At 46.7% G+C, this 72089-nt stretch overlaps 1 long non-coding RNA gene across 1 annotated transcript; it reads right to left on the bottom strand.

The window, feature by feature from the left end:
* Positions 1–34197: 34197 nt before the first annotated feature.
* Positions 34198–43061, bottom strand: LOC119862047. The gene is made up of 2 exons (XR_006274871.1): positions 42282–43061; positions 34198–37763 (listed from the first exon to the last, which is right to left on the bottom strand). It is a non-coding gene; the product is annotated as an uncharacterized LOC119862047 (long non-coding RNA).
* Positions 43062–72089: the final 29028 nt, after the last annotated feature.

Below are 72089 nucleotides of genomic sequence, written 5' to 3'. Positions count from 1 at the left end.
GAACTGCACGCAGAATTCAAGATGTGGGCATATCATGGATTAATATAGTAAAAGTGGAGGAGCTTGGTTTGCCAGACGGATCAGCTAAGCCAACACTGACAACCTATATGAAAAGGCTGCAAAACACCATGCCTCTGGACTGCATCAACATGCAGAAAGCCTTATAAGCCAGTAACTGTCAAAGCCAATTTTAGAAGAACTTAATGAGGCTGTTAAGAATGCTGGAGACACAACTAAGTTTATGTGAACCAGCATGGCTGTTGCATCATACTTCCCATTTAAGCAAGAGATGCCACACACCACAGGCGCCAACTTTTTTCTGCGCTGATGGGTGCTTGTGCCCCCCACGCCCCTGCTCCACCCTGCCCCAAAGTCCCTGCCCTAATGCCGCCCCTCCCTGCCCCGGCCCCACCTCCTCCCCCAAGTGCGCTGCATTCCCCCTCCTTCCCCCTCCCTCCCAGGCTTGCCGTGCAAAACAGCTGTTTTGCGGTGCAAGCGCTGGGAGTGAGGGGGAAGAAGCAGGATGCAGTGGCGCGGTCAGGGGCGGAGGTGAGCTAAGGTGGGGGGGCAGGGCGGGGCAGGTGAAGAGCACCCACCAATTTTTCCCCGTGGGTGCTCCAGCCCCGGAGCACCCACGGAGTCGGCACCTATGCCACACACTACAAACTGGAGGCCAATGTTAAGTGCATTGTCATTTGTTAATCGTAACGTTGGATACTGGTTTCAAACAAGACTGACAAATGCTTACTATCTTTCTGAAAAAACTCAGCTGACTCTCTAAAAGCATGCAATGCAACCGTGAAAGACTCAGCAGTTGAAAAAGTGAAGAACTCTCTCACCACATTCAAAATACATGCATACATGGCTAATGAATGCACCAGTACAAATAGGCATCAAGTATTAATTCATTGTATATGTTATCTTGATGTCTGTGGTAGGCCTGTAGATGCATTCTAGATGTTCAGGTTGTAGAAGACACATCAGCTGCATCTGTGACATCTTATAAGAGTTAAATGCTTGTAAAATGAACCCTAAACAGATGGCTGCTTGTGCATTTGATGGAGATACAAACTTCTCTGGAAGACATAGTGTATACAAGCTTTGCTCAGAGAAAAGTGTAACCCTAATTTCTCCTATATACACTGCAGAGGCCATCTACTCCAGCTAGCACTAGTACAAGCTGCAGAATCTTCAAAAGACATTAAAAAGCCATAAATTTAATGGCTTTTTTATACTCTTTTTTTCAGCAAGAGTCCAAAAGAACTGAACGTCTTGGAAACAAACAGAAGATACACTGGGATTGAAGTTCAGATTAGTCCAATCTGGGAAAACCTGCTGGCTTTCTCATGAGCGATTCTTGGCTGTTGTCTTAAAATTACTACAACCGTTATTACTGGCTTTGGAAAGTATCCACCAAGATAGGACAGATCTAAGTAGTGAGGCTGGTGGACTACTTTTGTTACTAGATTCAGAGAAGACTATCGCCATTCTCTCTCTTGTAAGTCTACTGTTGAAACCACTTGGGTCATTATACAATGTCATCCAGGTGTCTGCTAAAACAGTAGTAGATTTTTGTCCAGCAGTAGAAGCTACCCTTGGATCAATCAGAGATATCCATTGAAAATTAACTGGAAGAAGCAAAGACTTCAGTCCAGAAGTTGACTAATGAAGGTACTTTTTTTTGACTCCGTAAGTGAAGAGGACAAGAAGTGCTTGTTAAGCCAGCTGAAAAAGTACATAGACTCGATTCTTACAAATCTACAATAGCGATTTCTGGATTCTACTCAACCTCTATGTAGCTTTTACAGATGCCTGTCTTATAAAACACCTACAGTTAAGTGGAGTGAGGCACTACCAGTAATGGGGCTGCCATGTGTTCAGGACAGAATAGAGAATTTTGACCACAGAGTGGAATATCAGATGACAAACAAATGATGATTTAACTTCAACTTCCTTATCATCACTAGTGGTTTGAACCAATCTTTGTGCTATGTTTCCTGGGATGAAAGAAGTAGAAATTCATCTCTTGCTACTCCCAGTCACAACAGCTACAGTTGAGCGTTCTTTTTCCTCATTGAATAGACTTGTGTGTTCTGAAAGAAGTCACCTTCTGCCTGATCATGAGCATATCATGAAGGACTGGAAGTAACGGACACACAAAAAGACACCAAAGAGTGCAAAATTACAAAAGAAACCAAGAAGACTGTAGATGTCATGCTTCATAGTAGGCTTGAGTAGCCTACTTTAATTTTTGTGATGATTTTAAAACATGAGTTAAGTCTAATAAAATGGTCATGAAACATTTTTCAGTTTTCACTACGGTGCCATACAACCCACCTTTGCCCTCAAGGTCTCAACCCTCGTCAGCCCTCCCGCCACCCCCCCGAAATATTCCAACACCCCCTCAAATTTCAATTCCTGGGGAAAACACTGGCACAGAGCCAGGGCTTTGGCCCTCCCCCTGCACCCCAAGCCAGCCGAGACTGACTCGCTTCCAGCTGCCTGGCCCCCACCCTGCCCATTGCTACTCCTCCGGCCTTTGTCTCGCATCCCGGGTCAAGAGTCACCTGGTCGCATCCCCCTGCTGGGTCTCAGATTACGAAGGGGCAGCCATAGCATCAGTGCAGGCAGCTGGTGCAGCCTCCGCAAAAGTCACACACACTTATTCCCACCACCTAGACATTGGTGCAATACACAGGGAAACTGAGGCACACACAGCATTCATGCAAAACAGTAAGATTCACATAGGCTCACATACAACATAACAAGGGAAAATACCCATTTCATCACATCTCTCCCCCTTCAAGACCAAACTGAGCAGGATCACTTTAGCCAGTGGCCTGTGGAAGTTCAGAACTCCCTCTCCAGGACAAAGCATCATCTCTAACATTTGCACTCCCCTTAACGTGGACCACCTCCATCACATAATCTTGGAAGGACAGACTCCACCTCAGAAACTTGGCATTGGCCTCTCTCATCATGGTGCAGCCACGGCAGGGTGAGTAGTCTGGGTACACAGTGAAGTGCCGCCCAAATAGTTCCGGCTGCAGCCTTTTAAAAACCCACTCCATGGCCAGGAACTCCTTCTCTATGGCTGCATAGCCCTGCTCCCGTGAAAGCAGCTTCCTGCTCAGGTACATCATGTGATGTTTCTTCCCCTCTGCATTAGCTTGCCTCGGCACCATGCCCAGCCCTGTGTGTGGGGCATCAGTGAACACCATAAAGGTCTTGTCAAAGTCTGGGTTTCCCAGCACTGGGCCCTTTACCAGATTCTCCTTCAGCAGGCAGAAAGCCTCTGGCACTGCCTGGTCCAGAACAGCTTGTCTGGCTTACCCTTCTTGCATAGCTCAATGATGGGAACTGACACAGAGCTCAAGTGATGCCAAACCTCCAGTAGTGCTCTGCCATCCCAATAAAGTCCTGAGCCTCTTTCTTGGTCTGCGGAACAGGCCAGTCTCTGATCACCCCCACGTTAGCTGGCTCTGGCTTTAGGCAACCACTCCCCACCTTGTGGCCCAGGTCTGACACCTCTGCCATCCCCACCTTGCATGTCCCAGCTTTTACAGTTAGCCTTGCATCCTGGGGGCGACTCAGCCCCTTCTTCACCTGGGACACATGGTCCTCCCAGGTCTGGCTAATGGCACAAGTATCATCAATGTACGTGAGGGTAAAATTCTCCATCCCCCTCAGTAACTAATCAACCTGGCACTGGTAGGTGACCGGCACCTCCTTGGGGCCGAAAGGTAGAACATAAGAGGTAGAACTGGGTCAGACCAAAGGTCCATCCAGCGCAGTATCCTGTCTACTGACAGTGGCCAATGCCAGGTGCCCCAGAGGGAGTGAACCTAACAGGTAATGATCTAGTGATCTCTCTCCTGCCATCCATCTCCACCCTCTGACAAACAGAGACTAGGGACACCAAACCTTACCCATCCTGGCTAATAGCCATTAATGGACTAAACCTTCATGAATTTATCCAGTTCTCTTTTAAACCCTGTTATAATCCTAGCCTTCACAACCTCCTCAGGCAAGGAGTTCCACAGGTTGACTGTGCACTGAGTGAAGAACAACCATTTTATTTGTTTTAAACCTGCTACCCATTAATTTCATTTGGTGGCCCCTAGTTCTTTTATTATGGGAACAAGTAAATCACTTTTCCTTATTTACTTTCTCCACACCACTCATGATTTTATATACCTCTATCATATCCCCCTTAGTCTCCTCTTTTCCAAGCTAAAAAGTCCTAGCCTCTTTAATCTCTCCTCATATGGGACCCGTTCCAAACCCCTAATCATTTTAGGTGCCCTTTTCTGAACCTTTTCTAATGCCAATACATCTTTTTTGAGATGAGGGGACCACATCTGTATGCAGTATTCAAGATGTGGGCGTACCATGGATTTATATAAGGGCAATAAGATATTCTCCGTCTTATTCTCTATCCCTTTTTTATTGATTCCTAACATCCCGTTTGCTTTTTTGACCGCCGCTGCACACTGCGTGGACGTCTTCAGAGATATATCCACAATGACTCCAAGATCTTTCTTCTGATTAGTTGTAGCTAAATTAGCCCCCATCATATTGTATGTACAGTTGGAGTTATTTTTTTCCAATGTGCATTACTTTATATTTATCCACATTACATTTCATTTGCCATTTTGTTGCCCAATCACTTAGTTTTGTGAGATCTTTTTTAAGTTCTTCACAGTCTTCTTTGGTCTTAACTATCTTGAGCAGTTTAGTATCATCTGCAAACTTTGCCACCTCGCTGTTACCCACTTCTCCAGATCATTTATGAATAGGTTGAATACGATTGGTCCTAGGACTGACCCTTGGGGAACACCACTAGTTATCCCTCTCCATTCTGAAAATTTAGCATTTATTCCTATCCTTTGTTCCCTGTCTTTTAACCAGTTCTCAATCCATTAAAGGATCTTCCCTCTTCCCATGACAACTTAATTTATGTAAGAGCCTTTGGTGAGGGACCTTGTCAAAGGCTTTCTGGAACTCTAAGTACACCATGTCCACTGGATCCCTCTTGTCCACATGTTTGCTGACCCCCTAAAAGAACTCTAATAGATTAGTAAGACATGATCTCCCTTTACAGAAACCATGTTGACTTTTGCGCAACAATTTATGTTCTTCTATGTGTCTGACAATTTTATTCTTTACTATTGTTTCAGCTAATTTGCCTGGTACTGATGTTATACTTACCAGTCTGTAATTGTCAGGATCACCTCTAGAGCCCTTCTTAAATATTGGCGTTACATTAGCTATCTTCCAGTCATTGGGTACAGTAGCTGATTTAAAAGACAGGTTACAAACCATAGTTAATAATTCCGCAATTTCACATTTGAGTTCTTTTAGAACTCTTGGGTGAATGCCATCTGGTCCTGGTGACTTGTTATTGTTAAGTTTCTCAATTAATTCCAAAGCCTCCTCTAATGATATTTTAATCTGTGACAATTCCTCAGATTTGTCACTTACAAAAGATGGCTCAGGTTTGGGAATCTCCCTAACATCCTCAGCCATGAAAACTGAAGCAAAGAATTCATTTAGTTTCTCTGCGATGACTTTATCATCTTTAAGTGCTCCTTTTGTATCTTGATTGTCCAGGGGCCGCACTGGTTGTTTAGCAGGCTTCCTGCTTCTGATGTACTTAAAAAACATTTTGTTATTACCTTTTGAGTTTTTGGCTAGCTGTTCTTCAAACTCCTTTTTGACTTTTCTTATTATATTTTTACATTTAATTTAGCAGTGTTTATGCTTCTTTCTATTTACCTCACTAGGATTTGACTTCCACTTTTTAAAAGATGCCTTTTTATCTCTCACTGCTTCTTTTACAAGTGGTTAAGCCACAGTGGCTCTTTTTTAGTTCTTTTACTGTGTTTTTAAATTTGGGGTATACATTTAAGTTGAGCCTCTATTATGGTGTCTTTGAAAAGTGTCCACGCAGCTTGCAGGGATTTCACTGTAGTCACTGTACTTTTTAATTTCTGTTTAACTAAACTCCTCATTTTTGCATAGTTCCCCTTTCTGAAATTAAATGCCACTGTGCTGGGCTGTTGAGGTGTTCTTCCCACCATAGGAATGTTAAATGTTATTATATTATGGTCACTATTTCCAAGCGGTCCTGTTATAGTTACCTCTTGGACCAGATCCTGCGCTCCACTCAGGACTAGATAGAGAGTTGCCTTTCCACTTTTGGATTCCTGTACCAGCTGCTCCAAGAAGAAATCATTTAAAAGTATCAAGAAATTTTGTCTCTGCATTTTGTCCTGAGGTGACATGTATCCAGTCAATATCGGGATAATTGAAATCCTCCTCTATTATTGAGTTTTTTATTTTGATAGCCTTTCTAATCTCCCTTAGCATTTCATTGTCACTATCACTGTTCTGGTCAGGTGGTCGATAATAGATCCCTACTGTTAGATTCTTATTAGAGCATGGAATTACTATCCATAGAGATTCTATGGAACATGTGGATTCATTTAAGATTTTTATTTAATTTGATTCTACGTTTTCTTTCACATACAGTGCCACTCCACACACACACACACACACACACTCCCCCCGCATGACCTGTTCTGTCCTTCCGATATATTTTGCACCCCGGAATGATTGTGTCCCATTGATTGTCCTCACTCCACCAGGTTTCTGGGACTTGTACAGCCCCAAAGGGGTGACAAAAGCAGGTTTCAGCCTGGCATCTGGATCCAGAGGCACCTGCCAGTAGCCTTTGGTGAGATCCCTGGTTATGGGGTACCGAGTCCCACATAACTTGTCTAGGATCTCATCAGGCCTAGGTATGGGCAGACACAAGACATGGTGATGGCACTGAGCTTCCGATAGGCCACAGAGAATCAGATTGACCCATCTTTCCTGGGGACCAGCACCACGGGAGAGGCCCCCAGGGCTGGTGGGTGTCTGGATCACCCCTAAAGCCAGCATGTATCTGACCTCTCTCTCCAGGGCCTGTGCTGTGTTCCCTGTTACTCTGAATGGCAAACACCTGATGAGAGGGCCGGCTCCCATCTCCACACAGTGGACGGCTCGGTTAGTAAGCCCAGGCCAGTTGGAAAACAGCTGTTGGTACGAATGCAGCATCTCTCTGATCTCTGCCTGCTGGTCAGAGAGGGGAACTGATTCCAGCAAGGGGCCAGTTCTCAGTCTCAGTCTCCAAGGGATCTTCCCCCTTCTCCCACTGGCCACACACAGCCAATACCAGCTGCTCCCTGTCACAGTACAGCTTCATCATGTTGACCTGGTCCTCTGGGTGGCTGTGAGACCAGTTGGGTAGTTCCACCACATCGTTCTCTTCATTCAGCTGTTTGATGACCTTGAAGTCCCAGGCAGCTTATTCTTCCTCACTGGGATGAGCCCCTTCACCTGGTCCCTGGTGCCATAGGCTGAGTGGTTGTACTAGACTTTCTGCCTCCCTTGGGCCCTGGCTAGGTTCTCCCTGGTCAGACACATGAGCTCAGTGAGCTTTTCCCAGAAAATCAGTACATACTTCACCGCTGATTCTTCATTGGGGAGGCCTTCCCCTCCCATTCATTCCTCACCAAGTCCATGGCCACCTTAAAAAAGGGTCCTCTATGACAGGCAGGTGTCCCAAGGCTGCTTTACCCTTGTCCCAGGCCATTTTCACCTCTGGACAAGGCAGCGCTGGTTGGCAACTGTCCTACCCTGGCTGTGGTTCCCACACTCAGCTGGGGTCTCTGATCCCCCTGGGCTCAGCTTTCCCCTGCTGTCCCAGTGAGGGCAGGCATTGAGCCCGCTGCTTTGCTCACAGTAACAGAGCCAGCGTGAGCCACCTCCCAGGTGTGCAGGGGGGCTGGGAACATCTCTCTGTCCCACTCAGCTCCAGGGCTCTGGTTACAGACAGGCAGGTATCCTGAGCTTGGCAGCTCCTCCTCCCTGCCAGCCAGGTCATTTGCATTTTCACTGACCACTTCAGTCTCAGCCGATTGGTTCCCTGGATTCAAATTAAAATCCTCAGCCGTTACAGGAGCAGGGCCTGGATGCTGTCCCAAATAGACACAGTCATTACCCAACAGGACTTCACAACCGATACCTTGGAGAACCCCAACTACCAGGCAGCCCAACCCCTTCTGTGTCAGCACAGGGATCCAGGCCATAGGCAGGGTGAGGGGCTTCATACCTGAGACCTTCACCGAGGTCACCCCCGCAGCATCTGGTGAGGCTACACCACCCGAGGCCTGACAACAGTTCTCTCTGTCCCAGGGTCTCGCCACCCCAGAAATGTCTCCCCATTGACCATCACCTTCCGCTCCCACTGGGGATCCAAGGAGCCTGAGCCCAGGAGAGTCCATGCAGATATATATGCTGGGGCCAGGAGTGAGAGCCAGTTTGCCACCCCGCCCATTTGGCTAAACAGCTCTGTGGCCTTGGGACCCAGGAAGGGAGCTAGACACTGGAGCCTTTCCGCAGGGCCAGCCTGGTTCCAATTGCCAGCCTTACCAAAGGTCATGAGACAGGCATCTCTATCTCCCCACTCCTTAACCTGGGGCAGCAATTTAGTGTTGAGGTTCCCTGCGGAATTGGCACCCCGGGGTCCATCCCCACTCACCCCTGGATGGGTCCCTCAGCCTCTCAGCTCAGCCATCACCAGTTCCTGCTGCCTCTGTCTCTCCTGCTGTTCTGCTTCATGCCTTCCCTGTCTCTCGTGGTCATCTTACTCCTTCAATCTCAGCTCCAATTCCATCCATCCCAGATGCACCGACGGGAAACTCGGTGGAGACCGCCTACTGGTCAGGGACATGGGCTCCAGGACACCTGGCTGCTCACAGCATCTCTCGCAGCCCCAGCTGGGTCAGGAACCGGCTCCTTAGCATGATCCTCCTCTTCCAACTGAGCAATCAGCTTTGCCTTAGAGAGCTTTCCAATGCACAGCCCTCTCTCTGCACAGCTCTACAATGTCCTTCTTAAGGAGATGGTTATAGGCCATCTCTATGCTGTTCCCAAGTGGGCAACGACTCACAGGTCTGTGCTCTCTCAGCTCCCCATGATCCCTGGGAGGAACCCCTTCAGTGCGACAGCCCTTCTCGGGCATCCATTCTCTTTCAGGGTTAAGCTGTAGGTTCCTCTGCCTCCTGGAATCTCATCTCTCAGAGCCTTCAGCACACCCATGTCTCACTAATCCCCTTTCATTTTCCTGCTCCCCAGTCACTTATGCAGGATGCTCTGTTGGGTGCAGTTTATCCCACTTCTACCACCAGTTATCACAGAGTCACCAGGGCAATGCTCTGGAACTACTCCATACGAAGCCAGTCAGGACTCTGGTGAAGCATGCCTCCTCTCTCTGAGCATACTGTCTCCAGGGCAAGAAGCTTACACAGTTTTGACCTTCCTGGGTCTGACCTCGGAGCATTCAGCAGCCCCTTCCACACAGTGTGCTTCCCGCAGCAAGTCCGCCCGGCCGGGGCTCCTGGGAAACCAGGAGGCGGGGAAGAGGCAGGACCGAGGAGGGAATTTGGGGAAGGGGTTGGAATAGGGGCAGGGAAGGGCGGAATTGGGGTGGGAACTTTGGGCAAGGGGTTGGAATGGGGGCAGAGAGAGGGCAGAGTTGGGGCGGGGACTTTGGGGAAGGGATGGGAATGGATGTGGGGCAGGGGTGGAGTCAGGGCGGTGCCGGGGGCAGAGTGGGGTCGAGCACCCACCGGCACCAGCAGAAGTCGGCGCTTATGAGAGTAAATATTCCTAACCTATTAAACTAACAAGGAAAAACAAAACAGACAAAGCAAGAGTTTTAAAAGGAACTCTTAAAAGGAATCTTTCTGTTTCAGGGCATAAGCCAACCACTAATTAATGGGAACAGGAAGAAACTTTCCTTGGGGGAAGGTTATTCCATCACTGCCTACTAGAGAGTTCTTACACCTTCCTCTGGCCAATGTCAGATGGAAGATGCTGGACTAGATGGACCATGGGTCTGATCCAGTCTGACAATTCCTGTGTTCCTGAGAAAAGTTTGAAGTTAGCCCAATGCAAATAGACCGAATAGTTCTTCAAAAATTCAAAATGTTCCTTTCCTACATTAAACAAAAGTGTTAACATGTTCAAAGTAACCGAAAGTTTCCCCCAAGCATGAGAAATTTCAGCTCCAAAGGAGCGTCTGTGAAATCGATTTACAAGAAAAACGATGTTCACACTGAAATGGTCTTTCACCTTAACTGCAGCATCGTTACCAGAATATAGTAATTCATAAAACATAAGGAGACAGTTTCAGTTATAAAGGAGGGATAGAGTGAGCTCTCCCTCTCAGCAATCAGAAAAAGTTATTGCCCCAATATTAGGGCATGTCTACACTGGCAAAGTTACAGTGCCAGCAATTACAGTGCCGCCCAGAGAGCGCAGAAGGAAAATCGCTGTTGTGTGTTCACACTGACAGCTGCCTGCACAATAGCATGTTCACACTTGTGGCACTTGCAGCGCTATTCGGAACGGTGCGCCTAGGGCAGCTATCCCACAGAGCATCTCTTCCTCTTCTGCCTCTAAGAGCTGTGGGAAGGCGGAGGGAGTCACAGGGCATCCTGGGTCCTGTCCCAATGCGCCATGATGCATTGCTTCGCATTCCAGCAATCCCTGTGCTTCCATCTGCATTGGCGCCGTCTTTCAACGGTTTGTGTACTGTACGCTCTGCCTCTTTGGTCTGCAGGAATGGATCCCGAACTGCTGACCAGTATGCTGCTTGCTCTGACCAACACGTCACATCCTTAAAGTACAAAGGCAAGAGGAGTGTGAATTGATCTCGCCACGCATAATAGCTATGACACAAGATTGCTTGTGGTATTCATGGAGGTGCTGACCACAGTGGAACGCTGCTTTTGGGCTCGGGAAACAAGCACTGAGCTGTGCTTGGGCGATAGGGAAGATGCAGATCCTGAATCTGCCCCATTCCCATCTTGCTTCTAAGTAAATAACAGAAGAGTTTACTTCTCCATAGTTATGCAAGTATTGGTGGATCATCGGGGACATTTCACTGACATTAATGTTGGCTAGTCTGGCACCATGTGTGAGGCTTGCATTTTTAGGAACCCAGAACTTTTTCAAAAGATGCATGCAGGAAAATTTTCCCCAAACCAGCATATCCACATTGACAGGGTTGCAACGCAAATTGTGATTCTTGGGGACCAGGCCTATCCATTGCTTCCCTATCTAATGAAGCCTGCACCGGGCACCTGGACAGCAGCAAGGCACGATGTAACTATTGTCTGAACAGGCGCAAGATGGCTGTTAAATGTGCGTTTGGTAGTTTGCAGATGTGTAACAACTAGGCTGAATCTCAGTGAGCTAAATATTCCCATTGTTATTGCTGCATGTTGTGTTTTACATAATCATTGGGAAACAAAGTGGGGGATGCTATGGACAGGATGGAGCAGGCGAGCTCTGCCTCTCAGCAATCAGAAAATGTTATTGCCCCAATATTAGAGAGAGAGGTGGGTTGCTAATATCTTGTATTGGACCAATTTCAGTGATAAGATTGCAAACACCTTCCCTGGAACAGACTGCAGCATTATTCCCCTATCATTTGAGCAAGCTGATCGCTCTCCTTTTTTGAAAAAACTGACGATGTAGCCCCTTTTCCAGTCTTCAGGAGAGAGAACTGCTCAAGTTGGCTTGAAGGTGTTCGGGCCATATGCTGCTGGCCTCTTCTCAGTGATGGTGCCACTGAAGCTTGTTGCAGAGTAGTGTGGGAAAGTTTCCTACACCAGGGGAAGAGAGAAAGCAGCCCTTCCAAGAAACCATTGATAACTTGCTCAGCAAGTTGAGGGAAAGCCTGTGGGGGTCACAGGTAAAGGGCCTTTGGGAGAAATTCCCCTGTCCCAGGTTCCATTCAGCTCTGAACTCCTGCGGAGGCCAAAGGCCCTGTACTCCAATAAAGACAAGTGCAAAATATCACACTTAAGAAGGAAAATTCAAATGCACAACTTCACAATGGGGAATAACTGGCTAGGGGATAGTGCTTCTGAACAGGATCTAGGGGTGATAGTGCATCACAAATTGACTATAAGCCAACAATTTGAGGCAGTTGCGAAAAAGGCTAATATCATTCTGGGGTGATGTCGAACAAATTGGAGAGAGAGTCCAGAGGAGAGCAACAAAAATGATAAAAGGTTTAAAAACCTGATCTATGAGGAAAGATTAAAAAAAATGGACATGTTTAACCTTGAGAAAAGAAGACTGAGGGAGGTCCTGATTATGGTCTTCAAATATGCTAAGGGCTGCTATAAAGCAGACAGTGATCAATTGTTCTCCATCTCCATCAAAGGTAGGACAAACATAATTGGCTTAATTGACAACAAAGGAAGATTTAATTAGATATTAAGAAGAACTTTCTAACTATAAAGATAGTTAGGTTCTGGAACAGGTTACCAAGGGAGATTATGGAATCTGCATTGCTGACAATTTTTAAGAACAAGTTGGGGAAATACCTGTCAGGGATGATCTAGGTTTATTCGGTCCTGCAAGAGCACAATGGGCTGGATTAGAAGACCTCTTGAGTCTCCTTCCAATCCTACATTTTTATGATTATTAGCATACGAAAGGGAGATGAAACCAATACTGCACTACCAGGGAAACCAGCAACTGCAGCTAGATATCAACCAAACTTGTTTGCAAGGCCAGACGGTCTCCCTCCCTACTTTGGCAGATATGCAGACTATCAGAGCTGGTGTCTCGCACCTCATGTTTGCTTTGCAGATGGACCATCTCCTTCCCAACAAGGGGAGGTAGTTTCATCTCTTCCTCATCTGCTCATGTAATTCATCATTTTCAGAATCATACCGGCCCAAAAACCATGTCAAAATGAAGTTGTCAGTCCTGAAGTGAGATCCACACAAGCGCAGGGGGCTGCCCGCATAGATCTCATCGGAGGAAAAGGACTTAAAGCTGTAATTTGCTTTCCATTATAAAATCAGTTTTTGCACATACATAAAGGAAATCCCTTTCCATGTGTAGATTGGCATGTGTGGCTTCTAGCTCAAGATTAATTTTATTAGAAGCTTTCAGGTTAATCAAACAAGGGATTAGTAAACTTTGTGGCTTTTGAAAATGAGTCATCTCATTTTTAAAGCCTTTCCCCCTTCCCCCAATCTATAGCTGATGTACTGCTATCCCTTTTGACCCAAGCAGCTTACCAGTACTTGGGTTGTTTCCGTTAGCAGGAGAAATTAGTGAAGGGGTAAGGTATTTCTTTGATACAATCCTGTTTGCTTACAGAGAATGTACAGAAAATCCTGAATCAAACAGGAGATCATTTCCTTGCTCAATATTCCAAGCCACTTTTTCCAACCAGCACTCTACCAAAAAGCTCCCTCTTTCTCTCAGGGTTACACTATAAGTGCTTCTCTGGCTGCTCTTGGCTTTCTGTTTTCTCTGCCTGCCTCTGTGTTGATTTTGGCTGCATCTACCCATCCCCTATCCTCACAGTCCCAGCCCTCTGCAATTGTATTCAACACTTGTGAAATCCCTCCAACTACACAGCTCAGTATCTAACTGGCCTTGGGTGGTGGTTCCTATTGTTTCCGCTATTTTACTCCAAATGAAGCTTGTCAAGGTTCCTCCCCCACTCTGTGGGGACCTGCATGAAAGACCCCCTAAGCTTATTCTTACCAGGTTAGGGTAAATGCTGCCACCACCAAAGCGTTACACAAAGAACAGGGGAAGTGCCCACTTGGAAACGTCTTCCCCCCAAAAAAATATCCCCCCAAGCACTACACCCTCTTTCCTGGGGAAGGCTTGATAAAAATCCTCACCAATTTGCATAGGTGAACACAGACCCAAACCCTTGGATCTTAAGAACAATGAAAAAGCAATCAGGTTCTTAAAAGAAGAATTTTAATTAAAGAAAAGTAAAAGAATCATCTCTGTAAAATCAGGATGATAAATACCTTACAGGGTAATCAGATTCAAAACATAGAGAATCCCTCTAGGCAAAACCTTAAGTTACAAAAAGACACAAAAACAGGAATATACATTCCATTCAGCACAACTTATTTTATCAGCCATTTAAACAAAACAGAATCTAACACATATCTAACTAGATTACTTACTAACTCTTTACAGGAGTTCTGACCTGCATTCCTGCTCTGGTCCCTGCAAAAGCATCACACAGACAAAGAGAACCTTTGTTTCTCCTCCCCCCTCCCCGAGCTTTGAAAGTATCTTGTCTCCTCATTGGTCATTTTGGTCAGGAGCCAGCGAGGTTATCTTAGCTTCTTAACTCATTACAGGTGAAAGGGTTTTTCCTCTGGCCAGGAGGGATTTAAAGGTGTTTACCCTTCCTTTTATATTTAGGACAGAGCTTATCTGATTCTTATATTTACCCTGAATGAAGGACAGCTGTTATGCCCACCAGCTTCAGTGAGGTTTCACCCAATCCCAGCATCGGAAGTCTATATCTGCTTAGACTGGAGCAAAAATTGAGCTTTGTTCCCAATTTATAACAAAAATGCTGAAGTGCTCATCAGTGCCTTTGACATGAATTAAAAAGGGAGTAACATAACAAATACAATAGCAGCATCTCTTGCCCCCAAACCAGAAAGCCCAGTTGTGCCAGCTAACCCATGAAGACACACCTTTATCACAGTCCTTTCTCCCAAAAGCCTGGGCAAAAAAGTGGTCTAGGCTATGTCTATACTGCATAGCTTTGCAGTGTGACCTTGGGTATGTCTATACTGCATAGTAATCCTGAGTCTGTGGGCCCCGTGCCTGCAGACTCAGTGTTTCCAAGCCAGCGCTTGAGCCTTCACACTGCATTGTAAACCTGGGCCTCCCAACCATGCTGATAGATACATACTGCACTACTCAGACCTCACTCAAACCTTCCACTTCTGGGAACTTATCCCAGCATACCCCAGGGTTCCCCTAGGCCCCTCACCAGCTGTAGGTACTCTAGGGCTTGGTTCACAGTGGACTATGGGAGAGCTTGTGTGTCCATCCCACAGGATGTGACCAGAAATGGTTTGAGTGGGTCAAGCCCACCAACACATCCACGTGAGGCATTTTGGGGTCTGCACACTCCCAGCAACCAGAATCATCAACATGGATCCTGATCTAGTGGAAGAACTTCCCCAGCTCACGCTGTCAGTCCTGTTTCGGGAATCAGGCATCTGTGAAAACCTGGTGGCCGTTTCAGCAGCAGTATTTGACTACTGAAGGTACCTCTTGCAGAGTGGGATTGGTACTCATATGGCAGTCGTTGATGCTGCTCATTCCTGTTGCCGTAACCACACATGCCCCATATGCAGACTGGTGCTTCTGTAGCAGGGTAACAAACACAGACTTGTGGGACCACATTATCGTGCACACCTGGAATGACCAGTAGTGGCTCCAGAACATTCTCATGAAGAAGCAACCATTCCTGAAGGTTTATGATCATATTGCCCCAACCTTCCAGTGTCAGGATCAGGACACATGCACAAAGGAGCCCTCTCCCTGCAACATGCTCCCTCTGTGCTTTACTCTGCAGTGTAGACATGCCTCCTAAAGGTAACCAGAGTCAGACTATTTTGGACTAGGGTGGAGATGGGTTCTAAAGCTGAGGCCCCTTCTTGGTGATTCTACCAACTGGACACCAGTTCAAGCACCTAATAATGATCAACCTTTATTTTTATAAGTAGGACCTATAATACAGCAGCTTCTTTGCCTCTCGCTGGTTTCTGTTGGTTTACTGAGCCCTTCAGTTCACAAGAACTAATCCCTCTGGTTGTGCTCACACAGATGCATAGAGTGTTTCTTTGTAAGAACTGAGCTCACAAGAATATAAAGATATCCAACATTTATAACAGCATAACCCTTACAGGGAGATGAGAGACATGTGCCTCCATATCCTAGTGAACAGGGCAAGACGTGGGCTTGTCTACCCTTAACGCGCTATAGCTGCGCTGCTGTAGCACTTCAGTTCAGACCCTACCTACACTGAGAGAAGGGGCTCTCCTGTCAATGTAGGTAATGTACCTCCCTGAGAGGCAGTAGCTAGGTTGATGGAAGAACCATGTAGTGCATCTACATGCTTAACTACACTACTGAGACGTGTGGATTTTGCATACCTCTGACTGACATCATTAAACCGCCCCAATTTTCTAGTGTAGAACAGATTTTAGTGTTATAATGGCAGAGCAGATGCCAGCTGTTGCCCAGGCTGCCGGCGTTAGCTAAGAACTGACAAATCATAGCCGGAGACCAGACCAGGTCACCTGTCTGTAAGTTTCAGAGTGGTAGCCGTGTTAGTCTGTATCAGCAAAAACAATGAGGAGTCCTTGTGGCACCTTAGAGACTAACATATTTATTTGGGCATAAGCTTTCGAGGGCTAAAACCCACTTCATCAGATGCATGGAATGGAACATACAGTAAGGAGTTATAAATACATAGCATATGAAAAGATGGGAGTTGCCTTACCAATTGGGGGGTCAGTGCTAATGAGCCTATTCAATTAAGGTGGAAGGGGACTATAAGAATAGCTCCCTTCCACCTTAATTGAATTGGCTCATTTGCACTGATAAGAGTAGCCTAAGGTCTCTAAGGTGCCACAAGGACTCCTTGTTATTTCTGTTTGTAAGAGTTGCTCAAAATAGGTATTAGTCTTAAAAAAAGAATTTAGTGTTTAGACTCTGTGAAATGCTTGTAAGTTGCATCCTTTTGGCTGTTTGAACTCTGAAGGGCCAGAGACTCTAAACTGAAGCTAGAGATCCCCTGGGTCTGTCTCCTGGGTCTGCCCTGAAAGACACTTTGAATCGACAGCACACTACAACTCTGTCACTCTTAGGATTTAGATTGCAACTCATTTGTGTGTGTATGTTTGCTTGCTTTAACCTGTAAATGACTCTCTTATTCCTTTTTTCTAGTATTAGGTTGCTTATTACAGGATTGGCTACAAAGGCATTGTCTTTGGTGTAAGATCTAGATTACCAGTTGATCTGGGATAAGTGACTGGTCTTTTGGGGCTCAAAGCAACCTGACTGTGGTGTGATTTCTGGTGTAAGTGACCATTTATCACTAAGTCCATTTTCCCCTGGTGACAAGATAGACTGGAGAGTCTAAGGGGACTGTCTGACTCCATGGTAAGACTGTTACAATGATCCAGGAGTTCACATTTGTTACTGGGTTGGTGAAATCTAATTATAGAACACACCACCAGTTTGTGGTGTCTGCCCGGTTTTTGACAGGTAGGCACTCACAGTCGTGAGCCACTCCAGACAGCATGACACTTAGATTCTGGCTTCCCTCTTTGCTGTTAGCTCTGTCTTGTTATGGACTCTAACTGCTCTGAATCAAGGTTTTCGTTCATCCGCAGTTGGCTGCTCCGAATGGAAGACCCTTCCCCACCCACACATTTTCCGGTTAAATCACACATGAAACACATTGATTGCTCCAACCCCAGTCTACCATTTTTGAACAGCGCAGGACAAGCTGAACAGATGTGCCCATGCATATTTGTACCTGGTTTGAAAATATTATGTGTGTATTCCTGGGTTTTGCATATGTAAGTACAGCAGCTATAAAGATTTAAAAATCTGATCTTAAATTCAGAAGAACTCAGTCATGTGAGCAATTAAAGGTCATGCAAACAAATTATGAATGAGAATCATTGATGTGAAGTGTGTTACTCAGAATCCAAGATTTCATCTTTGGCATAGTTTCATTTCCTTGTTTGTGACAGTACATTTTTAAAGACTTTATACTTTGGATGATTTAATATTGCAATCTGTTAGGCCTGTAAGATATGTTTCCCTGGAACAATAATGGACTAGCATAAATAATTTTAAACTTCCTTAAGGGTGATTAGCTTCATTTTGCTGCATCACAGGTTTATGAGTATTACCAAAGCAATTCCATGTTTTCCATTGAGTTGGAGACCACTCCCAGCAGTGGCTCTTATTGACTTTTTTATTTATAGGGCTCAGATTTGACCTTCAATCAATCCCGCAGTTTTTAAAAGAATCTGATGGCATGTGCTGTCTTCCACTGAACAATAATGGGGTGGGGAGGTTGCACAGAGGAGAAAGGTGACTATGCAGTAGGGTTGCCCCTCCTCTCTCCCTCCTGTGCATGCTGAAGCTCAGCTCCACCTGGGCATGGGGAATGCGTGGCAGGGGAGAGGTGAATATAGGGCTCAGTGCTGCATGTTCTTCTCAGGACAGCAGAGTTTACAATATAATTTGCATCAAAGTTACTTTTGCCTGGAGCATCTGCAGGGGTACAGATGAGGGTCATTTGGCTAGTGCTATGGGAGTGATGGGTAGAGTACATACAGGCCAAGAACTCGTTGACTCCTGTGTTACAGGGTCCACTCAGGGTGCCTCCTCCTGGCTGCTCTGGGGATTAGCTCCTTCCAGGTCCAACACTCCATTCTGCTGCTCATTGTGCAGCCTGCTGCCTCTCTCTCTCTATTTGCAACTTGGGGTGCTCTCTCTTTGTGGCTTGGCTGTCTAGTCAGGTCACTATGAATTTTCCCTCTTCTGCGGTATCAAACTCTCTCCATACACACAGTCTCTGGCAGTCTTCTCCTTCACTGTCCAGACTGTGCCACTTCCCCAGTGGCTGGTAGGGGAACCCAGACTCATCCTCTACTCTGAGTTCCAGGTGTGGGGCCCTCTAATCTGCAGTCATGATCTGCACCATCTTAAACCCTGCTGCCATTTCCCTGAGCTTTTTCCTACACCCTCTCCCCTAGGTTTCCTTCCTTTCCTCTCCAATATCCCTCACTGTAGCCCCCTTCTGCTGCCAGCTTCCTGGCTTTGTCCTAGCCCTACCTGTTCCTTCTCAGATGGGCTCCATCTTCATTCAGGGGTTACTTAGGCCATCTAATTCCCCTCAGGTGGGACCTGTCGGGTTAATTGGCCCCTTCTCAGCCTCGTATCCCCTTCTAGGCTAGTGTGGGGTGAATACCCCATCACAGGCTGTGAATCTCAGCTATTTGCTCAAATTCCCTCCCCTCAGCTAACTGGTCATGCTGTTGCCTACACCTACCACAGAAGGCATACTCCACAAAACATGGGCAATGATTGGGCTCAATGCTCCTCCTTAGCACAGCTCAGTGTAGGAAAGGTTCTTGGTATGTACATCACAGAAACAATGCAGAGACAAGGGTAAAGGGAGAGAAGAAACATAAGAGAGATGAAGCCAACCTGAGAGGAATGAGAGAAAGTTTCCCCACTGATGCTTGTATCCATCCACATATGTATCCATCTCTCTATCTCATGCATTTGCATCCATCACCATGGTACCCAGCCCCCACCTACTCAATTAAAAAGTAATCATTCCAAAGGATTGTACTCATTGCTTAGACATCCACCTGACAGTGTCTTGTCATCAATAGATAGTGTTTCCCCTTTGGGCTGGGCAGTTTGCCAGTCATCAGGGCCTTGTAGAGTAGCTTCCATGAGGAGGGGAGATAAACCGTGAGAGTCATGTATTTCTTTGGTGTAACCTTCTGGTTATAAAGGCTGTATGAAGTCTTGTTTCCTAGGACACAGGAGAAACAAACAACAGCGCAGTTTCCTTGCTCACTATTTCCGGCATCCCCTGGAGCTCTGTTGCTACTCATTCGCAGGGCCACAATGACTGCTTCTCTCTCTTTGTGCTGGTTTTCTCCTCAGACACATATACAGCTTGCCCAACAATTCCTTAGCCCCTGCATTTGCAACCAGTCCCCAGAAACCCCTCTTATTCCAATGGATTAGTTCTTGCTCAGGCTTTGCCATGTGGCCCAGTGTTTTGTGCGGTGGCTTCTGTCATTTTCAGCTATCACTCTGTAAAAGGGACTTTATATCTCCCTTTTTTAGCCTGAAGGAAGAGTGCTTAGAAGAACATCCATTAGTTCTAACCACGTCTGTGATTGTCCAATGATCAAAGATACATTAGATGGTAGCTATGATCACTGTGCAGTGTAACACTAGACACCGCTGATTTTGTTGGGTAGTTCTTCCTTGTCTAGTTTACAAGGGAAGCACAGGAAGCCATAGCTGCTGGTTCCTGTTGCAGATGCTAGGGCAAATAAGTGGCCTAAAGGTTGAAACCTTGGCAATATCCACAAAGCCCCAGTGATCCAGCCACAACAGCCAGGTCAGGGCCAGTTCCTCTCCATGGGGGATAATGGACTTTAAGGGCCTGGTTTTGAGAGGTCCTGCATATCTGCAGCTCTCCTGTTGACTCCATTTTGGATTGTAGATGTACAGCACTTGTGAAACCCAGTCTCTGCCTCCCCCCCATTTCTTATGATGTCTTGATCTCTTTGGACATGATCCAATTCCCACTGAAATTAGGGGGAGGTCCTCCATTGGATTCAATGGCCAATGGATCAGGCCCTTAGAGAAAAACTGCTGTCTCTAGTTATGAAAGGAGTAGTTCTCAGGCTAGGTGAAATTTACTGCCCCCATCAGCAGCATAAATTGTCTAGGTACCTTCCAACAATAAAGTCAAGACTGTGTTTGCTAGAAGAGAATTCACCACCCTTAGAGTAGCACTAAACTGCTCCTCCACCCGCAGATTGTCAGATAAGGTGACCAGATGTCCTGATTTTATAGCGACAGTCCTGATTTTTGGCTCTTTTTCTTATATAGGCTCCTATTACCCCTCATCCCCGTCCCAATTTTTCACACTTGCTATCTGGTCACTCTATTGTCAGAAGCCAGCTTTGCAAGTGTAACCTTGGGGTTTAGAGAGCATGGCCGCTTTAAATCTTTTTCCTAGTGGGGAGGGAGAGCAGTGAGAGAAAGGAGAGAAACTTGGGGGTGTAGCTCTGGAGCCCCGGGAGAGAAGGGCTGCAGCTGGGAGGTCCTGAAAAAAAGTGAAGGAGAGAGAACCCTCCTGAAGCCTGGGAAGGACAGGGCGGCCGATCGGGGACACCCCAGGACAGGAGCCAGGAGGAGCACTGTGCCAGGGAGGAATTGCCTGAGAAGGACAGGCCAGAGCTGGATCCAGTATCACTGCTGCCCAGAGCTGCATAGGGCTGTGAATACTGGGGCTTGTGACTCTGCACTCGAAATAAGGAGGGAGGCTGCTAGTTATTTAAGTGGGGAGGTTGTTGCTCTGTGTGGCTTTGCAGAGAGCAGCAGAAGAGGGCACCAGAGGGGTTTGTTGGAGAAAGTTCACTGGCACTGAAGACGACCAGGAGCACTCAAGACTCACCGTTGAACTGGAACTTTGCTCAGGACTCCTGAACTCTGTGTGCGGACACTTTGCTGGGTGTCTGCCCTGTCAGACTGTGCTACCACTGGGGCTGTGGGGCCTTGGTTTGGATGCAACCTGTTCTACTGCTCCCCCTACATTTCCCTTTGTTGTTTTTCTCCTCTCATCCCTCTGTAAATAAATATCTCCTTTTCTTATATCCATTGTACTTTTCCTGTGGGTGTGTGTGTTCACTCTGGGGGGTTTGGAACAGGTGCCCCTGGGGTTGAAGGAATTTTTCCTGCTGCATTCCTGCGCATGCCGTCTCTTGGCCAGAGCTGCCTGCAGAGCAGACTCCATCTTGGCCACGAGGGTGCTAAAGTTACACAAGCATCAAGGTCCATTTGCATACCTGCTTCCTGCAGAAAGTGACCTTGACACAACACGTGCCCCCTCCCTAGCACTGCCACTCCAAGTGGAATGTCACACCAACATGAATCACTCAAAAAGAAAAGGAGTACTTGTGGCACCTTAGAGACTAACAAATTTATTAGAGCATAAGCTTTCGTGAGCTACAGCTCACTTCATCAAATGCATCCGATGAAGTGAGCTGTAGCTCATGAAAGCTTATGCTCTAATAAATTTGTTAGTCTCTAAGGTGCCACAAGTACTCCTTTTCTTTTTGCGAATACAGACTAACACGGCTGCTACTCTGAAACCTGTCATGAAGCACTCAGTATCTCTCTGCTAAATCTTTGGCAGTGATTCAATGTACAGTAATTGTCAGTAAACATCGATTTCACCATACACAAAGAAAACAATGTAAAAATAGTTGCACCCATAAAACTTAAAATGTACAGATACGCAAAATAACAAAAACGCTTCCTGAGAATTTATTAGATTTGATTTAATGATATTTCCTTTGTATATTTTGACAATTTATGTTTTATTGGCTATAATGTTTTATCTTTTTAAATCTCGATGTTTACTGGGATAACATGATTATTGTCTAATCCTTCATAACTTCCTGCAACTGACCGTTTAAATCAATCAAAATGAATTTAAAAGCTTAAAAATGAACATTAATATTATCCATTGAAACTATTAAAAAAATATTGAATTCTGCCAAGCTACTCCTAGGAGAAGGAATCAACCTGCCCCAAATGACACCTGTTTAAAATGCTATTTTGCTAATTTTATTGCTTTATTTTTACTTTTTACTCTACAAGATGAAGCAGCCAGATCTCCTTCAGTCACTGCTATGCAAAACCATGTTCCCATGTTTACACTGCTCTGGGTGTGTATCAGAAACAGAAACTCTGAGCCAAACTCTGCTTGTAGTTACACCAGTCTAACCACTAGTGGGGAGTGCTCTAAAATTGTTTCTGCATTTCTGTGCACGTAAGAAATTGGGAGCACAGATAGCAGTAGCTCAAAGTCCAACTTCTAACATTGGCACCTACAGTTCATTGAGAACACAAAAATTTTGACTTAGTTTTTTGAAGGCATAAAATTGCACTTAAAGTTTTAATGGAAGGATACAGCTTGCTCAGGAAGGACAGGCAGGGGAAAAAGGGAGGAGGTGTTGCCTTATATATGAAAAATGTATACACTTGGACTGAGGTTGAGATGGAAATAGGAGACAGACTTGTTGAAAAATCTCTTGAGTAAGAATATAAGGGGTAAAAAACAGCGGTGATGTCATGGTAGGATCTATTACAGACCACCTAACCAGGAAGAAGAGGTGGAAGAGGCTTTCTATAAACCAACTAACAAACTCATCCAAAGCACAGGACTTGGTGGTGGTGGGGGACTTCCACTACCCAGACATCTGTTGGGAAAATAACATAGCAGGGCACAGATTATCCAACAAGTTCTTGGAATGTATTGGAGACAATTTTTTATTTCAGAAGGTGGAGAAAGCTACAAGCTGTTCTAGATTTGATTTTGATAAATAAGGAAGAATTGGTTGAGAATTTGAAAGTGGAAGGCAACTTGGATGAAAGTGATCATGAAATTATAAAGTTAATGATTCTAAGGAATGGTAGGAGGGAAAACAGCACAATAAAGATAATGGATTTCAAGAAGGCAGACTTTAGCAAACTCAGGGAATTGGTAGGTAAGATCCCCTGGGAAGCAAGACTTAGGGCTAGTCTACACTGGCAATGCTAAAGCACTGCCACAACAGCGCTTTCATGTGGCTTGTGTGGTCATGGCAGAGCGCTGGCAGAGAGCTCTCCCAGCACTCTAAAAAAACTACCTCCACGAGAGGCATAGTTCCCAGCGCTGGTGCACTGTCTACCCTGGTGCTTTACAGCACTGAAACTTGCTGTGCTCAGGGGCTATTTTTTCATACTCCTGAGTGAGAAAGTTGCAGTGCTGTAAATTGCCAGTGTAGACAAGCCCTGAGATCAAGAGAGTTGGCAGTTTTTCAAAGAGATGTTATTAAGGGCACAAGAGGAAAGGCAGGAAGTATGGCAAGAGACCACTCTGGCTTAACCAAGAGATCTTCAATGATCTGAAACTCAAAAAGAGTCCTACAGAAAGTGAAAACTAGGTCAAATTACAAAGGATGAATATAAACAAATAATATAAATATGTAGAGACAAAATTAGAAAGGTCAACACACAAAATGAGATTAAACTAGCTTGAAATATAAGGGGTAACAAGAAAACATTCTACAAATACATTAGAAGCAAGAGGAAGACCAAGGACAGGGTAGACCCGTTACTCAATGAGGGGGAAAAACAATAACAGAAAATGTGGAAATGGCAGAAGTGCTAAATTACATTTTTGTTTCAGTTTTCACCAAAAAGTTTAGTAGCAATTGGCCATCCAACTTAATGCTGATGAAAATGAGGTAGGATCAGAGGCTAAATAGGGAAAGAACATGTTAAACGTTACTTAGACAAGTTAGATGTCTTCAAGTCACCAGGGCCTGATGAAATATATTCTGGAATACTCAAGGAGCTGACTGAGGAGATATCTGAGCCATTAGCAATTATCTTCAAAACGTCATGAAAGACAGGAGAGATTCCAGGGGACTGGAAAAGGGCAAATATAGTGCCAATCTATAAAAAGGGGAATAAAGAAAACCTGGGGAATTACAGACCAGTCATCTTAACTTCAGTACCCAGAAAGATAATGGAGCAAATAATTAAGCAATCAATTTGCAAACACCATGAAGATAATCAGGTGATAAGTGACAGTCAGCATGGATTTGTCAAGAACAAATTGTTTCAAACCAACCTAATAGCTTTCTTTAATAAGGTAACAAGCCTTGTGGATGTGGGGAAGCAGTAGGTGTGGTATACCTTTACTTTAGTAAGGCTTTTGATATGGTGTTGCATGACCCTCTCATAAACAAACTAGGGAAATACAACCTAGATGGAGCTACCTGGTGGTGCATATGTGGTTGGAAGGGCATATCAAGCGGGGTCCTGCAGGGATCAGCTCTGGGTCTGGTTCTGTTCAATATCTTCATCAATGATTTAGATAATGGCAGAGAGAGTACACTTTTAAAGTTTGCGGACAATACCAAGTTGGGATGGTTTGCAAGTGCTTTGGAAGATAGGATTAAAATTCAAAATGATCTAGAAAAACTGGAGAAATGGTCTGAAGTGAATAGGATGAAATTCAATAAGGATGAATGCAAAGTGCTCCACTTAAGAAGGAGCAATCAGTTGCACATATACAAAATGGGAAATGACTGCCTAGGAAGGAGAACTGTGGAAAGAGATCTGGAGGTCATAGTGGATCACAAGCTAAATATGAGTCAACAGTGTAACACTGTTGCCAAAAAAAAAAAAAAAAAGCGCAAACATTCTGGAATGTGTTAGCAGGAATGTTGTAAGCAAGACAAGAAGTAATTCTTCTGCTCTACTCCATGCTGATACAGCCTGAACTGGAGTATTGTGCCCAAATTTCAGGAAAGATGTGGACAAATTGGAGAAAGTCCAGAGAAGAGCAACAAAAATGATTAAAGGCCTAGAAAACATGACCTATGAGAGAAGATTGAAAAAATTGGATTTGTTTAGTCTGGAGAAGAGAAGACTGAGGGGGGACACAATAACAGTTTTCAAGTCCATAAAAGGTTGTTACAAGCAGGAGGAAGAAAAATTGTTCTCTTTAATCTCTGAAGATAGGACAAGAAGCAATGGGCTTAAACTGCAACAAGGGAGGTTTAGGTTGGACATGAGGAAAAACTTCCTAACTGTCAGGGTGGTTAAGCACTGGAATAAATTGCCTAGGGAGGTTGTAGAATCTCTATCATTGGAGATTTTAAAGACAAATACCTGTCAGGGATGGTCTAGATAATACTTAGTCTTGCATTGAGTGCAGGGGACTGGACTAGAAGACCTCTTGAGGTCTCCGTCAGTCCTACGATTCTATGAAAGTGGAGACCATTTTTGAAAATCTGGCCCTTAGCATCTGGGATCCTGTTGTTCTGTTACCACATCATCCACCATCATCACCACCACCATTATTACTACAGCAGCACTTGCCCTGGGCAAGGTACTCTACAAACACATAGGAAGTCATGGGTCCTGTCCAAAGAGCTCACATTCTAAAAATACACATTCATAGGGGGAGAAAAGGGATACATCACAAATGCAAAGCATTTAGTAGTTTTGCCTTTGTTGACCTTTTTGAACTGAGCAGATAGCCAGTATTTGGGGTCTTGTGCATTGTTTCCTTTACAAGAAGAAATGGATGATGAAATCAGGTATTTCTATGAGGCACCCTGTTTATTTACAAAGAATGTACAAAGTCCTGTTTGCCTGAACATAGCAGGAATCAAACAGCAGGGGACAGTTTCCTTGCTCAGTATTCCAAGCCTCTTTTTCCAGTTAGTTCTCTGCCCAAAATATTTTATCTTAGCTTTCTTTGAAGGCCACACTCCAAGTGGCTGTGCTGGTAGTTTCCTTGACTTTCTGCAGCCTTCTCTGGCTGCCTCTGTGTTGTTTCTGGCTGTGTCTGGGTCCCCTTCCTGGCACAGTTCCACCAAAAAACAAAACCCAACTCACCTGCATTTACATTCATCTCCTAGTGAAACTCTTCTGTCCACATAGCTTAAATTCCTAAATGGCCTTAGTTTGGCCTGTGTTTTGGGTGGTAGCTTCTATTGTTTCAGCTATCAAGTGCATAAAAGAAACTTAATTGTTTCTTATATTTATCCTGAATGATACATTTGGATTTGGGAGTTGTGGTTGATAATCACCTGAACATGAGCTCCAAGGGAGACTCTGTGGCCAAAATGGCTAACGCGAACCTGGGATGCATAAACGGAGAATCTTGAATAGGAGTAGAGAGGTTATATTACCTTTGTATTTGGCATTGGTGTGACTGCTGCTGGAATGCTGTGTGCTCACAGTTCAAGAATGATGCCAATAAATTGGAGAGGATTCAAAAAGAGCCACAAGAACAATTAAAGGATTAGAAAACTTGCCTTTTAAGGACTGAGCTTCTTGAGTCTATCTATTTAGCTTAACAAACAGAAGGTTAAGTGGTGACTTGATCACAGTCTGTAAGTACCATCATGGGGAACAAATATGTAATAATGATCTCTTTAGCCTACAGAGAAAGGTATAACAGTGTCCAGTGTCTGGCAGTTGAAGCTAGACAAATTCAGACTGGAAATAGGATGTACATTTTTAACAGTGAGTAATTAACCATTGGACCAACTTACCAGTGGTCATGGTGAATTCTCCATCACTGACAATTTTTAAATCAAGTTTGGATGTTTTTTTAAAAGATCCACTCTGGAGATTATTGTGGGGCAGGTCTCAGGCCTGTGGTATATAAGGGATTGGACTGGATGATCACAATGGATCTGGGTGATCTATGACTCCTCACAGAGATTCCACCTAACTGTTAGCATAACTGCTAGCATAACACTATATTAAATACATGACCAGTTCCCACTGCCATAGGCGCCGACTCCGTGGGTGCTCCAGGGCTGGAGCACCCACAGGGAAAAAATGGTGGGTGCTCCTCTCCCCACAGCACCTCCTGTCCACCAGTGGGCCCCGCCGATCAGCACCTCCCCCTCCCTCCCTGCGCCTCCTGCCTATTGTGATCAGCTGTTTTGTGGCACGCAGGAGGCTCTGGGAGAGGGGTGAGGATGCAGCACACTGGGGGAGGGGGTGGAACAGGGTGGGAAGAGGTGGGGCAGGGCGGGGGCGGGAAGAGGTGGGGTGGGGGGGTGGCCATGGGGCAAGGGGTGTAGTGGGGGCGGGGCCTGGGGCAGAGGCAGGGGTTGAGCACCCCCCAGCACAATGGAAAGTCGGCTTCTGTGCCCACTGCCCCATTATTAGAAGGCTAATTTCTCAGAGGTGTCGTGGAAGCTGTGGGTCTGAAGGATGGATTATATATAATGAGGAGTGGACAGCGGTCTTGCAGTCCTGCTTAGGGGACAGTATTTCCTGTGTGAGGGGCGGGACAAATGAAAGTACAAAGCCATCTATGAGAGAAGCAGACAAAGGGGGCACTGAGGCTGGCATCCCAGGCAGAGCAGGTGAGTCATGGTAAGAGATACAGGTAGATAGGGGGATGGGGTAGTTATAGGGTGACCAGACGTCCCATTTTTAAAGGCACAGACCCGTATTTGAGCCCTCCTGAAGGTATCCTGACTTTTTATTAAAAATAGGCAAATTGTCCTGTATTTTCTGTCTCTCTTCCCATCAGTACTGGTGGGCCCTGTTGCTGGCCGGATCCCTGCTCGCCAGCCTGCCAGTGGTGCGGGTGGTGGGGTCCAGTGGCCAACGATGGGGGTGGATGTACAAGGCTGGTGGCAGGGCAACATGCAGTGCATAGGGCGGCCACTCCCCCTGCTTGTCCATCAGCACTGTCCTCGCTGCGTGCCAGCTCTCAGCCAGCAGGGCCCAAACCCCTGTCCCATTTTTGGCCGGTATTTTTGGCCGGCTGCGCACTGCGATGGCTGGGGAGTGCGGGCACGCGCCAGGTGGCGGCCGGTAACCTGTCACCTCTGCTGCCCACCTTTTGGCCCTTTACGTGCACCCCCCTCTTGCTGTCCTCTCCCTGCTTTGCCCCGTCACCCCCGCATCCCCACTGCTCCTCCAAATCCCCCCCAGCAGAGCGAGTCCCGCTCCCAACACTATGCGGAGAACCAGCCCCTGGTCAGGGTGCTCAGCTCACCAGCAGCCTGGCTGGCAGGCTCCTTCCTTCCCCCACTGCCTCTGGCTGGGCTGGCGCCCGGGAGCCCTGCATGTGCCAAAGCCATGGGGAAGCTTCTCTGCCCCTCAGCTAAGCTCCAGAGTGGTGGGGGAGGACAGGACGGGAAGCAACTTCCAGCCTGTTCATGCCCCAAACCCCAAATCCACAGCAGCCCCTGGGGCAAGGGCGTAGCACCCTCTTCATTCCCCTCCCCCCACCCCCTCCAGCCCTGGTTCCTGCCCCCAAGGGAGCATGGGGCTGCTCCATCCCCTAGGCATCCTCCCCTGTTTAGCCACTTCTCTGGCTGGGTTCACTGAAGTCCCTGCAGTCAGGTTCCCTGGGCCCTGGTACAGAATCATCCTTAGGGCTTAACCCTTCCCTGCCCACGCTGTAGCCGGGGCACAGGAGGTGGCTGGGTTATGTCAGTGGCCAGCAGCAACCTGGAGGTGTTAGCTGCCTTTCAACACTGTGCAGGCAGGAAGGGACAAGCTGTTTCCAGCCATACGGGGTGTGGGAGAAGAGATGAGGTCTGCAAAGACATGAGCCAGATCATCCTTCTCCCTGCCCTGGCATCTGGAAGCAGCTCCCATCCCTTCCCTCCCGCACAGTGCCGATGCTGTATGCCCCCACCCTCCATCTTGCCTCAGGAAGACATGGCACCAGGTACCAGGCGAGGTGGGTCCTTTCCAGGGGCCCAGCCAGGCATGGAAGGCAAAGAGCGCCAGGCAGGGAGGGTCGGGTTGGTCGGTCAACCCCCATGTAAGAGAGGCGTATGGGAGGGTGTGTGTGTGTGAGACCTCTCTCTGTTTGTGAGGCGGGGGTAAGGTGTGTGTCACCCCTTCCCTTGTGAACCCTAAAGCCTTAAAGATAAGAAGGTAAATAAAAATAATCCAGCTACACAATATTTCTTTTTAACAGGAGCTCAGTCAACTTGATGTTAATTTGAATGTTTGTACTGCATAGTTCGAATTGATTGCTGTTGAACTCACTTGCATACGAGTAATTTTACCAGGTGTCCCGTATTCAGCACAGGGAAATATGGTCACCCTCGTTCTGGCAGCAAGAGAGTACACAGAGATTCAAAGACCTTCCTTTCCCACCTGCGTGTCTCGTGGTTCCTAAGCCATTTCACTAAGTACACTTCCTGAAGAAGGGCCGGGTCTAACATTAACAGCCCTGGACTAGAGGAATTTGTTGGGTTTATTTTCATTTCATGGTATGATCTAATACGAGTAACAGAAAAACATTCCATAAAAGGCAAGGCAAACCCCTAAACGTCCGTCAGAGAGCCAGAAATCAGGCTCCCTTATTACAAAAGGAAACACAGGGAGGCAAAAAACATCACACACATTAAACCAGCAGCTAATCTGTAAAAGCTCAAGGGGAAGAACCCTGTTCTAATACAAGGCGGAACCAATGAACCAGCTCCCCAGCTCCACTGAAGATGAGTTTGCAAAAATCTAATAAATGTCATTGGCACTATTCCTTGTGAAGCCAAGTGCCCAGCTATCAAGAGTCCAACTGCCCAGGGCTCAGAGGGGGAGAGAAAAAAACTGAATAAACCTCCAAAGTAACTTAAAATAGCGATTCTACACCTAAAAATGTCAGGACTTTGTGTCCCCTCCTTGGCCTTCCAGGGCTAGATGTGAGCACTGGGTCTCATGGGGCTGAGAATCTCCCCACCCTGGTGGGATAAAGTCCCCAATCTAGCTCTGTACAGTGCTGAGAGTTCAGATACTTGTATAGCCAGAAAAGCAGGTATTGGCTCAGAGCTGAATCTTGCCAATCCTGGGTTTCAGGAAGGTGTAACTGGGGGGAAGAGAATGCCAATGGGAGTTTAACTCCTGGTAGAGCTATTCAAGCCTCACAAGTCAAAGGGTGGGGCCCAGATGAAAAGCAGCCCTCTGGTTCTCCGGGTTGGGGATAGGCCAACCAACCGATCTGTGTAAAAATGTCAAGGTACAGATAGTGATGAGCTGCCAAAAGCTGAAGAACCGGTTCCTTCAGTCGCTCTGGGTCTTTGGAAGTGCTGCGACGTGCCGCCGAAGACCCGAAGCGAGTGAAGGACCTGCCGCTGAAGTGCCACCGAAGACCCGGAGCGCCTCCAGGTGAGTAAAAATTAAAAAGGGATTCTCGGGGAGCCTCCCCAGCCAAGAGCTCAGGCAGGCCAGACAGCTAAACAACCGGTTCTAAACCAGCTTCAAAATTTAACAACTGGTTCGCGCGAACGGGTGCAAACCAGCTCCAGCTCACCACTGGGTACAGACACAAGGTAGCCATTACAGCCCACACCAAGCCAAAGTAATGTCCCTGTCTTGGAAGAAATGACAAGTCATGGTAAAAGCCACCAGGAAGTCACGATTCTGAGAAGGTCTTTATGTAAGGTAAAACAAATGATGAGTGTAGATTTCTGGAGCATTAGAACAATGGCTGTAACAACAAAAGCTGCACAGAAGCAAAATAAATGGACAAATCTTATCTCAAAAACCTTGGAACAAGTGAAAGTTGATGGCCAGGAGCTGAAAAAAAGCAATTTAAAAATGAAAACAAAGCCATAATATATTTGAAGAGGCAAGATGGTTTCCTCTCAGAGGGAGAAATAGCATTAATTATGACTTTCAAAGCAGAATATTCATTCATAGGCTGGGAGCCATTTACAGCTGATTGTGCCAAGCCAGGTTTCGAACAAATACAAGAAAATGACAATTCTATGTTACACAGCAACAAATAGCTACTATGATGAGACCAAAAATCATTCCTACAATTGTCTGAAAATGCTGATTGACAAAATTACCTGCTTAGTAATGGGGGACTTCAATTCCTAGGTTGAGCATGACAACAACGGAGTGGAGAAAGCACAGGCTTGGTTCCCAAACTCAGAATGATGAAAGACTGGTAGATCGGAATCAAGGCTCATAACCAGTGGAACACCATTCCCACACCATGCATCCGATGAAGTGAGCTGTAGCTCACGAAAGCTTATGCTCTAATAAATTTGTTAGTCTCTAAGGTGCCACAAGTACTCCTTTTCTTTTTGCGAATACAGACTAACACGGCTGCTACTCTGAAACCTGTCATAAAGAAAGTTGGAATTCCTCAGATGGAGTCACCAGGAATTAGATTGACCATCTGTGTATTTAAGGAAATTTAGATCAGCTCTGCAGGACATCTGAGCGGACAGAGGAGCTGATATCAAAAGTGACCCTAATTTATGTGTGGCAAGGATGAAGATCAAACTCAAGAAAAAGAAAGCTGAAAACAATTATGAGCCAAATCAGCTGGGAGGAAGAATTAATCAGAAATATGTCAGTGATAATTGGGAATCATTTAAGAACACCTTTCTAGATGTGCCTAAAGAGTCCCAGTCCCAGAATTGATGAAGAAGACTGAACTGGTTAAAAAAACAACAACCTGGTTTAGAGGCAAAGTGAAGGCAGCTATAAATAAATAAATAAATAAATAAATATAGATATATATATATAACAATTGGAAGAAAGGGGAAGTTGATGATCTTAATGGTTCCTTCTGGCTTTGGAATCTAAGAATCTAATGAAAACCCCAGCAACTCCCTACTCAAACATTACATTAGAAGACAAGGAGTGAGTCAATCTGTATACCTGGGCAGTAATGTGCAAGCCAATGGGTATGTCCAGAAGGAAATGTCACACATTAGCCAGCTGCATTCACCAATTTAAACTAGTTTTGGTCATTGAAAAATCTACAACTTAAAAACCAAACGATGAACTTTCAACTGAAATATTACCTCTATCTTAATATATGGATGTGAAAGCTGGAAATCCATCAAAGGGATAGCCGCCCAAATGCCCATGAAAGCTGATGCCTTCGACAAATACTAGGTATTAAATGGAATGGCATTTTAACGAACTCTGAGATTCAATGATCCCCTCACTCTAAAGTTATCCAGAAAAGCAGGTGGAAATCTCTGGCACATGTGTTTCAGAGGGAAGTCAGAGTGTCTTCCATTGGCCAGCTGGAGGCACACACAAAAGCAGCTGTCCAGAAGAATCTATCCATTTAACACTACTCAGAAGAACTTACCATCACAGAACATGTAAAGAGTGGCCAAGGATAGATGTGGATGGGGGCCCTTGTTTGTGCCCCAAGCGATGTCTGACAGTGGGGGATGGATCAGAGAGATTTCGGAACTCTTGTAGGAGGAACTGGGAGCCTGTTCCAAGCCTGGGGTGAAATCAAGAGTGGGAAGAGACGAAGGGAGCAGCAAGGAGAGGGCTGGGGGGAATGTTGGGAGTACGAGGGATGCGAAGAGCAGCGATGGTGGCGGGGTGAGGTATGGAGGGTGAGGATGTTGAGTACGAGGTGGGAAAAGGCAGGTGCCTATGAGGGAAACTCAGTGTGTGTGGGGGGGAGGGCTGATGTGGTCATAGCGGCATGAGAGGAGGGGGCTTTAGCATGCTAGATCAACAGGAGGAGAAGAGGTGATGATCTTCCCCAAGCGTGATCCATTTGGCTGTGTAGAGTCCTTGTAGATAAGAGTTGGGAAGGGTCATTTCAAAGGAGGCTGCTGCAGGGAACACACTGTAGGGAATGATCCTGTGTGGTGGTGGGATGGTGGTGGGATGATGGTGGGGTGAATGGGATTGATAGGATTCCTAGAGAGCTGGGCATTTGGGACTATTCTGCTGACTCCTGGGCAGCTGGTTCACTCAGCTGGACTGCTCTTAAAGGGCCAGGAACCCTACCCCAGCTGCTAGCCTGCCTCCTGTCCCCCTGCCCACACAAGCTGTTGAAAACACTCTGATGTAAAATGCCTAGATAACTATTTCTAACTGTGATTCTTTTGGAAGATGGATGTTTTCCCTCTGCTCTCTGTGTGGCCTGGCTCCAATCCCTGGGCCTTGGCTCCGACAGTGGGGTTGAAGTGGCCCTGCTTGCAAGACCGCACTTCTGGCTTCCCCCACTCCCTGACCAGATGCCACCTCTGGCTCCCTGACCTCCTGCTGCCTGGTCCCATCAAATAGCACAGCAAGTGTGCATTGGAATCAAATTAGCTCCCCCTTGTGAGAGAAGATGCAGAGGCAGGTGCAGGCAGGTCCAAGCAGGGCGGGGAGAAAAAACAAAACACCAGGTGCAACAAAATATCTGATTCCATACCAAAATGCTGAATTCTGTGGCATATTAGGAAAATGTCAGATTCCCTGGCCACAGAGCCCTCTGTCCCTGACTGAGACAGACAGTGCAGGTTACACTTCTCAGAGCAACTGATGCAGGCTCTCTGCAGACTCTGGCAAACACTGCCGCCTCAATGGTGTGACTCAGGGTCACGTTTTCAGGATTATTTTTGCTACAACTATAATTTGAAAAGCCAGCTGGGATTCTGGAACGTGATCCTGTGGCTGGGGGAACGCTGCAGCATTGCAGAATGCACATTCCCATCACATTCCCCTGAGCGCTGCCTGCTGCAGTACAGTCCATTGCTGTTGGGGGAATTAATGAGAGTGATCAGCCTCCTCCCATTCTCCAGCCGCCCTTCTTGAATAGATGGTATTGTCCGATTTCCTTTCAGTTGCCTTCCCTTCAGGCTGATTGTGCCAAGGTCCCTGTGCCCTGGCTCTAAGGGTTTATTTCCCAGTTCTTTCCTGTGCATACAGGGGTCTGGGCTGAGCTTGGCTGCTCTGGGCCATCCCAAGTACGGCTTCCATAGTTAGTAAGTAAGAAGCTTTTACAGAGATTGATGCCAGAACAAAGGCACTTTTTCAGACTGGGGAGGAAAGCAAACTTTAACCATGATTCCAGGAACTATTTAGGCACCTGAAAACTCTAGTTTTTTTGGCACATAACTTGGAAATTACTAATAGGAGCACAGTATCTAACTCCTATTTAAAGAAAGAAAAAAAAATATAAAACACCAGTTAAAGCCATATTTTAAGTTTATATGTAAATTTAGAAAAATCAGGAGATAATACAGCAACATATTCCTTTATTGATTACAAGCGCAGGGGGGTAACAGCTCTAAGTAGCTGCCCCCGATGCAAAGCACACACAGCTTTTTAAAGCTTAAAACCACAGACAAATTACACATACTTCCGTATTAATTATCTTATTTCGAATACATTGCAAAATTAACACTGGTCAAAAGCAAAAACAAGCGTCTCCCCCACTAGGCCTTTCCTGTTATTCACTGTCTGTTCTTTTGCAGTCAGCAACCTTTCTAACACAACTGTTGTGGTTATATATGTCATAAACTTGACTATTGCAAATTTGTTCTGTCTGGAGACTTTTCCATCCTGCCCCTTCATGCCCCTTATGCACAGAAAACCATTGTTCCATTTTGGGGACTTTCCACTGTGACTTCTCCTACCCCTTGACACACATAAGCAAGCAGGATCTCGGTTTACGGCCTGCAGGTAAGCTTGACCAAAGTCAGGGCCTTGACCTGAGTTTTATGTCCTGTTAATTTTCCCTCACAGTTCCCCCATTTGAGGCCTCTTCAGCCTCACTTTATTCTATCATACCTCCATGGTCATTAATTTATTAATTTCCTCTCTCTCTTCCTCACGTACTACCTGCATTTCCTCGTCTTCTTCCCCTCTTACCTGCATTTCCTCATAAACATTCATTGCTGCCTCTTGCCTCCTGTTATCATAGAGTTTATTGACAATCATTAGTGCCACTTGTTCCTTTACATTGAGCTTAACAGGTCTAGGACCAGGCAGACAATGAGAAACACATCTACTACAACAACAATAACATAACCCGATACCAAACAGTAATAAAAACAATAACATTCCTATGACAATAAAACAATGGGGTTGGGATTGCTGAATAGTCTTAGTCATAAAACACAAAGCGTCATACTTAGTACATAAGGTAGACTCCCTATAGGCTGTATGAAAGGCATTCTTTTCAACTTGATATATATTTTGGAATATGTGAATCTGTCCCTGTAGGTCCGAAATTTTCTGAATCTCTGGTAGAATTGAAAGCAAATTTTGGAATCGATCAGGTACTAAAGTAGTCCAGTTAAAGGGTATTTGAAACCAAAAGGCTAATTGTAGAATTTTATCCGCAGGCCAATATATGATATGGCTTCCTGTAGCAGTGGTAAGATTACAATGTACATCATTCAAGTGGTCTTAACATGCACACAGCTATTATTGGCTTGGAAAAGTAGATATCCTGTCAGGGTAGTCCCGTGTTCCATATCCTCCCAAGAAATGTTGTCATGAACAGTGACAACTTTTCCCCTGGTTTCAGTTTATGTACACACTGAAGCTGTGGGGTTCTAGCGGCCAGAGTGTCCATTGATTTTCTATTCCTATCCAGATATCGGATGTTATTTCAGGAGCACTGACTATAAATTGGTTAGGCATTCCAGGTGGTTTAATTTCCCAAATGTCTTCATGAATTTCCCAATACCACATGCATCCTCCCTACTGACCCAGCAGGATTCAGTATGTGGAAGCCACATCCCTCCGACCGGCCCATATGCTTGGAAGGAACACTGTGAACGTCTGCATTTCCACTCAGAGAATCTTCAAGTATGTCTCCCTGGCCACAGATCAGATGGTACTCCCGAGGTGGCTGTAAGGGAAGAGGGCCACCCCTGATGTTTGAGGTCTTTCTAAATGTCCTTTAGCTGGTTATTTAGAAAATCTTGGATCTCCCGAACAAGCCAGGTCCCACTGCAATGCCTTCCCAGCCCCAGCAATATTAAACACCATATCTTTTATAAGCTTCTGGATCATTGCACTAAGGGTGGAGATAACATATAACTCACCAACACCAGCCTGAACCTGGGCTAGCTGTGCTCCAGCAATAAGGCCTGTGGCTTTTTCCAACTGTCCCAATTTTTCCTCATGTTGCTGACCTTTATGGATATTCCAGATTGCCGCTATGCTATTTGCACCACCCCAAAGGTGTCCAGCCAAGTCCCTTTTCTTTCTAGGGGAAACCCAGGCCCTTTGCTGTGCTAACCTGATGGCAGCCCCTTCAGAGCAATTTGGATATGTAGAAATAATTTAAAAACTGGATAAGGGCAATGTGAATTTAATGGTCCCTAATGTAGCATTAATGACAGTCCACCAATGTCCTAACACATCTCTCCTCTGTGAAGTATCACACCACATCTATTGGCTAAACACCTTCACGATAGGCTGAGAGGCAATACACTGTGGAGTTCAGGAGCTGCCATCATATTTACCCCGTCATAGAACCCATTAATCTTAATTTTTGATTCCTGGGGCTCATTTGTAGTAATATTATATATTTCTATTTTTACCGACCCATTTGTTTTCCACTCAATTGTTTGCTCATATGAATTATTCTGAACTGAAAAAAAATATTTTTTTCTGAACAAATTTTAGTAAATCACTAAGATGTGAAGGCCTGGGCCATTGGGTTTCATGAGAATATATGGTATTATCTGTATTCGGGTAAATTTAAGGGGTGGTGACAGAGGTGGAGGGAATGGTGTGAGTAATGTTAGTGGCAGCAAGGTGTTTTCGGTATTTATTCTTTGGAAGCCAATTAGGGAGGGCAGTGCATTTTGATGGTACTTGTCACTAAGCACAAAGCCCAGCCCCCAGAAAAAAACCACCCACCACTCAACTTCACATTTCCAAGCGCGGTCCACACAATTCTCTTCCTGCCAATTAACAATACTTCATCTTTTCCACCAGAGCCAATTCTTAACCTCTTTTGTAGTCAGGAATCTCTGTACTTCGGTGGTTTCAGCAGAGCGAGTGTTCCTTTTTCTTTCTTGGAACAGCTGTGGTTTAGCATTATGCAGGAGAGAGGTTACTAGCACATCACCCTGTAATGGTTTGGTTCTTCTAGCAAAGTCCAAATGCACAGTAGTTCTGTCAGTGGATAAGGGAGAGGTTACCGGCTTTTCACCTTGTCCTTCACTCCTGCTGTCCAGAAGAAGCAACAACGCCAGAAGGAAAGATAGATCGATCATCAGTCAGGGAGCCATTACAGTGAGAAACATGGCAGGTAGTCAATTCTTGGCACTTCATAGCAGTGTTGATAATTAACAGGACTTGATAAGGGTCTTTCAGCATGGGGTCAGGGCAGTTCCTCGCTGATGGACCTCTATGTAGATCCAGTCTCCTGGTTTCAGCGAGTGGCAGGGCTGCTGTATATAAAAAAGACCTAACACATTTCGTTAGTGCCTGACAATAATTAAGCATTGTGTCATCCATTAAATGACTGTTCATCTGATCCAGGGCCAGTGTGGGCGCAGCCAATAGTTGCATCGGATGCCCTGTTAGAATTTCATGTGGGCTGAGTCCAGTCTTTTGATTGGGAGTGGCCCTCATATTCATTAATGCTAATGGGAGGTCATTTGGCCACTTCAAATTTGTTTTGGCACAGATCTTGGCCAGTTTATTTTTTAAAATCCCATTTTGACGTTTTACTGTCCCGGCAGACTGTGGGTGGTGGGGGCAGTGGAGATTGTGTTGGATCCGTAAAGCTGCACATAACTTGTTATAATTTGTCCAATAACATTAGATCCACTATCACTGTTGCTACTCACAGGTATGCCAAATCGTGGTACAAAATATTTAAACAAAGTTTTACAACAGTTTTGGCATCTGCCTTTTTTTTAAACAGGGAAATACATTACTAAAACTAACACATACTTACAACATTTAAACATTTGAATCAATCTGAATATTTACAGAAGGTCCCCAGGAAGGCGGATGTGATGTTTGCCTAACCTTGACAGCTTTACCAACACTATGTTGCTGGCAGATTACACACTGTTGGCAGTATTGCTTAAAATATTCCTTTCTTTACAAATACCCTTGCTGTTTGCAGGCAAAGCTGAGGAATTACTCCCATGTTTTTCTGTATTTGTTTTATAGGCAGGTCAGGTTTCAATGGCTTCTATCTTTATTATAGGTTTCAGAGTAGCAGCCGTGTTAGTCAGTATTTGCAAAAAGAAAAGCAGTACTTGTGGCACCTTAGAGACTAACAAATTTTTAGAGCAGTTTTTATGGTGCCACAAGTACTGCTTTTCTTTTTATCTTTATTATGTAGGTGATTTGCATTAACACAGACATTCTCAGCTTCCTTTTGGATTCAAAGTTATCAGCCGCTTCGAGCCTTTGTCTCAAAAGCACACAATTAACTTTTAACGTCTGCTTTTAAACACACATTGATTTAAAAGGAAAACACAACCCATTTTGGCTTCCCTTTGGCAAAGTGACTGTTGATTACACAGAGCCACCTTAAGACTTAGTGTGGGGCACTGACTACGGCTTTTATCTACTATTTGTTACCAAAACAGATTTAAAGTCTTTTTCCATTTTCCTGGCTTTGACTTCCCTGCTGCAGCCACAACTTTGGTCTTTATTTAAAAACATTTTAAATCTTGTAAAGCATTAAGTCACCTTAAGGATTAAATGCTAAATACCAAAATTAAACAACACTAGTTTCTTTTGTCTGGCAAAAGTATTTTTTGGTTTTACAATTTTAAAACAACACCAATTCATCTTAAACTTATAAAACAAAGATTGTACACACCAGGAGTGGGGTTTTTTTAGCAAATTTGACTAACTTGTTCATAGTTAAATGATTTCACTTAGATAACCTTTTGCCTGGATTATTTACCAATGTGGACACAAGAACAAATGGGTATAAACTGGCCACCAGGAAGTTTAGACTTGAAATCAGATGAAGGTTTTTAACCATCAGAGGAGTGAAGTTTTGGAATAGCCTTCCAAGGGAAGCAGTGGGGGAAAAGATCTATTTGATTTTAAGATTTTACTTGATAAGTTTATGGAGGAGATGGTATGATGGGATAATGGGATTTTGGTAAGTAATTGATCTTTAAATATTCAGGGTAAATAGGCCAAATCCCCTGAGATGGGATATTAGATGGATGGGATCTGAGTTACCCAGGAAAGAATTTTCTGTAGTATGTGGCTGGTGAATCTTGCCCATATGCTCAGGGTTTAACTGATTGCCATATTTGGGGTCGGTAAGGAATTTTCCTCCAGGGCAGATTGGAGAGGCCCTGTAGGTTTTTTGCCTTCCTCTGTAGCATAGGGCATGGTTGACTTGAGGGAGGCTTCTCTGCTCCTTGAAGTCTTTAAACCATGATTTAAGGACTTCAATAGCTCAGACATGGGTGAGGTTTTTAATAGGAGTGGGTGGGTGAGATTCTGTGGCCTGCACTGTGCAGGAGGTCAGACTAGATGATCAGAATGGTCCCTTCTGACCTTAGTATCTATGAATCTATGAATCTATTTACAGAAATTCTTCCAGAGAAATGTGCCCTTTCTCCAAAGAAATTTTTTTTCATAACACCGTTTTTAACATTTATACAAAGTTTCACTGCTTAATTTCCTGCAGTAACTACAGAGTTAACCTCGCACTTTCTTTCTTTTAACTTCCTAAACTTCCTTAACTTGTGGTTGCCTGCTTGTCTGGGACCGATTCTTTTTTTTGTTGTTGTTTCATTATTTCTTTCCATGGGCACAGGCATTGTTTTACTACCAATTTAGCAAGGAGGGTGGCTTTTTGACTAACTCCACTTTTATTTATTTATACACACCTATTTACATACACACACATTTATTTCTTTACATCTAGATGCATCTTATTTAATAATAACCTTAATTTTTTATGTCTGGATTTAATACAACCTTTCCCTTATTTGAGGCAGAAACAACCCCTCAGCACCAGTGCTTTGCAGGAAAGGATAGTAGCAGGGCTAGGAACAATAGGAAAGGTAGGAAGAACAGCAGCATTAACAGCACGATAAAATGGGGGAGTTACACTCACTAACTGTAGGAATAATGACTCCTTGCTGAATGCAGGAGGTAAGAGCAAGTTGGATTTTCCCTTGGCCTGTTTTGATAGAGGGTACTGCTGCACCTCGGGAAGGGGTCTTGCTGGGTTTAGGCGAATCTTAACGGGTTGGGCAGACCCCATGCACACAACCTGGTTGGCATGATTGGATCACAAGGTTTACAAGAAGGGAGAGACCTTAGCCAGCAGTTTCTGTTGCAACGAGGGAGGGCTGGGGTCAGTCTTCTCCTGTAAACTGCCAGGACCTCATTGTGAGTGGGATCAGGCACGTCCAGATATACACCACAAGGGATACAGCAGATTATACAATTTAATTTACACAGCAAGTCTTTTCCCAAAAGGTTAGCAGGTGAACAAGGATTTAGGAGGAAAGCATAACGGTCAAACAAAGGACCGATAGAAACAGACAGAGGTGAAGAGACGGGGTGGGGAATAAGAGTATTGCCTACCCCTACCGCTTTTGGATCGACCAGGGCAGTAGGGACATTTACAGTATCCAATGGCCCATTTGCTTGCAATAGTAACATGCGCCATCACTGGGTCCCTAGGGGAGGTGGATGGTGGGGACCTTGGTTTGGTCTTCCCCTTCTCCCCCCGCAGTGGGTGGCTATTACGGGGTTCCTGTATGTTCTGGAGCTGGAGGGTCATTAACATAGTTTTAATGTGGTGGTGAGAGTATTTGGGTTTTATTCAAATTCTTATTTTTACTTTGTTTACAGGTGCTAAATTTTGGTCCAGTCAGCTTTCTTTGGGCAGACTGTGAGAATTTTATCTAACTGTTTCTCCCTGATTTTGTTTAACTTTTCCTGGTCATGGCCTGGATTTTGCTTGAGCCACTGAGCTTCTTCACAAATGCAACTCAGTGTTTCCCTAGGCATGACCCCTCGTAGAAGCTGGTTTAAATCTGCTCATGCAGGGTTATAACAGTTTATAACCGTTTGAAATTCCTCTTTGAATTTAACAGGGTCCTCTCTTATTTTTGGAACTTTTAAAAGTAAATTATACAATTCGGTAGGAGACCAGGTGCATGTGTAGACACCGAGGTCTTATGACCCAAAGCACCAATGCCCGGGAATTGGCGCAGGGGGAACATGTCCTCAGTACGGGAAGTCACTGTCTTAGGGGTGAACATAAGGGGCTTCTGTTGCTTACTATTTCTTGCCAGCTTAATTGGATTTAAATTCTTTGTCAATTTTCTTTTTATCTCTTTAATTGTGTTGTAAGTTTCTCCTGGGAGTCCTTGAGACTCCTTATTTAAGATTCAAGGCGCCGTGGGGTTTTTTTTTTTTTTTCTGTTTCTTTATGCCAATAGAAATATGCCTCACACTGACATTGGCCAGAAGCACACTTCTGAGGTACACAATCTTGTCAAGGTCAAAACTTTCCCTCTAGGGGAGACTGTAATTTTGGATCATCCCTGGTATACCAATTCCATTTCTTTAGAAACTTGCAAGTGAAAGGACTATAATTTGTGTACATGTAGGACGCTGGTGTGCCCTTTGGCGGGACAGTAATCCTTATTGACTCACCGGCCCCCTTGGCGAGGCGGGAATCCCCTTGGATCTCCAGCCCACGCCACCCCCAGTACCCGACTCAATTCACTCATCCCACTCACACAGTGAAGGTTTGTTTAGGGCCTCCACAACTTACAGCTCCCCTTCAACAAAGAGTGTCGGCTGGTGCCTCATACTCTGTCACTTTGGGCGAGGTGATCAGACCAGTCAGTGGCTTTTCAAACCGCCTTCAGGCAGGAACCAGAGACAGGGGAGGAAAGAGGGTACGGAAACAGACGGTCCAAGGACGGAAGGGATGGGATCACACACTCCTAGACCCAGACAGGCCCCTCACTGGTCATGAGCCCATGGCTTTGCAGGGCGCCCTAGGCGTCTTCCTGTGACTCACATTCACACCAGTCTACCGACCTTCACTTTCACACTGGCACACGGAACCAGATCTATCCATGACCTGCCCAGGTCTATCCACAACCTGCCCAGCCACCCTCAGTGGCTCTTCTCGGGAAACCAAACCTGGATGGGACTCTAACCTATCCCAAGGGTGTCAGGCGTGTCTGGCAGCAAAAAGACCGACTAGAGAGTGCAACTCACCCAAACCCAGAGCCTATTGGCAGTCCTCCACCAGAAACGCACAATAGAGATTTCAAAAGGTCTCTTACCTTTCAGATGGGCCCTGGGTCTGGCGGGGAACTGCTTGCAGTCCTCCAGTTCTGGGAGTCGGCTGTCTATCCAAGTCACGGCACCAAGATTGGCGTGGAAAAATTAACTATGCATTGTGTTTGGATCAAAACAAGCCTGAGGCTCCTTTATTGATTACAAGCGCAGGGGGGTAACAGCTCTAAGTAGCTGCCCCCAGATGCAAAGCACACACAGCTTTTTAAAGCTTAAAACCACAGACAAATTACACATACTTCCGTATTAATTATCTTATTTCGAATACATTGCAAAATTAACACTGGTCAAAAGCAAAAACAAGCGTCTCCCACACTAGGCCCTTCCTGTTATTCACTGTCTGTTCTTTTGTGGTCAGCAACCTTTCTAATACAACTGTTGCGTTTATATATGTCATAAACTTGACTATTGCAAATTTGTTCTGCCTGGGGACTTTTCCATCCTGCCCCTTCATGCCCCTTATGCACAGAAAACCGTTGTTCCGTTTTGGGGACTTTCTACTCTGACTTCTCCTACCCCTTGACACACATAAGCAAGCAGGATCTCGGTTTACGGCCTGCAGGTAAGCTTGACCAAAGTCAGGGCCTTGACCTGAGTTTTATGTCCTGTTAATTTTCCCTCACAGTTCCCTATCCCAAGCCTTGAGGTATCATAAGAATGGCCATACTTGGTCAGACCAATGGTCCATCTAGCCCAATATCCTGTCTTCTAACAGTAGCCAATGCCAGGTGCTTCACAGAGAATGAACAGAACAGGTAATCATCAAGTGATCCATCCCCTGTCGCCCATTTCCAGCTTCTGGCAACAAGTTCCACAGGTTGACTCTGCGTTGTGTGAAGAAATACCTTCCTTTTGTTTGTTTTAAATCTGCTGCCTATTAATTTCATTGGTTCATCCCTGGTTCTTCTGTTATGAGAAGGAGTAAATAACACGTCCTCATTCACTTTCTCCACACCAGTCATGATTTTATAGACCTCTGTCGTATCCCCTCTTGGTCCTCTCTTTTCCAAGCTGAACAGGCTCAGTCTTTTTCATCTCTCCTCATACAGAAGCCGTTCCATATTCCTAGTCATTTCTGTTGCCCTTTTCTGTACCATTTCCAATTCCAATATATCTTTTCTGAGATGGGGTGACCAGATCTGCACACAGTATGCAAGATGTGGGCGTACTAGGATTTATATAGAGGCAATATGATATTTTCTGTCTTATCTATCTCTTTCCTAATGGTTCCTAACACTTTAGCTTTTCTGACTGCCACTGCACATTGAGCAGATGTTTTCAGAGAACTATTCACAATGACTCCAAGATCTTTCTTGAGTAGCAACAGCTAAGTTAGACCCCATCATTTTATATGTATAGCTGGGATTATGTTTTCCAATGTGCATTACTTTGCATTTACTTTCCTATATCAGTTTTGGAGCCTGAATACAAGAACTAATAACTTTAACCAGTAAATAAAATTCATGCATAACATTTGCTTAATATCATTGTCCTTACAACGTCACACCAATAACCCTCAAACACTCACATACATTTTTATTTTAATTTATATTACCTTTTGGAAAATTATAAGCAGCAAATATACACACTCAATTTTTAGATCTCATTTCTCATTAAAAAGCTTTGAAGTCTAAAGTAGTTGAGTTTCCCCTCAAATATTCTTCTAAAACATGGAATAACTAACAAATTAGAGAATAAATTCATTTTGGCACTAGCTGTGATATTGTATGATTGAAATATGACCACTTGTTGCTACCACTGTTGTATAATTGCAACAAATCTTGTACAAAATATGTCATGTAAGATGTCAATGGAAAAATTATGATTTGCTGAATAGGATTATCCTATTTGTATGAATGCATCATTTTTGTATCTGAAGTTATGAATATTGACTATGTACCTGTATTTCAAATGTTTTTGCTCCTGTGCAAAAACCCATAAGGCAGTTTAAATCCATTCTAGCCAGTGCATTCTGAATGGAGTATTCAAGTGATGGCCCATCAACAAATATAGTGGGCCATGGAAGAAGCCTGTCCACACTTAATGAACTTTCATGTGGACGTTCTAGCTAGAATATTGGTAATGGCCCCTGCCATGACTCATCAAAGCATGCAAGGGCCTGTGACTAGATCATGTGGTACTGAGCTCCATCTTGTGTGCCTATATTTTTCCACAAACTGTACTGAGGGCTTTGTTTGGGACAATGAGTTTCCCTCCACATGGCAGAAGCTATAAAAGGCCCTGGAAGCATCTCCATGTTGCCTCTTTCCTGCTGTGATCTCTGGACTATGGAATTAGCTGAATGGGAGCATTCTAACCAATGGACTGAGGACCTTCCAATTATTTGGAAGCACCCAGAGACTTAACAAGCCAGCAGTTTATGCCATCGCTGCTACAAGCCTAATCCAAGATCTTTGGTATTACTGTATGTATTTGATTCCTTTAACTAATTTTAACTCTCATCTTTCTTTCTTTCTTTCTTTCTTTCTTTCTTTCTTTCTTTCTTTCTTTCTTTCTTTCTTTCTTTCTTTCTTTCTATAAATAAACCTTTAGATATTAGATACTAAAGGATTGGCAACCACGTGATTATTGGGTAAGATCTGAGTTATATATTGACCTGTTTCAGAGTAGCAGCCGTGTTAGTCTGTATTCGCAAAAAGAAAAGGAGTACCCGTGGCACCTTAGAGACTAACAAATTTATTAGAGCATAAGCTTTCGTGAGCTACAGCTCATTTCATCGGATGCATTTGGTGGAAAAAGCAGAGGAGAGATTTATATACACACACACACACAGAGAACATGAAACAATGGGTTTATCATACACACTGTAAGGAGAGTGATCATATGTGGCTGCTCCTTTGGGATCAGGAGGACCCTTTGGTTGATGAAACTGGTTTTAAATAACTACTCATCATTAAGTTTAGTGTCTGGGTGTTGAATCCAGACTGGACTGCCCAAGGAGGCTGCATTTCTGACTTCTTGTTAGCCAGTGTGGTGAGACAGACGTTTACTTTTGTTGCTGGTTTGGTATATCTCATGGAAGAATAACCAGGGTGGTTCTGCCCTTTTCCCCAGCAGCTTGTCCTGAATTTGGTATTCTCAGTTGTGACCCACTGAGGCATGGTGACACCAGCCTAAAAAAAAGGAAAGAGAAAAAACTTTTAAAGTGATGTTTGGAAAGAAAATATTACAATAGATAGGAAACCCATGTTGGCCAATCAGCTCTAAGACACCTGAAGGTGTATTTACAGTAGATAAAAAAGTTATCACTTTTTCTGATTCCAACGTGTTTCCTTTTCTTACTAGGTAACTCAGTAAATAGAAATAAAGTCTTAAACATTGTAATCTATTTGTATAATGCATTTGATATTTCTCCAGCACAAATGAAAATGTGTGCCAGTTCAAGCTACTCAAGGTAAAGATTCAAAACACCAAAACAAATTTAAAAATTGAACTTGCATTTACAAATGACTGATCTAAAAACCTATTTTAGCCTCTGGAAACTGTTCAGTTTTAGAATGTAATATAGAAAGCCTGATTGTGTATCTACTGTGACCCAACTGGATGATTCTTAACTTTATCTTAATGAAAATGTAATATGACACTATATGTTTTAAATGTTAAGAAAATTTTTCCTCTAAAATAATGTCATTTTCAAGTGCATACTCATAGGTCAAGGTTCCTTCCCCTCTCTGAACTCTAGGGTACAGATGTGGGGACCTGCATGAACCACCCCCAAAGCTTATTCTTACCAGCTTAGGTTAAAAACTTCCTCAAGATACAAATTTTGCCTTGTCCTTGAACCCTATGCTGCCACCACCAAGCATGTTAAACAAAGAACAGGGAAAGAGCCCACTTGGAGATGTCTTCCCCCCAAAATATCCCCCCAAGTCCTACACCCCCTTTCCTGGGGAAGGCTTGATAAAAATCCTTACCAATTTGCATAGGTGAACACAGACCCAAAACCTTGAATCTTAAGAACAATGAAAAAGCAATCAGGATCTTAAAAGAAGAATTTTAATTGAAGAAAAAGTAAAAGAATCACCTCTGTAAAATCAGGATGATAAATACCTTACAGGGTAATCAGACTCAAAACACAGAGAATCCCTCTAGGCAAAACCTTAAGTTACAAAAAGACACAAAAACAGGAATATACATTCCATTCAGCACAGCTTATTTACCAGCCATTTAAACAAAAGGGAATCTAACGCATTTCTAGCTAGATTACTTACTAACAAGTTCTAATACTCCATTCCTGTTCTGTTCCCGGCAAAAGCATCACATAGACAGACAGACCCTTTGTTCCCGCCCCCCTCCAGCTTTGAAAGTATCTTGTCTCCTCATTGGTCATTTTGGTCAGGTGCCAGTGAGGTTATTCTAGCTTCTTAACCCTTTACAGGTGAAAGGGTTTTGCCTCTGGCCAGGAGGGATTTTATAGTTCTGTATACAGAAAGGTGGTTACCCTTCCCTTTATATTTATGACATCATATATTAAGGAAGTTAGTAAAGAGACCTGTTCTAAGGCTGTAATAACCTGGTAGGATTAAGAGCACTCCAGGAATTATTAAAAAAAAAAGTCCCAGGGGTCCATAGACTAATTCAAGAAAGGAACCATTTTTATTTCCTGATTGAGAAGCAGAGGTATATACAATAAAACTTCCTCTGATTTCCATCAGGATGTTGCCTGATCTTTAGATTATGTATTTATTAAATTGATTACTTAAGAATCCCCAGTTATCACTTTGAGGGTTGACAGGTTCTTGCCCTAAGACCAGGCCCAGTATTATTCAAATTATTATATAGTTGGGAACCCCAATGTGCACAGTTGCAACACTCACACTATAGGAACTCTTTTATGTTTACAAATATAGTTGTTTATTAATACATTTAGCACAGTCACAAACACCCCAACTCAGTAAGGTAGATAGAGATACTACAGAAAGTACATCTGCACATCCATATACTCATACCATCCCTTGTAGAACAACATGAAACGTTAGCCATCATCTTCCTCAGCACCATCAGCTTCCCCATCATCACCAATGGCCATCATTCTGGTTCCTCCCAAGGACTACATCTCTCTCTCCTACCGCCCATAGGCTGGGATGCCACTTTTATAATACGTTACGCTGATGCCACTATATTTGATGCATATTCAGTAGGAGACTTTTGCCTTTTCTTTATTTGTCTTTCCTTACCTTACTAATGTTGGAGTGTTTTTTTCCTATAGGTTAGTAAATCAATGATCTCAACTTATTATCATGTACGCCCATTCGTTACCATAGCCCTTTTGTGATTAGATATCACATTTGTTATTTCTGTCCTCACTGTTTATTTTGGTTCTTTCCAAGTTGTGGGGTACCTAAATGACACAGCTAGATTCTCACTGGAACACATCCAGGAAGACTATGCCAGACTAGAGAAGATACTTAAGGAAATGGAGGCTCAGGTGATCTTCAGTGGGATTCTACCTGTCCCTGGAGGAGGAGAATGAAGGCAAAACAAGATTATGATAATGAATAGATGGCTCAGGCAGTGGTGCTATAAAGCTGGCTTTTGGGGAGGAAGGGAATGCTCAGTGGTTTGAGCATTAGCCTGCTAAACCCAGGGTTGTGAGTTCAATCCTTGAAGGGGCCATTTAGGGATCGGGGGCAAAAACTGGGGATTGGTCCTGCTTTGAGCAGGGGGTTGGACTAGATGATCTCCTGAGGTCCCTGCCCTGATATTCTATGATTCTATGAAAAGGGTATGAACTTAGGAAAGCCCCTATGCCAACCTGCTTTAACGCATCCTCTATAACACAGCCATACATGGACCTTATGCTTTAGCTCACCACCATCTATCTTGATGCATCTGAAGAAGTGAGTTTTTTACCCACGAAAGCTTATGCCCAAATGAATGTGTTTGTCTTCAAGGTGCCACTGGACTCCTTGTTGTTTATCTAGGAGAAAGGTCCCAAACATATGTGTGCTAACCTTGCCTTAGCTCAACAAACAACAGCTGTGTTACAGCCCAAATATACTCTAATATAAATCTATAAACCTATTATAATAAAACAAATAATCAAACCCCTAAGAAAATAAGAAACTGATAAGAAAAGACATATAAGCAAGCAAACAGGTTAGCCTTAGATGTATATCATGTACCTATTATGTACAGCAGTTCATTGCCAGGACCCTTCTGTGGTTGACTCATGTATCTGTGGTCAGAACTTCCCCTTAAACTCTATTTTCAGCTCCCCAAATACTTGGGGTGTTAAGTTTTGCACAGATAAATGGCTCAACAGATCTGTTCAAAGTTCATAGACCTCAAGCTTTATGCCAACTTGCTGAAGTTAATGTTTTACACGATACAGGCCTGTAGGTTTCTCGCATTACTGCTGAATATAATGCAAAACAGTAAATATAATAAAGGCAAGCTGGCCCACTGGGCTGCAAGGAGCAACTGAAATGTCTAAGGGAAGCACTGACTGTTACACTGAAAATAAAACTGATCAGCTTTATGGGGGAGACTTCTTCTCTCAGCCAAAGCTCACCAGAGACTGCTCTCTCCTGGCTCTCATCCTATCAGCTAGGTGACAAGTGTAAGGGGACTGTTGCCCCCTTACTAATATTCAGTGGGGCTGTTTTGTTGGCTAGCTCCCAGTACTAAAAAGGGAAGGGTCTATAGGAAACCAGGACCCTGAGTCTGATAGTCCCCAGGAACAATGAGGAGAGGTCAATGCTCCAGGTCAGCCTGAATGGCAGGCTAATCAGAGAGTCAGGAGGCCAGGGAGGTCCTGTCCTCTGTTTGAGCTGGATTTGCCTGGGTCAGACAGAGTGGGGCCGAGGTAAGGAGAAAGCAGGGGCCCAAGCTAAGCTGGGGAGCAGAGCTGTGCCAGATCCAGAGGGACGAGAAAAGCAGCCCAGAGAAAGCAGACCCTGTCCTGGGAGCAGAGCTGCAGCCCCAAAGCCAGAGGCACAGCCCAGAGAGAGCAGGCTTGCCCTGGGAGGAGAGCTGCAGACCAGAGCCAGAGGGGCCAGAAAAGCAGCCCAGGAAGCAGATCAGTGCTGGGAGCAGAGTCACAGAAGCAGCCTGCAGAGCAGACCTGTCCTGGGAGCAGAGCTGCAGCAACCAGAGCTAGAGGGGCCAAAGAAGCAGCCCAGGGAGCTGGAGGCAGAGCAGCAGCAGCAGTGCTGAGACAGAGCGGCGCAGCTGGGGCTGAAGCAGTCTGGGGCTGGGTGCAGTGAGCAGCTGGGGAGACCGAGGGGGACCCTGGGCAGCAGGCCCAGCACAGGGAGATGCCTCAGCCAAGGGGCTCTGCAGGCCAGGCTTGGATCATAACCCCGACAGGGCAGGGGCGACACTGGGAAGAAGGGTCCTACCACTTAGAGCCTGAGAGCATGTGGCCACCACCAGAGCAAGTGTCCAACCCACAGCATCCCTGCAGCACAGCCAGGGCATGAGAAGAAGGCCTGGGATTTACAAGGAACAGACTGTGAACTGCCCTGACATTCCAGAGACACGGTTTGTGATGTTCCCTGCCACAGAGTGAGCTGATGTGTTTCCTTTAACCTTCCCATTTTTCCTTATTCTTTTTAAAATTAATTGTTGATTAAATAGCTTGCATTTGCTTTAAATTGTATGTAATGGTCAGTGGGTCAGAGAAGTGCCCAGTGCAGAGAGAGTACCCCGGAGTGGGGACACCCTAGCCCCTGTCCTAGGTGACCACAGCAGGGTTGGGGGTCGAGCCCCCCAGGAATCCTGGGCCCAGCCTTGTTGGGGTTACGAGGACTCTGCCAGACAGGAGAGTGGAAGGGGAGTCTGCAAGGGCAGGGAGGCCACTGGGTAAAGGAAGTGGGAGCGAGGACTCAGATCCTTTCACTAGCCCACTTCACCGGGGTAGTGCAGAAGCCAGGAAAGTTCCCCACAAGAGCGTGACTATTCCTCCGCTTACACAAGGAGCTATTTACCCATATGAAGTGCTTTGAATGCCCCTCTGGTCCCTGGGCTGCTAGTGCTGCTGCTGGTTGCAGGGGGTGTTTCTAATTGGGCGCACAGGCTCTCAGCCACCAGAGGGGGCATTTGGGAACCTCATTAAGGCCTTGTCTACACTACAGAGTTTTGTCAACAAAAGTTATGCTACTTTAATTAAACCACTGTTGCATGTCCACACTATGTTCCTTGTGTTGGACGAGCATATCCACACCAGCAGCTCTTGCACTGACCCAGAGAGCAGTGTAGCGTGGGTAGCTATCTCACTGTGCAACTGGCTGGAGGGTGCTTTGGAGAGGGATTGAAATACCTCTTGGGGCAGCGTCATGTGAGGCAGGTTTCTCAACCCCATTGTTCTATGGGTATCCTACTAGATTGCCAACCACTTTGCAATTGAAGGGTGTGTCTGCAGGGGATGAGGGGTGAATGTGTGACAGGAGTGTGCATGTGTGTGGCGGGGGAAGAGAGAGACAGAGTGTGTGGCCATGCTGTCTCTAAGTTCAGACAGAAGCCTGAGCCACCAATCCTGGGGAGGGGGACCCCCCTCCCTAAATGGTGCCCCCGTTCTTGTGTAACAACGAGCCTGACTTTGCACTAGGTGAGTGTACTTTTAAAATACTATACAAGGTTTAAAAGCCAGCATGTTTAATGATTAATTTGCCCCGGCATTCGTGGCTCTCCTGGATATACTCCCAAAGCCTTTGCAAAAGGTTTCTGGGGAGGGCAGCCTTATTTCATCCACCATGGTAGGACACTTTACCACTCCAGGCCAGTAGCATGTACTCGGGAATCATTGTAGAACAAAGCATTGCAGTGTATGTTTGCTGGCATTCAAACAACATCCGTCCTTTATCTCTCTGTATTATCCTCAGGAGAGTGATATCATTCATGGTCACCTGATTGAAATAGGGTGCTTTTCTTAAGGGGACATTCAGAGGTGCCCGTTCCTGCTGGGCTGTTTGCCTATGACTGAACAGAAATGTTGCCCGCTGTTAGCCACGTGGGGGGGGAGGCAAAATGTGACATTGTAACGAAAGCACATGTGCTATGTTTGTAATGTTAACAGCAAGGTTTACCATGAAAGAGTGTACCCATTGTTCTATAAAATGTGTCTTTTTAAATACCACTGTTCCTTTTTTTTCTCCACCAGCTGCATGTGTTTCAAGGATCACAGGATCTTCTCCTTCCCAGAGGCTAGCGAAGATTAGAAGGTGAAAAAAATGCACTCGTGATGAAATGTTCTCTGAGCTCATGCTGTCCTCCCACACTAACAGAGCACAGACGAATGCATGGAGGCAGACAATGTCAGAGTGCAGGAAAGCACAAAATGACCCAGAGAAGAGGTGGCGGGCTGAAGAGAGTAAGTGGTGGGCTGAAGAGAGGGCTGAAGCTGAAAGGTGGCGGCAGCGTGATGAGAGGAGGCAGGATTCAATGCTGAGGCTGCTGGAGGATCAAACTAATATGCTCCAGCGTATGGCTGAGCTGCAGGAAAGGCAGCAGGAGCACAGACTGCCGCTACAGCCCCTGTGTAACCAACCTCCCTCCTCCCCAAGTTCCATAGCCTCCTCACCCAGACACCCAAAAACGTGGTGGGGGGGTCTCCGGCCACCCAGCCACTCCACCCCAGAGGATTGTCCAAGTAACAGAAGGCTGGCATTCAATAAGTTTTAAACTTTTAAAGTGCTGTGTGGCCTTATCCTTCCCTCCTCCACCACCCCTCCTGGGCTACCTTGGTAATTATCCCCCTATTTGTGTGATGAATTAATAAAAAATGCATGAATGTGAAGCAACAATGACTTTATTGCCTGTGCAAGCAGTGATCGAAGGGAGGTGGGGAGGGTGGTTAGCTCACAGGGAAGTAGAGTGAACCAAGGGGCGGGGGGTTTCGTCAAGGAGAAACAAACAGAACTTTCACACTGTAGCCTGGCCAGTCATGAAACTGGTTTTCAAAGCTTCTCTGATGTGCACCGCATCCTCCTGTGCTCTTCTAACTGCCCTGGTGTCTGGCTGTGCGTAACCAGCAGCCAGGCAATTTGCCTCAACCTCCCACCCCGCCATAAATGTCTCCCTCTTACTCTCACAGATATTGTGGAGTGCACAGCAAGCAGTAATAACAGTGGGAATATTGGTTTTGCTGAGGTCTAACTGAGTCAGTAAACTGCGCCAGCACGCTTTTAAACGTCCAAATGCACATTCTACCACCATTCTGCACTTGCTCATCCTGTAATTGAACAGCTCCTGACTACTCTCCAGGCTGCCTATGTATGGCTTCATGAGCTATGGCATTAAGGGGTAGGCTCGGTCCCCAAGGATAACTATAGGCATTTCAACATCCCCAACGGTTATTTTCTGGTCTGGGAAGAAAGTCCCTTCCTGTAGCTGTTCAAACAGACCAGAGTTCCTGAAGATGTGAGCGTCATGTACCTTTCCCAGCCATCCCACGTTGATGTTGGTGAAACGTCCCTTGTGATCCACCCGGTGCTTACAGCACTATTGAAAAGTACCCCTTGCGGTTTATGTACTCGCTGGCTTGGTGCTCCGGTGCCAAGATAGGGATATGGGTTCCGTCTATGGCCCCACCACAGTTAGGGAATCCCATTGCAGCAAAGCCATCCACTATGACCTGCACATTTCCCAGGGTCACAACCCTTGATATCAGCAGATCTTTGATTGCGTTGGCTACTTGCATCACAGCAGCCCTCCACAGTAGATTTGCCCACTCTAAATTGATTCCCGACTGACCGGTAGCTGTCTGGTGTTGCAAGCTTCCACAGGGCTATTGCCACTCGCTTCTCAACTGTGAGGGCTGCTCTCATCTTGGTATTCTTGCACCTCAGGGCAGGGGAAAGCAAGTCACAAAGTTCCATGAAAGTGCCCTTACTCATGCGAAAGTTTCGCAGTCACTGGGAATCATCCCAGACCTGCAACACTATGCCGTCCCACCAGTCTGTGCTTGTTTCCCGGGCCCAGAATCAGCATTCCACCGCATGAGCCTGCCCCATTAGCACCATGATGCCCACATTGCCAGGGCATGTGCTTTGAGAGAAGTCTGTGTCCATGTCCTCATCACTCTCGTAACCGCACTGACGTCGCCTACTTGCCTGGTTTCGCTTTGCCAGGTTCTGGTGCTGCATATACTGCTGGATAATGTGTGTGGTGTTTAATGTGCTCCTAATTGCCAAAGTGATCTGAGCAGGCTCCAGGCTTGCCGTGGTATGGCGTCTGCACAGAAAAAAGGCGCAGAACGATTGTCTGCTGTTGCCCTGACGGAGGGAGGGGCGACTGACGACATGGCTTACAGGGTTGGCTTACAGGGAATTAAAATCAACAAAGGGGGTAGCTTTGCGAGAAACGGAATGGCCGCCTCAAGGATAGAACTCAAAATCTCAAGGATAGAACTCAAAACTGGGTTTAGCAGGCCGTCGATTTCACAGAGGGAGAGAGGGCGGGAGGGAGGAGAAAATGAATACAAAACAAATCTGGTCTATTTCTTGTTTTGAGCCACTTCATCTATCTTTATACATCTTGCTGGCAGCAAACTGTGCAGTACGACCGCTAGCCATCGTCACCTCCTTGGTGCTCGGCAGAAGACGGTGCAGTATGACTGCTGGCCATCATCCTCTGCTGGCTGCAGATTAAAAGACAGTGCACTGCCGGTAGGACTCAATCGCCATGAGACGAAACAAAGGAAATGACCTGGCTGAGTCACTCCCATGTTTGCCCAGGCACCTGGTTAAAAAAGCACCCAGGACTATGTCGACAACAGCTACCAGTCATACTGCACTGTCTGTTGCCAAAAGGCAATAAACTGCTGCTGTGTAGCAATGCAGTACCACATCCGCCAGCACCCAGGAGACATATGGTGACGGTTAGCTGAGCGGGCTCCATGCTTGCCGTGGTATGGCATCTGCACACGTAACTCAAGAAAAAAGGCGCAAAACAATATTCTGCCCTTGCTTTTACGGAGGGAGGGAGGGAACGGGGGCCTGATGATATGTACCCAGAACCACCCGCGACAATGTTTTAGCCCCATCAGGCACTGGGATTTCTACCCAGAATTCAAATGGGCGGTGGAGACTGTGGGAACTGTGGGATAGCTACCCACAGTGCAGAGCTCCGGAAGTCGACGGTTGCCTCGGTACTGTGGACACAGTCCGCCGACTACATGCACTTAGAGCATTTGTGGGGGGGGGACACACTCGACTGTATAAAAACGCTTTCTACAAAAACGACTTCTATAAATTTGACCTAATTTCGTAGTGTAGACATACCCTTAGGAATGGGACTCTTCCCCCTCCTGTTGGGAGATGGTTCCTGTCAGTCAGACCTCCCCACTGGGAAGATTTTCCTGACATTTACCTTTTCCTAATTTCATCCTGTGACCCCGATTTACATTGCATCCCCCATCAGCCTCTCAGCAAATTCCTCTCCTCCTTTGGCACTCCCCCCGCAGATACTTAAGGACCATTCCTCGCCCGTTCTCAGGCATTGGCTAAGGCCTTGTCTCCACTTACAGGTTGTCCTGCTCTCTCCACACCAGTGTAGTCCTAGCAGCACAACTCCCATAATGTGGATGCAGTTATGTCAGTATAAAGGGGGTTATTACAGGATAGCAGATACCTGTCAGGGAAGGGGAATGAGCTCTCCCAGAATCAGGCACCTCTATTCCAGGAGAGCTGTGTCCACACCAGGGCCTGTACTGGTATAACTGTATCAATTAAAAAATAGCATCTCTAGCTGACCAAGCTATAGTGGGACAATCTGAGTATAGAGTCAGGTCCAAGCAAACCACTTACATTTCACTATTTAAATCTCTCCTAACAAACACCCCAGAAGGCTCATTTTATTGCCATTTTGCAGCCCCGACTCATAGTGGCTTGTTCTGCTGCCATAGTATGTTGCTACCTCACATCTAATATACTGATCATTAGTCCCTGTCCCCCCACAGGCTCTTCTGGCATCCTGCTTTCTAAGCATCTCCCTCCTACTTAGGCTGACCAGATAGCAAGTGTCAAAAACTGGGACAGGAGGTGGGGGGTAATAGGTGCCTATGTGAGAAAAAGACCCAACAATCAGGACTGTCCCTAGAAAATCGGGACATCTGGTCACCCTACTCCTATTCCCTGCCAATGAGTTGGGTCATTCTACAGAGTTGTTTGCATTTATCCTGGTTCAATTTCCCTTTTTTTTCCTTGACCAAAGTCCTGATCATTATGTTCTGGGGCAGACTGCCTCTGCCCTCCAAAGCATTTCCAACATCACCCAATTTAATATCTCCCATGAATGTAATCAATGCTGCTCACTCTGCCTAACAGATATTACACCTCTCCACAACTCAGTACCTTGCCGTTTAGAACAGTGGGCCGTGAGTGTTAGTTTCATTCTGATCAGCTGTACTGAAAACATGCTCTCGCAGATGACACGCCTTTTAGCCACCAAGTATTTCCAAGCAGTTTATTACAGCTTGCCATGTTTCACCTGCTAGCTGTAGGTGCTGACAGATTTGAAAGCAGCACTAACTCCTTGCTGCCTTCAGTGTCCGCTCTGATTACCCTGCTTTCTTTGTCCAGTCTTACCCATTTCATACTTTGCACAGGTGCTACTCAGGCAGCCTGTGCAGCCGCCTCACAACAGGTCAGGTAAGGCCATTCACAACGATTTCTGAAGTAACCCGGTGCCTCTGGTGAGCCACAACAATGAGTTAAAGCAGTAAAAACTCTTTCACATTTGATACTGAGTTAAGAGCTCCACGAGGAGCTGTCCAGGAAGCAGGGCCAATGAGTTTTATAGGTTCTGCAAAACCCAGGAGCTATGCTTAAGCCCCATGACCTCACCTATGAACCATTTGCCTATATACAGGCATAGAGGACTCCTGTAATACAACCCTCCAGCCAGTTTTCAGTCCATTCCACTCTTCGATTCAAACCAATTTGTATTTTTAAGATTTTCTGAGACATGGTATCGGAGTCTTAGCTCAAAATGCATCATTTATTTCCCAGCAATTCCCCTCAGGTTAAATTTGCAGATGACACGAAAATTGCTGGAGTGGTAAATAATGATAGGGACTGATCAGTAATACAGAGTGACTTGGATCACTTTGTAAAGTGAGTTCATTTGAAAGAGGTGTGTTTTGATATAGCCAGAGGCTGTCAAAGAACAAAGAACGTAGGCCACACTTACAAAATATAGGAGCGTAGTCTGGAAAGCAAGGAAACTGAAAAGGCTTCAGAGGTCATGGCAGATAAACAAATGACGACGAGCTCCCAGTGCGATGCTGTAGCTAAGAGGGTGAATAGTGAGTGGGAGGTGGGAGGTAATGCACACAATATTAATGAGAACATTATTGAAACAGAAAGGCCCTGGTGTCCACACTTCAAAAAGGATGTTGAAAAGCTGGAAAGGGTTCAAAAAAGAGCTACAAGACTGATGGAAGGTCTGGAGAACATGGAGAGACTACAGAAGCTCTGTTTATACTGTTAAGGTGAAGAGGTGATTTGATCACTGTCTGCAAGTACTTACATAGGGAAGAGATGTCTGATACTAGACGGCTCTCTAATTTAACAGAAAAGACAGATCAAGATCCAGTGACTGGAATTTGAAGTTAGACAAATTCAGACTAGAAATGAGGTAAAAATGGTTATGTGAGAGTAAATTAGCTATTGGAAAAAACTTACCTAGGGACATGATGGAGTCTCCATCACTTGTGGTCTTTAAGACTAGACTGGATACCCTTTTAGCTCAATCAGAAGTTACGGGATTCATACAAGAATTGTTGAGTGAGGTTCTGTGGCCTATGTTATGCAGCAGGTCAGACAAGATGGTCATAATGGACTTTTCTCTCCCTAGCTACCACTGGGGTTTTCATTTGTGACTGGGCTGGACTTGGTTTTATCTTTTCCTTTTAACCCGAGGAGAAGATTTTTTTCTTTGCTTTAATCCACTAACTAGTTAAACTGCCTCCGCCCTGGTGTGCTGAACTCCCCCACACCCCACCCCCTGCAGCTGCCCTGCACACACTCTGTCTGGACCCTATCTCACCCAAAACCAATTGCACCAGGTAGCTTTGCATCCACAACTAGCCAGGACAAAGCATGGACCATCCACCCAGTGACACCCATTCAGTTGGCCTTGCCTTTGACTCATTCCCTTCAGACACTCAGACTTTCAAGGGAACCAATGATGAGTTTGGTTTAATCACTAGTTGAGCATGAGGGAGGAGTACTACGGAAAGGGACGTGGGGGTCAGAGTGGACCACAAGCTAAATATGAGTCAACAGTGTAACTCTGTTGCAAAAAAAGCAAACATCATTCTGGGATGTATTAGCAGGAGTGTTGTAAACAAGACACGAGAAGTAATTCTTTTGCTCTACTCCGTGCTGATTAGGCCTCAACTGGAGTGTTGTGTCCAATTCTGGGCGCCACATTTCAGGGAAGATGTGGACAAATTGGAGAAAGTCCAGAGAAGAGCAACAAAAATTATTAAAGTTCTAGAAAACATGACCTATAAGGGAAGACTGAAAAAATTGGGTTTTTTTAGTCTGGAATAGAGAAAACTGAGAGGGGACATGATAACAGTTTTCAAGTACATAAAAGGTTGTTCCAAGGAGGAGAGAGAACAATTGTTCTTAACCTCTAAAGACAGGACAAGAAGCAATGGGCTTAAATTGCAGCAAGGGTGGTTTAGGTTGGTCATTAGGAAAAACTTCCTAACTGTCAGGGTGGTTAAGCACTCAAATAAATTGCCTAGCAAGGTTGTGGAATCTCCATCGCTGAAGATTTTTAAGAGCAGGTTAGACAAACACCTCTCAGGGATGGTCTAGATAATACTTAGTCCTGCCATGAGAGCGGGGAACTGGACTAGATCTCCTCTTGAGGTCCCTTCCAGTCCTACGATTCTATGAATTCGGAATTGTTAATTATTTATGTAGCCCCCACAGGGGGCTGGGCACTGTGCTGGGAGACAATCAGACCAGGGGAGGGTCATTCAGGGTCACATGCCCCCCACCATTGCTCGGTCATATGGTGCGCCTGGCCCCCATCCCTGCAGGGCAGCTGAGGCGAGCTGCAAGCTGTGCAGAGAGAAGCAGGAGGAACAGCTGGGAGCTGCAGGGAAGGGCTGCTGCTTTCTGGGAGGTAGGGAGCGCTGCTTTCTGGGACAGAGGGGCTGCTGGGGGTGAATGCGTGACTCGAGCTGTTCCAGGGCTGTGCCCCCTATCAGTAGGCATGGATCATCTCTGGAGCTTGCATTTTAAATAGGCAGAGCCAGGGAGAGTGGAGTGCAAGTGGGTGGCAAAGGGGGACTTGCACACTAGTTCCATGGGGTTTATATGAGTTGATTTGTTTCAGTGGGGAGGAGTGGAGTCTTGTGTCCTGTTCTGGGTGCTGCACTTTAGGAAAGATGTGGACAAACTGGAGAGAGTCCAGAGGAGAGCAACAAAAATGATAAAACATTAGACAGCCTGATCTATGAGGAAAGGTTTAAAAAAAAATCTGGACATGTTTAGTTTTGAGAAAAGAAGACTGAGGGGGAAGCTGATAATGGTCTTCTAATATGTTCAGGGCTGTTGTAAAGAGGATGGGGCTCAATTGTTCTCCATGTCCACTGAAGGTAAGACAAGAAGTCATGGGATTAATCTGCAGCAAGGGAGATTTAGGTCTGCCAGGAGAGGTGGTTTGGGGGAGGATCCTGCACGAGAGGGACAAGGACCGGCGGAGGGAGTCACAGCAATCAGGGGCATCTTGGGATGAGTATGGAGATGAGTGTGGGAGAAAGACATGAGAGGGCAGCGAGTGATGGGTCTGGGCAGAGGGCAGGCGGCAGAAAGGTTGACAGCAAAGAGACAGAGGGAGATTCAGGTGAATAGGGCCTTGAATGCCAAGTTGAAGAGCTCAGATTTAACGCAGAGGATGATGGGAAGCTTATAAAGGGAGCTGAAGGGAGGGGGGATTGTGTATCAAGGAGATGGTTGCTGTTTTCTATGTATAATGCAGACAGATAGCCAGCCAGCACCCTGTTACAGTGGTCATCTTGGCTCAGGACCATTTTCTTTTCAGAGAGAGTGGAGAAGGGCCCAATCCAGAGACTCCTAGAATGATAGAGATGTCAGGCTGAAAGGGAACTCAAGAGGTCATCCAGTCCAGCCCCCTGCACTGAGGCAGGACCAAGTAAACCTAGATCAGCCCTGACAGGCGGCTGTCCTATTAGGTCTTAAAAACCTCCAATGATGGGGATTCCACAACCTCGCTGGGAATCCTGTTCCAGAACTTAGCTACTCTTAGACTTAGAAAGCTTTTCCTGACATCTAACCTAAATCTCCCTTGCAGCCCCCTCTTGGGGCTGACTGCAAGTTACCTTCGCCTGTTACAGAATGGTTTTGGGGGCGCAAGTAGTGAATGGGCTTTGACCAGCCGGGCTGGCTTGCAGCCACTCAACTAAACAAAACAAAAAAAGGGCCTAAAAGGGTTAAGTGTGGAAATAAAAAACAGTAGTGTTTCCTGCCAGAGCCTGATTGTAAATGTACATGCCCCCTCTTAAAAAAATAAAATAAAAAACGGCTATGCAAATTGCTTTAGACGAACAGTCTCACCTGCGAACCCTGGCCTCGTGGATGCCCAGGAATTCCCCATGCTGGACCAGCGCCTGCATGAGCCCTCAAGAAAATGCTGGAGGGTCCAGGACTGTCCGTAGCAAAAGGGGCATGAGCATTAATTCTTGCTTGCTTGCTAAAAGGCACGTATTTAATAACGTGTAAAGGCTAAAAAGGTTATTATACTTTAGCAATAAAACCAGTTATACTTATGCACCTGGTGTGGCTTCATTAAGTGTTTCCAAGCCCCACCCCTTGGCTCAACACACCCAGAACAGGACACAGGACTCCAGTTGAGGCCTCACCAGTGCTGAGTAGAACAGAACAATTCCCTCCCATGTGTTACATACGACACTGCTATTAATATGCCCCAGAATGATATTATCCCTTTTCACAACTGCATCACACCGTTGACTCATACTCTGTTTGTGGTCCACTATAACCCCCAGATCCTGTTCAGCAGTAACACCCCATAGTCAGTTATTTCCAATTTGTAGCTGGGCATTTGATAGGTCCTTCCTAACTGTAGTACTTTGCACTTGTCTTTATTGGAGCACAGGGCCTTTGGCCTGGGCAGGAGTTCAGCACTGAATGGAGCCTGGGATTCTGTGAAGGAGGAATTTCTCCCAGAAGCCCTTGTCCTGTGACTCCTCTCAACGTGAAGCTTTGCTAGGCTGCTTCCCTCCATGGTTCCTCAGCCAGGCACGCTGTCCTGATGCCCTTTGCCCTGAGAGGGCTCCTGCAGGAGACACCCAGCAATGAGAGCCCTCTGCAAAATGGTGACTTCTGGCTTAATGTGGGGAAAAGGAAATGGTAAAACTCCATTCGCCTGGGTGGGCTGGTTCCAGGGGCCTGCCTGCCTCCTTGCCATTGGTCCAGATCATCCCCGCAGCAAACACTGCCCAATGAATGGGCAGAGGAGCCCCACAGCACCTGACAGGCAGAGCAGAAGCAAAAGGGTTACTAGCTGGAGAGAAGCAGAGAGAAAAGTGCCTCCATAGAGCCAGGCAGACTAGCTCAGCCCCAGGTTGGGGTCAGCATAGAACCAGCCCTATATTCAGGGAGCCACAGCTGGTGGCCCCTCCCCCAGTCTCTAAAGAGAAACCTGTGCCACAACGGCATTTAGATAGCGAATGGTGTAGGTGCCATTGTAATGCCCTGCAATGGGGTCCCTGAGTCACATGCGCACTGGCACAGTGGCATGGAAACCCATCCCTGCACTTGGCACTGTTCTAATCTGGCATGACAGCCAAGCCATGCCTTTGTGATTGCTACAGAGACGCATTATATAAAGCTAAAAGACAGACTAACACAGCTGCTACTCTGAAACCTGTCATTATATAAAGCTGTGTGCTGAGGGTGTTTTACTCTTCACCAATTTCCCTGTACATATCACAATCTTATTTTCCTGAAAATCCTTGTTGCAGGCGTGGCGCTCTGTTGTTTTTGTTTCTTGACTGAGTCTGAAGGGCGCCAGTTGGGCCTCATTCTTTGTTCAATGCTTCCTCTATGCCCAGAGAGGCTGCAATTGTTCAGTCCCTCCTGGAAGCTGTTCTTAATCTGATTTGTCCCCCCTAAGGCATAACATTTAGATATATCAAGAGCTTTGCTCTGCAAGCCTGGTCATCTAGCTCTCTTTCTATCGGTTTTATCCTGCCGCCCGTCACTGTAGTACACAGCTTCATTGACTATGACAACTTTTCCAACGTTCATGGGGAAAACAAGGGTTGGTTTTCTGCAGCTGGTTTCACATAAGGGCTATGTATATCATCTAAGATCAACCTTTTTGGACCCATTTGTAAATGTTTATGGCCTGTCACGACCCAGTAAATAGTCTGGGGGTGGAGGCCCTGTGGTGGTTTTGGTCGGAACCTGCCCCACAGGTCACTGGATCCTGCCCAGCACTCATCCCCACAGGGGCGGTTCCTGCAGCTGCTGTGCTGTGGGGCTGGCTGGGCTTGGCTCTCAGCTCCGGGATTGCAGCGCTGCTCAGGTTTGGCCCCGCCCCTCTGACTGGACTAAATTTGTGAGAGTGGAGTTGTGACCTGCCTCATGGGGTTGCAGGGCTACTCACTCAAATGTGGCCTACCCAGGCTCCTGTTGTCATGACAGCTGGGCCAAACCAGAGTGGTGCTGAGACCCCACAGGTTGCAGTGGCTGGAGCAGAGAGGCAAGCCCAGCCAGCCCCATGAGACAGGAGCTGCCACATGGCCCTTTGAAACATTCTGGCAGTGGTGACCCAATTTTGGGTCCCGACTCACAGGTTAAGAAACCCTGATTTAAGCCACAGTGCTGCATGCCTCTGGCAAAAGCTTCTAGCCAGAGCTCCCAGCAACTACTGAACAATGCTGAGCCTTAAGATTCCCGTTTCTCAGGCTTCACACAACTTCCCAGTCTTCTTGCCTGGCATATCTGCAGTCTTTGCTTGATAGGACTGCTTGTAAGCACATAATCCTATGAAAACCCATGAGCAGAGCCTCTGGCTTGCCATCACTCCTTTTCTTTTGCCTTGATCCATTTGCTTCACTTTGTGAAGAGATCTGTGTGCTCAGGTTGGAAAAACACGACAGCAGCTGTCTGATCCCTGTCCCGCTCCTTCCCTTTGTATGCCTCCTCCATTTAGTACAGTCTTATTGATACTATCATTCATTTTGCTTTGACTTCTGGGGTTTATCCATTCCCGGTGTGGTCTACTTACAGGAACACACACTGTGAATCACCAGCACATTCATAACATTGAGCCCATTTCCCTGCCTTTGGGGCCTGGTCGAACCAAATCCTTAGGGCCAGAATTTCAAAGAGATTTAGGTGCCTAAAGCTGAACTCCAGGTTCCTAAGCATATGTAGTAAGTAGCTCTGTGGTCTGAAGATCATAGGGGAAGGAGATCTCTGCTGCAATCTACTGGTGAACCCAAGGAAGGGACAGGAAATTTTGCACGCTTGTTACCCATTTTCCCAGGGGAAGCATTTGGGGCAATAGAGAGACAAGGTACAGGAGGCAATATCTTTCATTGCACAGACTTCTGTGCATGACAGAGACCAATAAAAGACATTCCTTCACCCAACTGGTCTCTCTAGTACCGTGGGGCTGACACGGCTACAACAACACTGCATACAATTTTGGTTAGTATTCAGTTACATTTGGGTGTCCTTGTGTTTGACAGAAGGGCAGCAGGTTTGCCCTCAGTGAGGAAGGACCATAACCAAACCTCAGTCCTGGATGCCCGGGCAGCGGCATTAGACATACCACAGAGAGGGCAGGAGGTGGGTCCTATTTGTAGGGAGAATGGAAGGGTTGGAGGCATGGCCTCTGTTCCAGGGTCCCACTTGCCATCGAACCCCTTCCCCGGCACAATGACAGAGCTGACGTTGCTCTGGCTGCACTGGGTGGTGGGGCCTCAGAACCCAGGCCTGGCTGCATGGAAGATGCTGAGAGGTCCAATAGAGCTGAGCAACCTCCAGTGAGGGGGGGATCCTTTTGCTCAGCACCCCAGAGCTGACGTGACTATGGCGAGGTTGGGAGGTGGTGCCCTAGGACTGAACTAGACAGGCGTAGAGGTGATGGTAGGGGAGAGACAGTGCTGCCGAAATGGTCTCGTGGCTAGAGGCAGTGGGCAGGGAGACACACTGCAGAAGCCACCACAGCCTCACAGAAGCCACGCAGCACTTGCCCTAGGGGCTGGACAGGGGCCTGCCCAAGTGCTTTCCTGGGATACGGTTCTTCATTAACTAATAACCAAATGAGGAGTGGGGTGCCCCAGATAGGGGTGGGGGGAGGGAGGTGCCAAAAGGACATCGGTCCACTGGACAGTCACACTCGCTGGAGGTCGGGGAAGCTGAGGCAAGGACACTGCCCAACACTGTGTGGGTGGAGGTGGGGATTTACTTACTTATATGGTTAATTCATTCTTGTGTTTTCCCATATTAATGGTGGGTTCCCTTGTCATAGGGCAACTTGGTTGCCCTCAGGGAACTGCACTGCCTGGCCAGCCCATGTGATTTCACATTCACAAATACACACCGGGCTGTTTATCTTTCCTTAATCACACCATATAATGCAGGCTTATAGCAAGGGACAGCTTCCTTGCAGCCCTCACTCTTCATCCAAGGATTACCTTGAGAGCTTCCTTCTGGGCTGCCCCTGGCTTCCTGTTACCTTGTTAGCCCACTGATTGCTACCCTTGCACTCACAGTCCCCCAACAGAACATATATAACTGCCTCCAGCTGGGCCTGCAGCCTTCTTCCGGCACCAGCATTGGCAGTGATCAGGGTGCTGCTGGCCCTGTCACACACCTCCCCCCCATATTTCACTGGAGGCCTTTTCCTGACCTACCCTTTTTATGGGGTTGGGAGTCACTGGCAATTCCTGTATCCTTGGGGGTGGCCTTCCATGGACCACCAGGGAGGGTCTCCTGCCTTCCATCTACAAAAAGTACGCTTAGAGGGTGGAGATTTTCCCTCAGCTCCGCCTTGGCCCACAGGCCATCTCACCAATCACATCCCACTGACCTTAACTTACTTGGCTCTGGGCTCATATCTAATTATCCCTCTAGAACCACAACCTTGGGATCCCTCTCTTCTCCTGACTTACGTTGCCCCTGATTTGGGACTACTGGGGTTGATTCACCCATCAAGGCTTCCTTGTCAGGGTCCGTCTCCCCTCTTGGGCTGGGTTCTTCACCTGCACCTTGCCCAGGGCTTGTTCCTCCTGGGAGTTGGCAGAGCCTCTGTCCTCCTTCTGTCCCTTATCTGTCACTCCCTGCTCCACTGCCACCTTCTCACATTTTCCTCCTCCCTCCCCACAAGTCCTCCAGGGGTCACCTCTTTCTGAGCTTGTTACCCTCTGGACAGGGTTATCACACACTGGACCCGGAGGACTGCCTGGAGGCCGACACTTTTCATGCAGATCCTGCTGGGATCCTTTTCCCATAACTTTCTCTTGTTTTTACATAAGGGGAACGGGGTCTAATCTGCTCCTGACATTACCGAGTCAGGCAATGACTTTACTTCCCTACTCAATGCCATCTGAACTTCCCTTCTACTTCCAAGGGGATGACTGCCACGGGGTAAGCGCTTTCCCCATGCATACAATACATCATTACTACCGCCCCTCCTGGCGCCACTGCTGCCTAACCAGGGTGCTCGGGAACATGCTGCTGCTGCATCCACAACACCCCTTGTGGCCTAGTTTGATAGAATTGTTCTTATACCAGGTGCCCCTTTTACGCCTGCCCACCCACAGCCCATGGAGGGGCAGTCTCTCTCTCTGTGTCCTTCGCCCCCGCATTGGCAGCAGACTATTGCACGGCTTTGCCCTTGCATCAACTTCCTGGGTCTTTGCTGCATGAAGTTCTTCAGCCTTCTTCCGCCCCGCCCATGGTCACAGGGCTACAGAGTTCTTTCCCTGGAAAGTCGGCCTCCACAGACTCCTCTGTTAATTTTACTGCCACCTCTAATTAGGGTGGCAACCCATTCCGAATTGGGCAGGACAGTCCCAAAATGTACATTTCAAGTCCTGCTCTGAATGACTCTGGGACAGCCTTTGTTCTGGATTCCATGAGGCACCTCTCTGCTCCTGCCTGAGGCTCAGAGGCAGCACCTGCATCAATGTTGGGGCCCTACCCCTGTTCCTTCTCTTCACCCCCCCCCCACCTGAGGCCCCATCCAGGCCAGAAGCTGGAACCAGGCAGTAGTAAGAGCCCTGGACCCTCTGCCTGCCCTGGATGGTGTACCCTGTGGGGGTGGCGACATGGGCCGATGGCTGCTCTTGGGCACCCTGGCACCCCACCCAGGGCAGGTGGAGGGTCTGGGGCTCCTCACAGTGGCCTGGGAAGGGCAGATCTTATCCTGCTCCAGCTTCCGGCCTAGAGTGGCCAGGGTATGGGGCCTCAGGGGAAAGAGGAGGAGCAGGGGTGGGGCCATGGAGGAAGCAAGGCTCCTGCATATGTGCTGTTTTTGCATTTTGAAAAAGGTGGTCACCCTACCTCCGAGTATGGCTAGTACCTCCGAACCCAGACACTTATCATTTTGGGGCAGTTCTGTGTAAACTACTCCAGAACAATGGAGTCCATTAGGGCCTTGACGTCCTGTCTATCCAACCGTTGAGTGGCCCAGTCCAAGGCCCTGGGACATATCCCGCCATCCCAGTTGGCTGCCCTGAATTTCTGGTGTTTTTTCTCAGCTGACCCTGTCCGAAATAGCAGCCTGCAATGTATCATAGACTCTGGCCTACTGTTTGCTCAAGGCCATATAGGCTGCCTGAGCTTTGCTGGACAGATAAGAGGCAAGTCGAAGTGCCCATGCGCCCTTGTCCCGTCCGGTACCAGTAGTCACCCTCTGAAAGGTTAGTAAAAAGGCACCTGGGTCATTTTACATAGTCCCAGGCCCATGGTTCAATTCACAGCCCCCTCACTGGCACTCACCAGGGTCTGCAGGAGCCGTGCTGTACCTAGGTCTGCTCCTTGATGAACTCTTGCAATGTCTGCTGCTGCTCCACTCCCAACCCAAAAGCACTTGCCTCTCCATCTGCTGCATCTCCTTTTGCTGTTTCACTAGCCAGTGTGCCATCTTGTCCACAGTGCCTAGATCTCCTGCCTTCATGCAGCTCCCCATCACAGCTCCCTCAGCTCAGGGAGTTACTAATCCCAGACAAGCCCCCACCTGTCACAGGGCAACTCTGTTGCAACCCAGGGAACCTCACTGCCAGGTCAGTACACATGGTTTCACATTCACAAACACATACTAGACTGTTATTTTTCACCAAAGCCTGTATTTATTCTTTCCTTACATAATCACACTGTACAATGCAAGCTTACAGCAAGGAGAAGCTTCCCTATACCCTCACTCCTCAACCCAAACTCACCCTCTGAGCTGCTCTGGGTTCCTGTTTCTTCCACTTATATTCTCTCAGTTACCTCATTAGCCCAGTGTTTGCCACCCATATACTCACAGTCTCCCAGCAGAACGTGTGTAACTGCCTCCAGCGGGGCCTGAATCCCTCTTCAGGTGGCAACATTGGCAACATCAGGATACTGCTTACAGGGCCCTGTCACACCCCTTAATAAAGCTTACTGGTTTTGTGCAAAGACTCAGCACTTGTGCAAGGAGAAGTGCTGGCTGGGATAAATGCCCAAGGGCAGGGTTTAGTTTTTCCAGGTTCTGGGGGAGGGCTCAAGATGGTGTGCTTGTTAATGTCAGGATCCAGGCCCATGGGCTTGGGGGAGCAGAGAGACTGCTCCCTCGGACTCCCCTGCAAAGTAGAACTCTAACAGGTGGGGGAGGAGGTGGGGCCATGGCCATGGTCAGCTCTAGCGCTTTGGGCTAGCCTTTTGGATTCAGTAGATTGCACATCCCCTTTGCACGGAGCAGCACTCTCTCTGAGACATGCTGCCCCGTGCTCCTTCTGGGGTGGGGGCAGGGCAGCACCACACCTCATTGGGCTTAGGTTAGGGTGGCCACCCATCCTTAATTGGGTGCGACAATCCCAAAATGTACAAATGTCCTGGACTGAATGGCTCTGGGACAGCATTCGTCCCGGATTCCCTGTGGCGCCACTCCACATCTGCCCGAGGCTTGGGAGTGGCAACAGCCTCTTCCTGGTGTGAGGGTGGGCCTTAGCCCCTTCTCTTTCTCCTCCTCTTCCCCATGAGGCCCTGCTCCTGGCCAGGTCAGAAGCCAGAGCTGGACAGTAGTAAGAGCCGCCCAGGGAGCCTGGGCTGCTAGGGGGAAGCCCAGACCCTCCACCTGCCCTGGGTGATGTGTTCTGAGGGGTGGGGCTGGGCTGGGGGCTGCTCTTGGGTACCCTGGCCCCCCGCCTAGGGAAGGAGGAGGGTCTGAGGCTCCCCATAGCAGCCCAGGCTCCCTGGGCAGCTCTTACTACTGCCCAGCTCCAGCTTATGACCTGGTCAGGGGGCGGGGCTTTGGGTGGAAGAGGAGAAGCAGGAGGCAGGTCTCCTGCATATGTCCCATTTTTGCATTTTGAAAAGATGGTCACCCTAGTCTAGATGTGGGCTGAAGAGCCATGATCCGGCCCCGTTTTTCTGTGGAAAGGGCAAGAGCTACTATCGTGTAAAAAGAAACCAATCCCCCCTGCTCTGGTAGCCAGGAATCCTGGCCCCAGCTCCTCCCCAGCAGGCTGAGCTGGGCCAAGTGGTGCTCCCTACCTGCAGGGGCTGGATTTCCTTTGTAACTGTTGCCAGGGGAGCTCCCTGCACGGAGGGGTTTGCAGGGTCCAGGATGGCTGGCTGTCATGGGTCTATCACTGCTCTGGCCATTTTGGGTTTTTTTAACCTGTCTCATGAAAACATGATGAAAGGTGCCAACTGGCAAATGTTCCCTCATTCAAAAGGCTGCCATCTCCTGTTACTGCCAATGGGGCTGCAGCCAGAAGGTGGGCGCCAGCATCTATGGTCTATCTGCATGTGGAAGGGAGACTGCCCCTAATCAAGTTGGCTTCCACCTTCCTGTTTTCAGTGAGATTGAAGCCAGGCCCACAGGTATAATGGCTGCTGCTGTATGGTTCAGGGGGCTGGACAGGACACGTGAGGAGCAGCAGAGACCTATGAAGGGAGAGTGGGAGGGAGCAAGAGGCAGATTTTGGGTTTGCAGGGGAATGTGGGGGGCAAGAGGGAGGGGTGGGGAAGGGAGTGTGTAGGGGTTCCAGAGCAGCAGGAGGCAGGGGAGTATTGCTTCTCGCAAAAGGCTAAACCAACTTGTTTTGCTGTAAAATTATCAGGGACATGACTGACTGACGGGAGTTTACTGGCCTTTAATGTCTGCCTCTGTAACTCATCAACCCTAACCAGTGTGCCAGTGTGAGTTGTGATGCAGTAATTAGGTCAATGGTACTCAAACGCCTTCCTTTATCAGGGGAAATAAGCCAGCTGGGGAGAGAGCCCAGACAGTCTAGGAAATGCCTCCCAGCATGTCCAGTGGCTAAAGTAGGATAGGGCCTGCCACCATCGAGCGGGAGACTGGAGCAGGAGCGGGTGATTTGCAGATGAGCCCAGCCTGCATTCATCCCTACTTCTGTGGCACGCGGCAGACTGGACTGGGCTCCCCATTCCGGATGTTGTGACCTGGCTCCGGTGCCTGGGGTCACAGCACAGCTCAAGTTTGGCATGGGAAAGGGTGCAGCCCGGCCAAATTTGAACAAGTGGCATTGCCACCCTGTGCACCAGGGGCCAGGTTGCAATGCCTGGAATGGGGCGCTTAGCCCAGGCAGCCCCTCGAGTAGGAGTCTCTTCAACCAGGCAGGACCAACTCTAGGCACCAGCAAAGCAAGCACCTGCTTGGAGTGGTACAATTCCTTTTTTTTTTTTTTTTCGCTTGGGCTCTCAGAGCTTGGGGTGGCAAATTTTTTGCTTGGGGTGGCAAAAAACCTAGAGCTGGCCCTGCAACCAGGGCAGGGAGTTGGGAGGGTCTGAGGTCCACAGCTTCTCTGTCTTAGGGATTAGAAGAGGGTAAGTAGATTCTCCATCCAATCTGCCAAGAAGCGGGGTGCATTTCTGAGTGCATTGAAGGCTGAGTTTTCAATTTGACTCACCCCCAGGTGGCAGAGTAGAGGGGAGTTAAAAAGTCAAACGATCAACTGAAGCACATGGTTTGATGGTGTTTCCAATCCCCTGCTTTTGGGGGGTCGGACTCGTGATTTTTGATCCCTGGAGGCTGGCAGTTCTGCAAGTGAGCCCCTTCGTTCCTCCAGAGCAGCCAGGCTTTGTGCATGGGGTGCTGTGCCTGCAGTCCTCTCCTGGCAGGGCTTTAGAAATGCTTGAGGCAGGCGTTGCCAGTGAAGTGTGAGTGGTGAGGACACATCTGAGTGCAAAGCGCCTCTCTAATCCTCAGGTATGTTTGCCTGCTATAAAATCAAACCCATCTCTGCCCCAGAGCATGCGGAAACCTTGTTCCTGCTATTGACTTTGGCTGGCAAGTGACTGCTAATGGCTAGGCTCATACTTCAGACAAGGAAACCTGTTAGCAGGCACTGGGCGTGAATCATTCCTGGGGAGAGTGGGGTGGGGGCCCCCACTCTGGGGCTTCATTGCTGAGCCCACAAAGAAAGCTGCACCCCCAGGAGGTGGGAAAGCAGCAGCACATCTCCTGTCCCCAAGGGCAAGGCCTCTTTAAACTGCAGCTCTCTCTGTCTCTGTCGGAGCCCTGCCATTAGACTTCTCTGGCCAGCCCTGCCTGCTGCCTAAGCTGTTCCAGCTCCAGATCCCTGGCAGAATGGAGCGTGCAGACAGTTGGCACCACTCTGCCCATACTGCTAGCAGACTGTGCACTACTGGGGCCCAGGGCTTAAATTCAGCCAGAGCCATCTGGAGCAGAGCTCAGGTAAATATTTTCAAACCCTCAGGAGCCCTGGCATCTCCTGTGGGGCTGAAGCCCCAAGCTCTGGGTGAGACTTAAAGCCCCGTGGAGACCCATAACCTGGGTTTGCACGCTAGAAGGCAATGGAATCCGGGCTTTAAGAGCCAGACCAATTTTCTAAAGCAAATTACAGACTTCAATCTTCCTTCCCCCTGCTTTGCCATGAGCAAGGAGGGGACAAGGCAGTGCTGAAAGCCGGCAACCTACTCAATATTTATCATCTGTGTCACAGCAGCACCTAGATGGCCCAATTCAGGATCGAGGCCCCGCTGTGTTCAGTGATCTACACACGGACCCCAAAATAGCTCTGCCCCAAAGGGTTTACAGTCCAAGTATATGACGAGATACAATAGGTGCGTAGGGGGAAGCACAGATAGCAGTGAGACAGGGCTGGTCAGCGTGATAAGCAGCGGTACAGCACACCAGCTTCCGACCCAGAAGACAGTCTCTTTAAAATGCACATGCTGTTGATGTCAGCTGTGTCCTTCGCTGCTGCTATGACTCCCGGGCTTGGTCCTTACAGCTCCATGGGATTCAAACAAGCCAGGTCTGACCATGAAGAATGGTTAAAGCTGACACATGCAGCCTGCACTGCAACAGCCTGATTGTGCTGTGAATATTTAAGGATGACTCTGTTTGAGAAGCCTCCGCTTTGGGGACAGACTTATTCGATTCAAGCTCAAGTCCAAGATGCCTAAGGATTTTAATGGCCCAGGGCATAGGCACCAACTCCATGGGTGCTCTGGAGCTGGGGCACCCATAGGAGAAAAAAACTAATGGGTACTCAGCACCCGCCACCCGCCAATCAGCTATTCAGCAGCAGGTGGTGGGAGGGGACGAAGCAGGGGCGGGAAGAGGCAGAGCGAGGATGTGGCCTCGGGGCAGAGCGAGGGTGGAGCGCCGATCCAGAAAAATGAAAGTCGGTGCCTCTGGCCCAGAGACAGGGCTAACACAGAAGGAAGGAGGCCTTACTCAAGAATGGCTGAGAGCAGGAGGCCTTAGTCAAGATGAGCTAGGCTCAGGCCAGTCTACACACTTGCTCAACACAAGTTATACCATCGTACAGTCACTGAAATTCGCTGAAAATCATACTCGTCTGCTTGCATCAGTGCTGCGCTCAAATGCTTGCATTAGTATCCATTGGATCTGTGTGCTGAGCTCACCCCAGCTCTCCAGTGCAGGAACACCACAATGACACCTGTACTGACAATCGAGCAAGTGGTGATCACACTTTGGGAGCAATCTGGTGTTGAAAGCTTCCAGTCAGTGGGAAATCATTCTGGAGTTGGAAAATTCACAGCGGAGGCTGTTGTCATGCAAGTGTCTAAGGCCATCAATCATCTCCTGCTATGGGACAATGTGCAGGAAATAGTGGATGGATTTGAAGCAATGGGGTTCCCAAACTGCAGCGGAGCAATAGACAGAATGCATAACCCTGTCTTAGCACTGGCCTACCTTGCTACTAAATACAGAACAGAAAGGTCTACTTTTCTGTGGTTATGCACCTGTTAATAAATCACCTGGGATGCTTCACTGACATCAGTGTGGATTGGTCCAAGAAGGGGCATGACGCTCACATCTTTAAGAACACAGGACTGTCCAGAAAGCTGCAAGCAGAGACTTTCTTTCCCAAGTGGCAGATTACCATTGGCAATGTGGAAATGCCCGTCATGATTCTGGGGGACTCAACCTACCCCTTGGTCCTCTACTTATGAAGTTGTATACTCGCCATCTGGATAGAGCCAAGGAAAGATTAAATTACCACTTCAGCAGGTGCAGAATGACTGGAATGTGCTTCTGGTAGACTGAAGAGTCGCTGGCATTATTTGTTCACTAAATAAGATCTCAGAAACGAAAACAGCCCA

This window comes from Dermochelys coriacea, chromosome 10 (genome assembly GCF_009764565.3).
Source record: "Dermochelys coriacea isolate rDerCor1 chromosome 10, rDerCor1.pri.v4, whole genome shotgun sequence".
NCBI classification, from domain to species: domain Eukaryota; kingdom Metazoa; phylum Chordata; order Testudines; family Dermochelyidae; genus Dermochelys; species Dermochelys coriacea.
The sequence above is the reverse complement of the archived record's forward strand: the minus strand, read 5'-3'. Positions and strand labels throughout refer to the sequence as shown.